The sequence below is a fragment of the Oncorhynchus mykiss genome, chromosome 12, assembly GCF_013265735.2.
Source record: "Oncorhynchus mykiss isolate Arlee chromosome 12, USDA_OmykA_1.1, whole genome shotgun sequence".
Lineage (NCBI taxonomy): Eukaryota > Metazoa > Chordata > Actinopteri > Salmoniformes > Salmonidae > Oncorhynchus > Oncorhynchus mykiss.
This window is the reverse complement of record NC_048576.1, coordinates 75,699,269-75,771,357: the sequence shown is the minus strand read 5'-3', so window position 1 is coordinate 75,771,357 and position 72,089 is coordinate 75,699,269. Positions and strand designations below refer to the sequence as shown.

The following is a 72,089-nucleotide window of genomic DNA, read 5'->3' as shown; positions in this document are numbered from 1 at the left end:
TGCCAACTGAAATATAAAGGAACTGGCCACGGATCAGAGACTTTGAGCCAGCCAATGTCAAATTGTTAAAAAATCTAAAATGGATGAATAGATGCAATTAATGTAAAACATTTCAGTGAAGACCAAAGGTATCTGTATATGTCCCACTACTGGCAACTGAGTGAGAGATGAAAGGTTTGAGAAAGGTTCTTTATATAAGAACAATTTCTCTCCCTCTCCTTCCATGGTTCTCCTCACTATAAATGTATTTTTCAGTCAGAAAAACCATCCAACACCATTAAACTCAGCCCTTTGTGTTTTGTAGATCTAGTAACCATTCCAGGACATTCCCTCTCTCCTAACCACAGAACACTATACTGGGATCTGGGCACAGAGCCATGGGTAGCAGAGCAGCCACATCCACAGACCTGTCTGTGTTTTCCATCAGGCCCTGTGTAGCGCAGGACGCAGACTGTAACATAAAGCCCAGTTAAAAATGGAGCATATTGGCATTAGTGGTTCAGTTTGTATAGTTAGAGAATTTGCGGAGGGATCATGGGTTGAAATTCGAGGCCTTATTTGTCTTAATAACTCCCTCACTCACACTTAGAGACACACCTAAAAGAAAACATCCCTCTACCCAAAATGTACACACCTTGCACATGCACACAAATGCACCACCCAACATCACCTTATTCAATATTAGCCTCATGCCAGCTATATCTTTATCACTTTCTTTCCAAAAACATGTGGTTGTCATTAACCTTTAAATTATAGGATGTACAGTGAGGGTAATTTCCATCATAGGTACACTTCAACTATGACAGACAAAATGAGAAAAAAAATCCAGAAAATCACATTGTAGGATTTTTTATGAATTTATTTGCAAATTATGGTGGAAAATAAGTATTTGGTCACCTACAAACAAGCAAGATTTCTGGCTCTCACAGACCTGTAACTTCTTCTTTAAGAGGCTCCTCTGTCCTCCACTCGTTACCTGTATTAATGGCACCAGTTTGAACTTGTTATCAGTATAAAAGACACCTGTCCACAACCTCAAACAGTCACACTCCAAACTCCACTATGGCCAAGACCAAAGAACTGTCAAAGGACACCAGAAACAAACTGGTAGACCTGCACCAGGCTGGGAAGACTGAATCTGCAATAGGTAAGCAGCTTGGTTTGGAGAAATCAACTGTGGGAGCAATTATTAGGAAATGGAAGACATACAAGTCCACTGATAATCTCCCTCGATCTGGGGCTCCACGCAAGTTCTCACCCCGTGGGGTCAAAATTATCACAAGAACGATGAGCAAAAATCCCAGAACCACACGGGGGGACCTAGTGAATGACCTGCAGAGAGCTGGGACCAAAGTAACAAAGCCTACCATCAGTAGTACACTACGCCGCCAGGGACTCAAATCCTGCAGTGCCAGACATGTCCCCCTGCTTAAGCCAGTACATGTCCAGGCCCGTCTGAAGTTTGCTAGAGAGCATTTGGATGATCCAGAAGAAGATTGGGAGAATGTCATATGGTCAGATGAAACCAAAATATAACATTTTGGTAAAAACTCAACTCGTTGTGTTTGGAGGACAAAGAATGCTGAGTTGCATCCAAAGAACATTATACCTACTGTGAAGCATGGGGTGGAAACATCATGCTTTGGGGCTGTTTTTCTGCAAAGGGACCAGGACGACTGATCCGTGTAAAGGAAAGAATGAATGGGGCCATGTATCGTGAGATTTTGAGTGAAAACCTCCTTCCATCAGCAAGGACATTGAAGATGAAATGTGGCTGGGTCTTTCAGCATGACAATGATCCCAAACACACCGCCCGGGCAACGAAGGAGTGGCTTCGTAAGAAGCATTTCAAGGTCCTGGAGTGGCCTAGCCAGTCTCCAGATCTCAACCCCATAGAAAATCTTTGGAGGGAGTTGAAAGTCTGTGTTGCCCAGCAACAGCCCCAAAACATCACTTCTCTAGAGGAGATCTGCATGGAGGAATGGGCCAAAATACCAGCAACAGTGTGTGAAAACCTTGTGAAGACTTACAGAAAACGTTTGACCTCTGTCATTGCCAACAAAGGGTATATAACAAAGTATTGAGAAACTTTTGTTATTGACCAAATACTTTATTTTCCACCATAATTTGCAAATAAATTCATTAAAAATCCTACAATCTCATCTAATTTTGTCTGTCATAGTTGAAGTGTACCTATGATGAAAATTACAGGTCTCTCTCATCTTTTTAAGTGTGAGAACTTGCACAATTGGTGGCTGACTAAATACTTTTTTGCCCCACTGTATGTAGCATGCATGGCTATTTAAATGTAAGCACTGCCACACATATGAACTGCATTTATAGACAGCTTTGTTGACCACTCAGACTTCATAAAACATTTTGATTTTATAATGTGCCTTTTTATGTTTTCATGTTTAGTGTTGTGTTAAATGGGTTTAGACACATTTTCGAAAAAGCACTCAAACAGAAATGGAAAGTTGTGGCAAGGCCACACAATAAATACTGACATTTTTCTCTTTCCTATTAGAGGAACTCCCAGTAACGTGGAAAATGGAACAGCAATACTTGGCTGACCAGTTACAGTCGCATCTGAAATTATTGGCACATTTGATAAAGATGAGCAAAAAAAGACTATATTATAAATAATACATATACTGACCTATATTGTATGCTCCAAAAAAATGTTTTTTATTTTTATTTGGTACTTATACAATTGAGAAAAATATTTTGTTTAAAGGCCCAGTACAGTCAAAAACACGATTTCCCAGGTTTTATATATATCTCCACACTGAGGTTGGCATAATACAGTGAAATTGTGAAAATTATGATAATGCCCTTTTAGTGTAAGAGCTGGTTGAAAAGACCGCTTGAAAATTTCCCCTGTTTTGGTGGGATGGAGTTTTGGTGACATCATCATTAATAGACCATTAAGAAAGAGAGTTCCAAACCTCTACCAATGACAGCTAGTTTTCAGTTTCCCCCAAAAAGAGAAGTGTCAAAATTATTAGCACCCTTGTTTTCAATACTTTGTGCCCCCCCTCCCCTTGCGAGGACAACTGCACTTAGCCTTTTTCAAATAAATTGCATGAGATTGAAGAACACGTTGGGAGGAATCTTAGACCATTCCTCCATACAGAATCTTTCCAGATCTTTGATATCCAACAGTTTGCACTTATGGACTGACCTCTTCAATTCAAACCACAGGGTTGGTGTTCAAGTCCAGAGACTGAGATGGCCATTGCAAAATGTGGATTTTGTGGTCAATTAATAATTTCTTTGTGGATTTTGATACGTGCTTATGGTCATTGTCTTGCTGGAAGATCCACTTGTGGCCAGGTTTTGCCTCGTGGCAGAGGCAACCGGGTTCTTTGGCTAAAATGTCCGGGTACTTGGTATAGTTTATGATGCCATTGACCTTAAAAAACTCCACAGGACCAGTTGAAACAAAACAGCCCCATAACATCAAACATCTACAACCATATTTTACAGTAGGTATGAGGTTCTTTCCTGCATATGCATCCTTCTTCGGCATGGCCAAAGAGCTCTGTTTTCATCTCATCTGGCCATAGCACCCAATTCCAATCTAAGTACCAATGCTGTTTAGAAAACTCCAGTTGTTCACATTTGTGTGTGTGTGTGTGTGTGTGTGTGTGTGTGTGTGTGTGTGTGTGTGTGTGTGTGTGTGTGTGTGTGTGTGTATGTGTGTGTGAATAAAGTATTTTTATGGCAACCCTTCCAAATAGCCTATTGGCATGAAGATGGTGTCTAATTGTAGATTTGGAGAATTGGCGACCCCAAAATGCGACCAAGTTCTGTAATTCTCCAACTGTGGCTCTCGGACATTTCTTTTCTTCCTGAACCATCTTCCTCACTGTGCATGGGGACAAGATACACTTGGGTCCAATACCAGGCAAGTTCACCACTGTTCCAGTAGTTTTAAACTTAATGTTGCCCTAATTGTGGTAAGTGGTATACAGTGCCTTCAGAAAGTATTCATACCCCTTGACTTATTCCACATTTTGTTGTGTTACAACCTGAATTTAAAATTGATTAAATAGATTTTGACAAAGTTAACATATTTTTTGACATTTTAGCAAATATAAAATAAATAAAAAATACAGACATATCTTATTTGCATAAGTATTCACACCCCTGTGTCAATACATGTTAGAATCATCTTTGGCAGCCATTACAGCTGTGGGTCTTTCTGGGTAAGTCTCTAAGACCTTTGCACACCTGGATTGCACAATTTTTGCACATTATTCTTTAAAAATTCTTCAAGCTCAGTCAAGTTGGTTGTTGGTCATTGCTAAAACCGCCATAAAAAAAGCCAGACTAAGGTTCGCAACTGCACATGGGGACAAAGATTGTACTTTTTGGAGAAATTTCCTCTGGTCTGATGAAACAAAAATAGAACTGTTTGGCCATATTGACCATCATTATGTTTGGAGGAAAAAGGGGGAGGCTTGCAAGCCGAAGAACACCATCCCAACCGTGAAGCACGGGGGTGGCAGCATCATGTTGTAAGGGTGCTTTGCTACAGGAGGGACTGGTGCACTTCACAAAATAGATGGCATCATGAGGACAGAAAATTATGTGGATATATTGAAGCAACATCTCAAGACATCAGTCAGGAAGTTAAAGCTTGGTCGCAAATGGGTCTTCCAAATGTACAATGACCCCAAGCATACTTCCAAAGTTGTGGAAAAATGGCTCATGGACAACAAAGTCAAGGTATTGGACTGGCCATCACAACGCCCTGACCTCAATCCTATAGAACATTTGTGGGCAGAACTGAAAAAGCGTGTGCGAGCAAGGAGGCCTACAAACCTGACTCAGTTACACCAGCTATGTCAGGAGGAATGGGCCAAAATTCACACAACTTATTGTGGGAAGTTTGTGGAAGGCTACCCGAAACGTTTGACCCAAGTGACCCAAGACCCGAATGTGATGAATGAAATAAACTCTGAAAAAATCATTCTCTTTACTATTATTCTGACATTTCACATTCTTAAAATAAAGTGGTGATCTTAACTGAGCTAAAACAGGGAATTTGTACTGGGATTAAATGTCAGGAATTGTGAAAAACTGAGTTTCAATGTATTTGTCTAAGGTGTATGTAAACTTCCGACTTCAACTGTATATATTTCTTTGGAGCATACAATATTGCTCAGTATTTGTATTATTTATTTTATATAGTATTTTTCTGCTCATCTTTATCTACGGGGGCAATCTCTTTATCAGAGATAATATGCCAATGAGTGTGTGTCTGTTACTGTGTGTGAGCACGGGCATGCAAATGCATTTGCATGTGCGTATTAGAGAAGCAAGACATAGAAATGTCTCCGAGTGGTCTAGACCCTCAGTCACAGGTCAACAGTTAAAGGTCACACAGGGACATTTTTCATGACTCTTGACGGCAAACATCCCACTCCTCACATTCCCTTGGCCCAAGAGAATCCCCCTAAATCTGTAATAAAGTCAGCAAGCAGGCACAGAAGTGTCATCTCTCATGAGGATCATGACAATGGGAAGAGTGTAGTGGTGACGGGATGGGAGGTTGCAGGGTAACAGCAGGATATGCTGTTGTATTAGTGTGTGTGCATTTTATCTGTTATAATTAGGTGAGTGACACTATTTAGGAATTGTGTTTGTACGTTAATGTTTTAGACAGACATAATTTCATACTTCAGTATACTGTGTAGGGGAACATCTCACACAATGAACCACAGTGCACTAACGCATCCAGCACAACGGTTGAAGGACTGTTTTGATGTGTGCGTGTCTGGACCATGAATGTGTGCATGTTTAGGCGCACAATGGGCTGTTTCATACAATGGACTGTCTCGACCAGACATCCAAATACAGAGAAAGGGAGAGGGTATGAACCCCTGTGTCTCTATGACTCATCCATGACTCAAACTGGAAGACTCCACTCCACTATTGTCCCCTCTTTTCAACTGGGTTCCTCTGACCCCGTCCGTTTAATCCCCCCCTCTTCTTCCACCTTTGACTGGTGAAACCTGGTTCTATAGTTTCTTTGGTGTGTCAGTAAAATTTACAGTACCACTCAAAAGTTTGGGGTCCTCTAGAAATGCCCTTGCCACATTGAGCCTGTAATCGAACCCACAAATGCTGATGCTCCAGATACTCAACTAGTCTAAAGAAGGCCAGTTTTATTGCTTCTTTAATTAGAACAGTTTTCAGCTGTGCTAACATAATTGCAAAAGGGTTTTTATAATAATCAATTAGCCTTTTAAAATGATAAACTTGGATTAGATAACACAATGTGCCATTGGAACACAGGAGTGATGGTTGCTGATAATGGGCCTATCTACACCTATGTAGATATCCCATTAAAAATCAGCCGTTTCCAGCTACAATAGTCATTTACAACATTAACAATGTCTACACTACATTTCTGATCAATTTGATGTTATTTTAATTTGACAAAAAAAAGAAGCTTTTCTTTCAAAAACAAGGACATTTCTAAGTGACCCCAAACTTTTGAACTGTACTGTATCTGTTGATTGGTGTGTTAAAGTGAGCATCTCATACTATAAGTGTAACGGTTTTCTTGGTGAGAAGGATAGTCGGACCAAAATGCAGCGTGTAGATTGCGAGCCATGTTTTAATGAACAAACGTTAAACACGAATCAGTACAAAAACAATAAACGTAACGAAAACCTAAACAGCCTATCTGGTGAAAACACATAGACAGGAACAATCACCCACAAACACACAGTGAAACCCAGGCTACCTAAATATGGTTCCCAATCAGAGACAATGACGAACACCTGCCTCTGACTGAGAACCATATCAGGCTGAACATAGAAATAGACAAACAAGACATGAAACATAGAATGCCCACTCAGATCACACCCTGACCAATCAAAACATAGAAAATACAAAGTAAACTATGGTCAGGGCGTGACAATAAGTGCATATGAGACTGTTTACCTTTGATAGAGAATATGTCTTTGAAAGAGTTCTAACTTTTAGAATCCCCCTGTTTGGTTCTTTGAGGAGCTCTGACTGCAAGATATGCCTAAATTATGCTTGAATTTTCTTGGAAAAATTGTACGGAAAAAGATGCACTGGAAGAAGGAAAAGTAGTGGAAGGGGAAGGATTGCAGGATACCTTAAGGGCTCGATACTGTGCCGGATCATCTGTCAAGTCATGTTCAGTGTATCATCTGACCCCGGAGACACACAGGGCTATATATAGCCTGGCTCGTAAAAACACAGAGGTGAATTTCAGAGTCTCACAGCCTCTCAGTGTGTGTGATTGAATTTTTCAATGTGTGTCTCTGCATGAGTGTACATGTCTGAGTATATGTGTATTTGTGCACACTCAAGTCAGTCTTCCTGTTTTAGCCTGACAGGAGCGGTGGCTGGACAGCACAATGATCCATTGTCTCTGAGGCAAGCATGGCTTCCTGACCGGTCAGAATTCACGGAAATAGGGGTGCAGTCTAAACAAAAACAAAGGGTGGAGACTTTGACCCACAGTTTCTTAGTATGTACCCCCTAACCCATCCTTTACATACATGACCCTTTCAACCACAGACACACACACACACACACACACACACACACACACACACACACACACACACACACACACACACACACACACACACACACACACACACACACACACACACACACACACACGCACACACACACATTTGTTTTACTATCCTTGTGGGGTCCAAACAATTAATTCCCTTTCAAAATGATATTTTCCCTAACCCCTAAACCTAATCCTAAACCGTAGCCTTAACCCTAACCCTAACCCCTAACACTAAACCTATCCCTAACCATAAACCTGAACATTAACCCTAACCTTAACCCCTAAAACTAAACTTAACCCTAAACCTAAGCCTATACCCTAACCCTAATTCTAACTTTAATTCTAACCTTAACTCTAACCCTAACCCCTGAGCCTAAAATAGCCTTGTCCTTTTGGGGACTGGTGAAATGCCCCCATAATTTTCCTTGTTTTACTATCCTTGTGTGGACTTCTGGTCCCCACAAAGATAGTAAAACCAAACACATGCACACACACACATGCACACACACTGTCTCTGTCTGGATGGGAGTCAAACTGAGGAGATCCTCTTCCTCCTACACAAAGAGGACAAATAAATCTGAAGGGGAAATGTATGTGACACAGTGAATGGGTTCATATACGCTAGTACTAGGAACCTTCAGTATACCAGAGACCAATTGAGTCTGTCAGAGCTATGATCCCCCTCTTCCTATTTTACCACAGACTGTGCAATGCCATCCCATCCATAGTGTGGTTATGACAGAGCGGAAGCTGCATAATTCTCAGACCCTGCAGGGAAACCCTTGACTCTGGGTCCGAAGAGACGTTGCCCCAATGGCACCACCATGGTCTCCCTGAATCCCCCTCGTACATCCCTCCCCTCCCCTCCCTGGCTGTCCCCTACGTTCCAGGAGAACATCTGGGTTTCATAAGGGATTCTAACTCCAGCCCTGCTCTCCTAATGCACTTTAATAGCACGCCTGGCAAGGTAGTGCTGGAAGAGAGGCAGAGGAAAATACAGAAATGAACCATTTGTATTTGAAAAATATGTTGATGTATTTTTCCATATCCCACCAGCTTTGTACTGTATGTTTGATTGACTGTTCTAGATACAGGTTAGTGGCTAGTTTTAGTAAGGGCTGAAGAGGCTTTGAACAGACCAGTAGGGGACTGGAAAGCATTCATAGACACACATTATGCCCCCTGCCCTTGGCCATGCTGCTCTTGGCTCATGCTGTACTAAAGTATATTCTTGGTATTGTTTTGTTTGGCCGGCTAAAGAGATGGTCGATGCAACATAATTCAAAACTGTTTTCATTCCGGTGATCACACACAAACAATTCATCTTAACTGAGGGATGTGGTCTGCGGAGTGGTGACTGATGCATACTGGTCTGCCACTTCGATTTATGCTCTGGGTGCAGTGGATAGATGATTGTATGAACATAGTGCAGCATCAGCACCACTACTCTACACTATGACATTATTAAAGATAACCCACTAGACATAGACATGAGTTCAAAGTTTAGTTTTGATGAACATTTCATTGAATTGTCATCTAATGTGAATTCAACGTGATATCAACAAAAATGTTAAATATGTAATTGGATTTAGGTTAAAAGTTTTGGTAAAAAAGACAAACATTCCCAAAATGTCTTTGCGTTTATGACTCTTTGCAAATTCAATCAGTTTTATCCGTTTTACATGTTGATTCAACGTCACTGCATTGAATTTCGTTGAAATGATGTGGAAACAATGTGGATTCAACCAGTTTGTGCCTAGTGGGAAAGCACGTTTAATGCCCACAAGTATTTTGATGTACTTGCAACAGTGAGCACTCAATTGGAAACATGTGTGGTAGAAATGAGCAATACAGCATCACACATTAAACAATAACTTTAGTATGACAAGCCAAATTAAGTAGTTTTTCCTATTACAATCAACTAACAAAACGCTCATATCTTACAATTTAGCGTATTTCTACTGTAGTTAAACCATATACAGTAAGTTAGTGAAAGTGTTTCTTGGCAGACTGTAAAAACTGTGTAAAAGTAATTTCCTGAGGAAAAATCCCTTTTCTGTCTGAGAGACTTCTCATCCTGTTTTACTAGCCCTCCTTCCCCTCTACCTCCCTCACTTTCCTCCTCTCATGCATACACAAGGCCTCCCATCCTCCCTGCTCTATCGTCCTTCATCTTTTGCTCTCCACGTCTCTATGTCCGGTCATCCTCTTTTTATGCATGTCTCTTGGCTCTTCTTGTTTCTCTCTCATCTTTTTCTCCCTCTCCCTCCCTTGTTTCCCTCATTTTATTTAGCTCATGTGGCTCCCCTTAAAAGAAATGGAACACTGGTTGACAGAATTCCGAGCTTTCTTTTGGATGTGAAATTTCTGCTCAGCTCCAGCTCTCTCTCTCTCTTTCTGTCTGTGTGATTGGCATGGGTCCAGCTCTAAACCCCCTCTAGTTTCAATCTAAAATGTCTAAATCTCAAAAGGAAAACAACAACAGTGTCAGACTGAGGCCATCAAAGCAAATCACTCTTACAAACAGAGATACTCAACACATTCCCATGTGTGAGTGCTGTGTACGCAGCGGCGACTGTGGGTGTATATGACTACAATAGGATCCTATAATAATAAGCAGTTGTGACTGTTCCCAGGCCAGTGTGTGTGCGTGTATATGCTAGCGCATTTGTGCATTTGTGCGCATGTGTGTATATTTTATCAGCATATGAAAGTGAAAAGCACTCCAGTCTCTGAACTCGGCAGATTCCCGTCTTAACCTCGTGGCTTCTGGTGTGAAGAGGGCCTGCTGTTCCCAGGCTGCATTTGTACTCTCTGCATCAGGGTGTCAGATGACATCACATTGCTCATTTGTCACCAGCAATCCCCTTCAATCCCTTCGATTCTAGGGTCTGCATGATTCCCGTCTTAACCTCGGGGCTTCTGGTGTGAAGAGGGCCTGCTGTTCCCAGGCTGCATCTGTACTCTCTGCATCAGGGTGTCAGATGACATCACATTGCTCATTTGTCACCAGCAATCCCCTTCAATCCCTTCGATTCTAGGGTCTGTCACACTTCAGGTGGTTTGTTTTGGGGATGCATGCGAATGCACACTCATCTCATTACTGTAAATCATGACAAGACAACTGGTATTGCATAGATACCTCATCAAAACATATTTTGCACAGTAAAACATATTGGCACAGAACTCACGTACAATTGAAAGGAAACACATGCATCCATGCATGCACATGTAACAGTATAACTTTAGACCGTCCTCTCGCCCATACCCGGGCGCGATCCAGGGACCCTCTGCACACATCAACAACAGTCACCCTCGAAGCATCGTTACCCATCGCGCCACAAAAGCCGCGGCTCTTGCAGAGCAAGGGGAACTACTACTTCAAGGTTTCAGAGCAAGTGACGTCACCGATTGAAACGCTATTTAACGCGCACCGCGAACTAAGCTGGCCGTTTCACATCCGTTACACTCACAAACAAGCACACACACACATTCACACACTCAAAAGACGCCTGTGGAGCTTAAAAATATATGATCCCCTAAGTGGTCACAAAGGAGCCATCAGTCCTTTTCAACTCCTCTCTCATTCCCACTCTGTAAACAGTGTGTGTGTGTGTGTGTCTGTGTGAGTGCGAGTGTGAACTGTGGAGATCATACTCCATTAGTACCCAGCCACTGTAGGCTACTCTGAGGCAGATCTAATGAGCCACAACATCACACAGGAGTGTATGAAGAAAAGCATAGACGTATGGATAAATGACTAAACAAGAAGTCCAAGAGAATAGCACTTCCTAAAACAGGAAAATGAAGGAATAGATGGAAATGCAAAAAGAATGCATAGACATGCAGACCAAGACCCTTTATTCTGTATAATTTGACTGATCTATGTATCCATTTACCATGTGTTACTACTGTATGTGTTATGCATTGTTAACTTGACTGACCCTTGACTGACTTCAGTTGCTTCAGTAAGTGGTTGATTGGATTCTGGCCTGCTGACTGGTTTATGAGTGAAGTGGGTCAAGTGGGAGCACCGATATCATCATGAGGGATCAGGACCTGAAGAACATGGGGACAGAAACTTCACAGCCACCAAAAACTACGCAGAATCAGTCAGAACTCACTCTGTGACAGTCAAGTCTACACTCAAAACATTAGAACAACAGTGCTGTACGTGCCAATGCCTCAACCAGCATAAAGGGTATCCCATAAAAACAGTCCTATAAGTTTGTCAGACTTTGCCACTGTACAAAGATATCCTGGGTGATTCTGAACATCCCAACGATGTGGATATTGTTTGTTCTCACCCTCAGATCATCAGTTCATATTTTACTTCAACTTTGCACCAAGGCTTCTGGGGTTCGTGGATGTGCCTGTGGTTTCACTGACGCCCACTTCAGGAAGGCCTGGCAGCTGGAGAATTGAACAAATAGAGACTAATGGCAGGAGAGGCTTTCATAGTTGCCTGGGAAATAAGTGATCAGTGGAGAAATCCATTTCCCATGAAGGGGAATGTGCCGGAACCTCAGAAGCCAATAGGGAGGGATGGAGAGAGGGAGGGAGGGAATGGGTGTGGGTGTGGGTGGAGTGGGTGTAAAGGATGGATTTGGGGGCTGATGAGGTCAGACAGACTTCTGTAAATGTATGAGGACTACCAGATCCTGTTGACAACAGCTGCAGAACATAAGTATCTCTAATTCTGAATGAGAGCATGGAGGGGAGAACATGAGAAAAGGTGATTAAAAAGGTGAGGATTAGAAAGTTGAGAGGGTACAACAAGAGAGGAGAGCGATGGAAAATGGCAAATAGTGTGTGAGGAATTAATTCTATGTATGAGAAAGTGTGAGAGGGAGAAAGAGTAAAAGAGGGGGTTGTAATCTTGCCATCCTTTAGGGACCAATGTCTGTCCAGGGTCCAAAACTGTCATGCTCTTTTTTGTTGAAGAACCGGCATACTCAGCCCAAGACTGTTTTCCTTGGGATAGAGTGGAGTGGGAAATTGTGAGGGAGAAAAAATAAGGAAAAGAGGGAGGGAGGGAGCTGACTTAGAGAGGGTTGTATGAGTAAGGGAAATCAAGATTCCAAACTATGCCTCATCGTTCTGGTCTCAGAGTGTCTTCGGTGTCTGACATCCTTACACCCCCTCTTCTTTCTGCCTTCTAACTTCAGCCCAGTGGTATGTGGTTTTGTGTTTTGGGGACAGACATGAAATGTAGCACGTTGACCCCCAGACACTCCAGAGCTGCCTGCCTTCCTGCTGATCGCCTGATGTTTTGAGAAACAGCCAACAGCCCAGGTCACCAGGGCTCAAGGAGTTTTACAAGATTAGCCCAATCACTAACCACTTTGGAATTTGGAAACTATTTGTTGGCACATCAAGGCTTTGTCGATTCTTGGGCATTCCTGACGAGGCTGTATCCTTTTGGAGTGTCCTGCAGTGCCCCCCCCTAACCCCCTCCATCTAACTCCCTGTTCCAAACTCCTGCTGGCTGGGATGGATGGCAATGCTTTGTAGACATCAAGACCTACAATCTAGGGAAAAAAGGGTTCCAAAATGGTTCTTTGGGTGTCCTCATAGGAGAACCCTTTTTGGTTCCAGGAAGAACCCTTTATGATTCCATGTAGAACCCTTTTGGATTCCATGTAGATACCTCTATGGAAAGAATTCTACATGGAACCCAAAAGTGTTCTACCTGGAACCGAAAAAGGTTCTTCAAATGTTTCTCTTATGGGGAGAGTCAAATAACCATTGTAGGTTCTAGATAGCACGTTTTTCAAGAGTGTACAAATAATTAGTGGCACGTTTTTTGTATTGGACTAAAAAACATCTTTCAGGAACTAAAATAAAGAGAACGTATCAATTGAATTTAAAAGGCGGAGTTGATTAACAACCACATTGTATTTGTTAATGAGAAAAGAAAACACAATTAATTTATGTATCATAAAGGCGCTTGCTGCTGCAACAGTACAGCGATTACTGTGCATAAATGTTACAAGACTTCCAAGTCCCCTCCCAATTTATTTTTTACGGTGAACGTTTGTTGAAGGCGTCATTCAAATCCTGATTTTACAACTGTTTGTCACTCACGTTCCTGCGGCGCAAACATGTATCTCCTTCCCATCTTCCAGCGAAACAATTTCTAAGCAGCATCGCAACACCTCTGCACAGCACATTATGGACTTTACTGGAAACCTTTTAATACACCGAAGCATATCAAAGAAGACAAGGGTGGCTGGCACACATTTAAAATACTATTTTCTATATACCTTTTCCCTTTATAGTGTATGGAGCGATAGCGAACTTTCAACGGATTTTATGGTAAGATTACATCGGAATAAATGATTACACTGTCTGTACTTCGTATGGAAATGACTTTATTCACATATATGTATCCTAACTGCTGATACATTATTATAGGCTAATGCATAAATAAACTGTAAAGTAAAGACAAATTGAAACAATTTGTTTTCAATTTAGTTGCTGATGGTGGGGGTAATGTACTGGTATAAATCACGTTGATCGGGTCCTTAAATTTTGTATCAAATCTGTAACGTATAGTAATTTTCTACATCGAGACAAGGTAGACTGTCGGATATTCTAGACGGGAGTTGGGATCCGTTGTGTGCCTGGAGCGCATAATTGTGTGTGTAGAGAGAGAGAGAGAGCTGACAGTGGCGCATAGCTGGGGACAGAGGGACCAGTACACAAGGTGACAGCAACCGCCACTTAGTGAATGTTCTCAGTCCAAAATATCATTAGAAATTCACATTGTTATTGTGTTTCAGTGATTATAATTTCAAGTAGGCTACAGGAAGGTAGGCTAATTATTTTGGAGTCTGGGACTATCATCTCTTATGCATTAATGTTTTATTGTGAGTGTCTGTGTGCGCGTGTGTGTCACCAACAAGGGAAGCTCTGGAAATCCAATCTCTGTGGGAGATAAAGTTGTCTTTGTGTTTTGATATTTTCTTTCTGGCCCATTACATACTTACATTCTCAACATCCCCAGGTGCATACTGTAGAATAAACCTAAAACCAGACCACTCATCTTGGCTGCATGTACATGTTTAAGAAACTGTAAATCAGGGTTAACTTACAAAATTAGGTCCAAGTTGATTAACATTGATTGATTTCCTCTGAATGTGTGCACCCCTACATCAGGGAATTACTACCCACTGTCAGTATTCAGCATGATGTGTAAATAGAACAAGGGTAACCAAAAGCCTAATTCATTGTCCTGTAACACTTTGAATATGTAATTCTAACTCAATGCTCTCTCATATACATTCTATAGGGGTTAATTATTTCACAAACAGGTGTCTTAAAATCTCTGTGGCTTTCAATTGGACCCCAAGAAACCCAATACTTTGAAACAGTGAAATCAATTGGCTACTGCTGGTGTGTCATGGCACAACTGTACTCAGATCCTGCCAGCATCACAGGCCAGTGAATAGTGAGGCTTACCTCACACAATCACTCTGCTAATAACTGATCTGAGAGCAGCAAGAAGGGAGCAACATTTCTGATGGTATTTCTGTAAATGGCCTCTACTGATGTTTGCTATGTGGAAGTTTAGAGAGCAAACACTCTCTGGTCTGGTGGTCTAACATGCTATTGAAATGGAATAGGGATGTATTTACACTCCACTGTTGTTCTGACTCTGTTGTGTTAACATACAGTAAGTATGGTCAAGAAGACACTGGTTAATGACGAGAGAAAGTGTTGGCAAATGAACATCTTTGGAGATTTATTTGAGCATTAGGCAATGCAGTGTTGAAATGTTGCAATCTACTGCATCAAGGGAATTATGGGGAGGGAGGACTATGTACACACACACACACACACACACACACACACACACACACACACACACACACACACACACACCACTAGGGGACCTGGCAGACCTTCTATAGCCACGTCGCAAAAGTAGATCCTCGTAAACTAAGTGACAGTATTTGGAGTCATGCGTCTTAACCCACAGCCTGGTGGTGCAATACTCTAAAACCGGGATAATCAACTAGATTCTGCTGTGGGACAATTTTTTCTTGAGCAGAAGTATATTTTTAGAATAAAACAAAATAATTTCAAACATTGCTTACATTTTGTATATGGTCACGTGTCTCTCTATAATGTGTGGGAATATCTGCAAACAGATTTACCAAATTAAAATCACTAGGAGCTGATTTCCTCCATCAATTATTTATTTATTTCATAAATCTTGGGGGGGGCGGGGACCCGCGGGTGCGGTTGAAAGGGACCAGGACTATCCAGTGGAAGCAGCCTCAGAGCTGCCCCACTGTGGCAGGACCGTCCCAGTGCAGAGCTCAGTTCTGCAATTTGCAGGCTTTGTGGTACCAGCTGTTCCTCTGAAAACTAAACCCATTTACTGGGCAAGCAGGAGGACACCGAGAGAGAAAAGAAGAACATTTACAAGAAAGGGAGATTAAAAGTGTTTCCATTCAGAGCTTTAGGTCCTTTATTTGACGGCCATAATGAAGCGCGCCCGGCTGTCTTCCCCTCACACACTGCTCCCATTACAGTTTCAGATCGCCATGTCTCCCATAGTTTAGATACAATCAGACAGGCTGCCCTCGCCAGCCTTGCGGCATAACTCATCTTGTTTACGGATGTGTGCCGGTACAATTAAATAATAAATATAATGTTTAGCAGAGCCCTGTGAGTCTTTAACCAGTCCATGTACTGTATAAAGAGCCTCCAGTGGATTCCTGATCTGCAGTATAGGGTTTATGAGCACAGGGGCATCTAAAAGCTCACAGAAAGTTGTGGAAGTACTGATAAAGAGAGGGAGAGATGGGACCGTGTAACATGTCAGGGTAGGAGAAGGAGGGAGCCATTTAGTGTGAGATTAGAAGAGCTTGCAGAGGTGCTATAAGAGACAGAGACACCCACTGTGAACGATAGGAGTGGCAACTAGCCAAGGACAGGCATCCCTTACAACAGATTGGTTTTGAAGCACCAGGCAACCAGCCAGCATCGACCGTCCCTCCTCCCTGTCACTCGCACGCTACCGTAGCATGACGACTAATCAGCCTCTTAATTGAATTGCAGCTAATCGTTAATGAGAAGACGAAACAGTACAGGCGCCAACGACAAACATCCTCAGTCCTCCTTCCCCCTTTCCTTCCCTCACTATCCTAAGCCCGAGTAGCAGCAGCCACAGGTGCCTCTACTCTAACCCCTGTACTCCAAATGAGACACCACGTCACACTGACAGGCCGTGACACTAATCCTCAGAGACGCTGTGGAGCAGTCAGCCAAAGCCACATGGGGCTAAGTTAGGTGTTCACTTCCTCAGCATGCAGGAAGAACATGGCAGACTAGAGTAGACCTACATAAACATGGCTACCTTGTACCTACACAGTCCTGAAGTGCCTTAAATACAGTTAGTGGTGTAAAATTGGAGGTATATTGTAACTCTAGAATACAGAATTATGTCATTCCGCATTCTTCCTAGGGTGTCAATTTAGTTAAGAGGGTTTGAGACAAACCTGACAATTAAACAATTAAGATTCTATAAAGCAGGGATCACCAACTAGATTCAGCCGCGGACTGATTTATTTTCTCGAGCGGATGGTCAGGGTCCCGGAACATAATTACAAATAATTTGTAGACTGCAAATTGACCGCAAGAAGCCTGAAAAACTATCATGTTTGACCAAAACATAATCACATTACATTTGAATTAAATCACACATCTCTCTATTGTACTTGGGAATAGTTTGGAACAGACTTCCAAAATCACTTAGAGCTGATTTTCTGGTGTTTTTACAGTCTTTTATGCTTTCTTTTGCTCAGAAAACGGGAGGACGAATAAAATCACCTGACCTGCGGACAGCAAGTTGAACCCTGCTGTAAAGACCTCTGTGTGAAGTGGTCTTGTTGAAATGGATATATTGCATTTGGAGACTGGCAATGACATGCAAGGCTCTCTAAAATGTGTTGTGGTGCTCTCTTATTTTGGAAAACAACTCACATACCAAAAAAACAAACATTTTATGACCTGTTGGCCGTAAGAAGTGACTCATGAGCCAAAACTGGGTGAAAAGAAGCATTCCCAAAATAAGTCAATGTAGATGTTCAGCAACCGGACACATTTATGTGACCCCATTTATGTGAGTCCTATTAATGGTTGCATTTTCTCTAACTCTGTAACTCTCTGTGAAGTCTTCTCCAGGCAGCCCTGAAGTGGTCTGAATGAAGAAAGAGAGAGGAGCCACTTACCTGTATCTCAAAACACTATCTGGATTGTGGGAGGCAGAGAACGAGAGAGGAGAGGGAGGAATGGAGGGAGGGATTAGAAGCTAATCCAGGACACAGCCAATCCCAGAGGAGCTCATTTTCTTCCAAGACGCAGACAAAACAGTCGCACGGATTACTGCACTTTAGTGTATTGCCTTTTTTTAAAGCATTATCCCTTTTTGTGTTTCATTGTCCCTAAATGCCTGGTGTCCCGGGCCTGTGGTACATTTTCTGAACTGTACAACAAAGGATAAAAGAGAACAACAGTCCCGGTGAGAGGGGAGCGAAGTGACAGGATGTCCCATGGACTGTGTGGTGCCACACGCAGATAAAGCGCTTTAGTGGAGACGACATGTGTGAACTGACCCCCTGCTCTTTCTGCTGGGTCTCAGAGGGACTGAAAGCTGACACCCCTGTGGACGGTACATTCAAGATTCAACTTCTATGAGGGAATACTAAAACGACTGAGCGGCTAGTGAGTGACAGGTTGGAGATATTTTAGTTGTTGATTACAGGGGAGTATAAGGTGAGGTTGCTTTCAAAGCAGGATTACAAATTTGTTTCTGGAAACACTTACTGTATCTGAAGGGAAGAAGGACTTGATTGAGGAGACCTGCGGCAGCCTAGAAACCTCCATCACTAACGGGCAGGACCTGAGTTGTCAGTTAAGTGACTAAGTATCAAGTGTGTGTTTTGGTATTTGAGTGCAGTGTGTTCATGTGTGTAGGTGCATTAGAGAAGATTATTAGCTGACAATCAAAGGTGTCAGCCTATTGAGTCACTCCTCAATAAGCCACATCTAAAGTGACCTGGTTGGTGAGAGTTGTTGTCTTGGTGTTGTGTTGGTGTTGAAACCTGTAGTGGTGAGAAGAGAAAGCACTGGGTGATTGTGAAGTGGTAATAGAGGTTGTTTTAAAGCTGACACAATCCCATTACAGTTCCTTAACAAGTTATTTATAATCTCCAACAACTTTATTGGACAGAGCACACAGGGCCAAGCAGCTTAAACATAACCACTTTCAGATGTATAACACAACCTGACTCCTATCTACTGTAGTGTGCCAAGTCGAGAAGGAATTTTAACTAGGTTTACAGAAAACATAAATATTTCTTCTCATTTTACGAGGATCTCGTAAACCTCTGGCAAGGTGATTAGTGTCTAGACGGGTGGGATGTCCGTTAATTGTTTGTAAACAAGACCTTGGATGGTTTTCACAGAAAGGGGTCTCTAGGTAACAGTGCTGGCTGTCCAGCCTTGACAGAAGCCATTGGTGCTCATTTTAAAGGAGGTAGGTATAGACTTCAGTTTGGACTGATCCTAAAAAGAGAAGAACAAGAATATTTGTAAGTTTAAGGACCTGTATATTTTTGTTGCTGAAGGGAAAGGTGCATTTAAGTGACCTAATTATAGAAATTGTTGTGCACGTCTAATATTGATTTAGCTTTAGAAACGTTCACAGGTATGAGCTTGCCAACAGAGAGAGCATCATAGTTATACTGTTAGTGTTCACAAGCAGAAACACAAGTTCAAAATAACAGTCAGGCAATACTCCAATCCACAAAGAGTGAAATGTATTTTGTCTGATGGACAGAATATGAGCATCTCTTGGTATTCTCTCACTCTTTCACTGCACAAATACTGGATGAGTTATGTTTCACTGTCAGTATATATTTGGAGCCGCAACTGAATATATTTTCTGAACTGATATTCAAAAACCCACCGTCTGGGAAAGGAACAGTGGATCCAAAGCTCTCAGACCACATAGGCTGTGGTTATTCCAAAATCCCTGGGATGTGTCATTCCTCCTCTTTTTATTCCTCATGACTGAAAGCTGCTGGGAAGGAGGACAGGCTTCTTTGAGGCTGGAGTCATTCTAAAGCACAGAATTGGCCCTGAGAGAGAAAGCTTTGAATGTTGACTGACTCCAATAGATAACCATCATTCAGCTGAAAACTTCAGTGGGACTTCCTAAAGCCAAACTGCAGGCTTTACGCTCGATGAATAGCTGGCACTTGCTGCCGTGTGGAAAATGTATTATACACACATTCTCAGCACACAATTTGTGTTTTTCTTTTTTTTAAGGATCCAGAAAGTTGTTTAAGTGTCTTTTAACACTCTTTTTACATTGGAAAAGTAGACTGATTTCTTACTGGATTTATTATCCCTGTGATTAATTATATTTAAAGGGTAATCATCTCTGCTACCATGAGTCTGGGAAAACTGCCAGGGATTAAAGGCCTAGTGTCGGGCTCTCAGGGGAAGAGGCGCTTTAAGAGTGAACTCTCCGTGGACATGATCAGCCCACCGCTCCCAGACTTTCGCCACACCATGCACGTGGGCCGTGGTGGCGACGTGTTCGGAGACACCTCCTTCCTTAGCAACCATGGGGGCAAAGGGGAATCAGTGAGCCCCGATTCACCCACCAGCAGCACAAAGACCACCAGCTTCTTCTCCCGCACCCTGAGGCATGTACGCCGGTCCCCTGTGCCCCGTGCCAGGATCGGTTCCCGTGATCTTTCACCCCCACCGCCTCCTGTCTCACCCATCATCAAGAACGCCATCTCACTGCCCCAGCTGAACATTGACATGCCCAACGGCTATCAGAGGGTGCTGTTCCCCAGCTCAGAGAGCTCCCCAGATACCTCCCTCTACAGCTACGGTAAGAACATCTGTAAAGGGAAAAAGCACATATTGCACGCACGCACGCACACACACACACACACACACACACACACACACACACACACACACACACACACACACACACACACACACACACACACACACACACACACACACACACACACACACACACACACACACAGGTTGCCATTTCCCCTTCTCAAATCACCAAACAGTCAACAAACAGATTATTTTTTTCTGAGTCATCTGCAATTACCTTGGTTACACCTGTGCACAATTACACCTATAAACACAAACAAACACAGCTGGGGAGAGAAAGATACCGAGAGGGCATTTCCTGTCATCTTTAGTGTTTGTGTGCTGCTTGACTGCACCGCATAAACCCAACACTCATTTCCCTTTTAAATCACTGCTGGTACAGCAAAACTGTGTGTGTGTGTTAAGGGGTAGGGTTTTTTAGAACAGTATGTGGGATGTCTGGAATTCCCCCCAGCCACTGGAATAGTTACCCAACTCAGATGGAATGTACCCAAATAAAGAGCACCAACAGAGGGCACAGAGAGCTAGATGACCTGGGGGATCAACAGGTTAACTCACACTGTACCACCTCTTACTGTGATGTACATGTTCATTTGTATATTCTGGTCATTTCTTTAGCTCTTCTTTCTTTCCTCTCCTGTCCTATTTTCCTCTCATTCTTTTTCTAGTCCCCACATCATCAACTTTTTTAAAACTTTAAGTTCCTTTCTCTTTCCCTCTCTGTTATCCTCTTTATATATCTTTCTGGGTCCTCCCCTCACTTCTCTTTCAGTAGCGGCTGAGAACTGTCCACTATGCATAAAACCAAGCCCCCCCCCCAGGGAGCATTCAGAACCAGGAACCAGTGAAGTCATGGCACTGTGGAATGTGTGTGGGTTGGGCTGGTGCTCTGAAAACACTACCTTGCTTGTTTTATACTGTCACCCTCTGGCGATTGTGGCAAACTGCAAGGCTCCCTGACATGATTTTCAATGCACTTATTTGATAGTTGGTTTCTCTGTCTAATGAAAGTAATTGGATATTATACTGTAGATGCATTAATAGAATAGACAATGGCCTTTTTCAAGTTATGAACTGTTTTACATTTGAATATGTTTGTCTCCTTCCTGTCTGAAGGCCTGCAGTCTGGTTTCGTCACACTACCCCGCCACTCCCGCCTTGATAAACAGCTGCAGGACGGCACCGGTCTGTTCGCTCAGAACTTTAGCTGTGGCTCGCTCCCAGACAACAACAGCTTCGCGCTAACGCGCTCCGACTCCTTCACTTCATTCACAGTGGACCTTGGTCCCTCCCTCATGAGTGAGGTTCTGGGAATGATTGACAGCCCCGGTTGCCTCACTATGCCCAATCACAACTGGGAGTTGGGGGAAGAGGAGGAAGAGGAGGAGCAGAGCTCTGTGTTTGAGCTGGCTGTGCAGAGCCCCATGCTAAGCTCATCAAACCCTTCCATGTCAAGCACTCCGCTCAAAGTGAATGTGAACAACAGTGGGCGCTCTTGCAGCTCAGTGTGGGCAGAGGGAGAGGAGGAGGATGAGAGGGCTCTTAAGACGCCAGATGCATCTATGGGGTCTCCTACACAGGTAGAACCAGTTATGGAAGCTGAGAGGTTCCAGAGAGCAGCTGACATGCTGGCGCGTCACTACGGGGGAGGCTCCTTCTCCAGGAGTCATCGCAGCGATTCTGCCTCCTCCTCCTCACCCCTCAGCCAGCCTAAAGTCCCCTACGCCTTCCCTGAGGAAGAGGAGATCAAAGTCTGAAACATTTACCAAATGTCTACCATTGTGAGGAGAAGAACCCATTTGATCATTAGACTACTTACTAGGTGACCTTGGTTCTGAATCCTTGCACTCAAGACCTTCAGAGGGATCCATGTTTTTCTATAAACCTTTTACATGAATGATTTGAATTGGAAAGCTCCTCCTCATAATGATAAGAGCTCTCTTGTCTACCATCTAACAACTGGATCAATACTGTCTCTTGTTCAGTTCTAGAGAAGCTTGTGTAGAGTTTCTCAGACATGATCTGACAGCAACATTGGACAGGGTACATATAAAAACAACCTTTAAAACATGACAGGTTTCATTATATCTTCATAAGAAATATACCTTATACTAAGCAGATTCCATTAAACTGTCATTAAATTCTGGGATGGAACAATCTCTTGATATTGCGCAACTCTGTGCTATAGCAGCTGCAGTACAACAGTCACACAAGATCCCGTACAACAACCAGAAGGAAGGACACAATGATGAGCCGAGGCTGTGTCTGTCAAAAGCACTCATAGTGGTCATTCACAGAAGTAAGGAACATAATACGTTTTATTTTTAGAAGACAAAGGTAGGATTTCCAGCCTAATGACACACTCCTTCTGTGAAAAGGATTGAAAAGGGAAATAAAACATAACTGTCTGCAAAACTATTTGTCACAGTATGTGGATACTAAAGGGACAATACATTTTGTTTTGTTTGATTGTGTTTCTATCCACCTGACCTAAATTGACATATCTTCAGTGAGTTTGGTGGTCACAGTTTTTACTTTCATTTAGACCTAACACAAAGCCAGTTTCATCATTTATCATTTCCTGAGAAAAGTTTGAAAGGAATAAATCTTTTCTCACTAATATCTGGAATAATATCTGAGATTGTACTGCATGCTAAGGTGGAAATGAAGGGTGTGCCCTGTAAAATGTATCAAACTAATTTGGGTTACGCAGCCCTATAATCGTTTAAACCTATAGCTGCCTTACAGTGATAGTTATTGTCAAGTACTTTTTCCAAGTATGTTTGTTCTCAGTGTTATGTTCATACATGTGAGTATACATTTTTTTTTATTAACAAGGAAATTAATGCATTGTCATACATGAAGGTAATCAAATTAAGTTGAATATTAGCTATGTTCATAAGACTACAGGCACTCTACTTAAAATTACCAGTACAGACTTGTATGTGATGTCACATATGAATACAGTATGTATACGGAATAAAAAATATGACTGTATAATTTGATCCATTTATCAGTAGCTGTCTAAACAGTCATATTCTTAATAAATACGTTTTTTTAATAAGCATTGGTTCTGTCCTTTTTGACACATTGAGGGGATAAAGAAAATATACAGAAACAAGCAGTGATTTTCAACCAGGAATGGATATTCACTATAGACCAGAGGTAACTTGATTCAGCCGTGGGACGATTTATTTCTGAGTGAATAGGGGGCTGGAACATAATGATAATCATTTGTACACTGCAAATTGACCACAAGTAAGACCAGATAGATATTGTATTTGGAAATAACATTATCATTTCATACCATACATTTAGACACTATCACATGTCTCTCTCCTTATTCAAGGGAATACCTGGGAACAGATTTACTAGATTAACATCATAATTTGTACTAAAAACTACATTAGACATACAAATAAGGCAATACTATAGTGTCCCTTCATTCAGATGTAGAAGCTAAACACTCAAATTCCACTTTCTGAGATCCCAATGACTAAGAATGAGGACTCCATGGCACCTGTTGTATAGGACTGGGCAGAGCTGATTTTAGTTCAGAGCAGAGGCACTGCATCTCTTCCTCTCTCTCTGTCAACTACTTCCTGCACACACACACTTGAGGTTATCTTGGTACAAGTAAGATGACATTTCACAAAAGCATTCACAGACAAGCACATGTATGAACACAAATGCACTTTTACATCTACCCACCACAGCCACACACACAATGCTATGCAATTTCTCGGAGCAAACAAAACTCATTATCCTTGTAAACCTGCTTTATAAAGGTGAGTCATTCAGAACAAACTCTGTCTTCATCATGTGACAGGGTGGGGGTATGCATTCTCAAAGGTCTACAGTTGAAGTCGGAAGTTTACACACACCTTAACCAAATACATTTAAACTCAGTTTTTCACAATTCCTGACATTTAATCCCAGTACAAATTCCCTGTCTTAGCTCAGTTAGGATCACCCCTTTATTTTAAGAATGTGAAATGTCAGAATAATAGTAGAGAGAATGATTTATTTCAGCTTTTATTTCTTTCATCACATTCCCAGTGGGTCAGAAGTTTACATACACTCAATTAGTATTTGGTAGCATTGCCTTTAAATTGTTTAACTTAGGTCAAACGTTTCAGGTAGCCTTCCACAACCTTCCTACAATAAGTTGGGTGAATTTTGCCCACTCCTCCTGACAGAGCTGGTGTAACTGAGTCAGGTTTGTAGGCCTCCTAGCTCATACACGCTTTTTCAGTTCTGCCCACAAATTGTCTATAGGATTGAGGACAGGGCTTTGTGATGGCCAATCCAATAGCTTGACTTTGTTGTCCATGAGCCATTTTGCCACAACTTTGGAAGTACAGTGCCTTGCGAAAGTATTCGGCCCCCTTGAACTTTGCGACCTTTTGCCACATTTCAGGCTTCAAACATAAAGATATAAAACTGTATTTCTTTGTGAAGAATCAACAACAAGTGGGACACAATCATGAAGTGAAACGACATTTATTGGATATTTCAAACTTTTTTAACAAATCAAAAACTGAAAAATTGGGCGTGCAAAATTATTCAGCCCCCTTAAGTTAATACTTTGTAGCGCCACCTTTTGCTGCGATTACAGCTGTAAGTCACTTGGGGTATGTCTCTACCAGTTTTGCACATCGAGAGACTGAAATTTTTTCCCATTCCTCCTTGCAAAACAGCTCGAGCTCAGTGAGGTTGGATGGAGAGCATTTGTGAACAGCAGTTTTCAGTTCTTTCCACAGATTCTCGATTGGATTCAGGTCTGGACTTTGACTTGGCCATTCTAACACCTGGATATGTTTATTTTTGAACCATTCCATTGTAGATTTTGCTTTATGTTTTGGATCATTGTCTTGTTGGAAGACAAATCTCCGTCCCAGTCTCAGGTCTTTTGCAGACTCCATCAGGTTTTCTTCCAGAATGGTCCTGTATTTGGCTCCATCCATCTTCCCATCAATTTTAACCATCTTCCCTGTCCCTGCTGAAGAAAAGCAGGCCCAAACCATGATGCTGCCACCACCATGTTTGACAGTGGGGATGGTGTGTTCAGCTGTGTTGCTTTTACGCCAAACATAACGTTTTGCATTGTTGCCAAAAAGTTCAATTTTGGTTTCATCTGACCAGAGCACCTTCTTCCACATGTTTGGTGTGTCTCCCAGGTGGCTTGTGGCAAACTTTAAATGACACTTTTTATGGATATCTTTAAGAAATGGCTTTCTTCTTGCCACTCTTCCATAAAGGCCAGATTTGTGCAATATACGACTGATTGTTGTCCTATGGACAGAGTCTCCCACCTCAGCTGTAGATCTCTGCAATTCATCCAGAGTGATCATGGGCCTCTTGGCTGCATCTCTGATCAGTCTTCTCCTTGAATGAGCTGAAAGTTTAGAGGGACGGCCAGGTCTTGGTAGATTTGCAGTGGTCTGATACTCCTTCCATTTCAATATTATCGCTTGCACAGTGCTCCTTGGGATGTTTAAAGCTTGGGAAATCTTTTTGTATCCAAATCCGGCTTTAAACTTCTTCACAACAGTATCTCGGACCTGCCTGGTGTGTTCCTTGTTCTTCATGATGCTCTCTGCGCTTTTTACGGACCTCTGAGACTATCACAGTGCAGGTGCATTTATACGGAGACTTGATTACACACAGGTGGATTGTATTTATCATCATTAGTCATTTAGGTCAACATTGGATCATTCAGAGATCCTCACTGAACTTCTGGAGAGAGTTTGCTGCACTGAAAGTAAAGGGGCTGAATAATTTTGCACGCCCAATTTTTCAGTTTTTGATTTGTTAAAAAAGTTTGAAATATCCAATAAATGTCGTTCCACTTCATGATTGTGTCCCACTTGTTGTTGATTCTTCACAAAAAAATACAGTTTTATATCTTTATGTTTGAAGCCTGAAATGTGGCAAAAGCTTGCAAAGTTCAAGGGGGCCGAATACTTTCGCAAGGCACTGTATGCTTGGGGTCATTGTCCATTTGGAAGACCCATTTGCGACCAAGCTTTGACCTCCTGACTGATGTCTTGAGATGTTGCTTCAATATATCCACATGATTTTCTGACCTCATGATGCCATCTATTTTGTGAAGTGCACCAGTCCCTCCTGTAGCAAAGCACCCTCACAACATGATGCTGCCACCTCCGTGCTTCACGGTTGGGATGGTGTTCTTCGGCTTGCAAGCCTCCCCCTTTTTCCTCCAAACATAATGATGGTCATTATGGCCAAACAGTTCTATTTTTGTTTCATCAGAGCAGAGGACATTTCTCCAAAAAGTACGATCTTTGTCCCCATGTGCAGTTTCAAACCGTAGTCTGGCTTTTCTATGGCGGTTTTGGAGCAGTGGCTTCTTCCTTGCTGAGTGGCCTTTCAGGTTATGTCGATATAGGACTTGTTTTACTGTGGAAATAGATACTTTTGTACCTGTTACCTCCAGCATTTTCTCAAGGTCATTTGCTGTTGTTCTGGGATTGATTTGCACTTTCGCACCAAAGTACGTTCATCTCTAGGAGACAAAACACTTCTCCTTCCTGAGTGGTATGACAGCTGCGTGGTCCCATGGCGTTTATACTTGAGTACTATTGTTTGTACAGATGAACGTGGTACCTTCAGGCGTTTGGAAATTGCTCCTAGAGATGAACCAGACTTGTGGAGGTCTACAATTTGTTTTCTGAGGTCTTGGCTGATTTCGTTTTATTTTCCCAGAATGTCAAGCAAAGAGGCACTGAGTTTGAAGGTAGGCCTTGAAATACATCCACAGGTACACCTCCAATTGACTCAAATTATGTCAATTAGCCTATCAGAAGCTTCTAAAGCCAAGACATAATTTTCTGGAATTTTCCAAGCTATTTCAAGGCACAGTCAACTTAGTGTATGTAAACTTCTGACATACTGGAATTGTGATACAGTGAGTTACAAGTGAAATAATCTGTCTGTAAACAAATGTTGGAAAAATTACTTGTGTCATGCACAAAGAAGATGTCCTAACCGACTTGCCAAAACTATAGTTTTTTAACAAGAAATTTGTGGAGTGGTTGAAAAAACAGTGTATGTAAACTTCCGACTTCAACTGTATACAACTTTTAAATTAGGTCAAATTTATACTGCTTTACATAATTAATGAGTTTTGTTTCCCTACTACTCCAATAAAGGATTGTGTGCTAACACACCTTTGATTGGAATTTGTTTCGCTGATTTGGGGGTGTTTGAAGGATCTACGTTTTGTAAAGTGCCATTGCATTGAGCGCAGCTTGTAGTTTCCATCCGGTAGAGGTGTTGTGCGGTGGTAAATGTTGGTACATTTTGTCAATTTAAATTTTGGGGTGGTAAATCAGAGTTTAACAATTGTGATTTCTGTCGCGTGAGAATATGTCAGAAAATGTAGAATGTACCAATATTTGCAAACGATGTCCCTTAATTTGTTCAGAGCTCTTGATTTTAACCTTAATTTACCTAGGGAAGTCAGTTATGAACACATTTTTATTTTCATTGGCGGTCTTGTTCAGGGGCAGAATAACAGATTTTTTTACCTTGTCAGTTCGTGACTAGATCATGTCACGTTTCGCTTACAAGGCCAATGCGCTAACGACAAGGCTACCCGCCGCCCCACTCTAAATAGCAGGTAGTAAGAATGCATATTTTCTTCTTTCCTTTTTGATCTGACCATTTGTGTACCAGCTCTCCTTGAATTTACTTTGCATCTCAGCCATATTTCTGTCGAAATCTGATTGGGTTTTTTTTCAAATTCTTTTGATTCGACAGAATTGGTTGTAGGGAAAACTGTTTTTCAAGGGAACAGCTGTCAGCCCTCAACAAACTGTTACGGTCAGTAGGTTTCCTGTATAGATCAGAGTACAGAACATTATCCTCACACAAAATCAGAAGATCAAGGAAACGGATTTGGCGTGTGCCAGACTGCATAATAAATCTCAGGTGCTCAGAACAAGAGTTAAGAAAAGCATGGAATGCCTGGAGCTGTTTTTCATCACCCCTCCATAAAACAAAAATATCAATGATCCGTTTCCATATAATAATGTTAGGCAATACATATTTTTTTGAGTATTGAGTACTGTTTCATATACAAATTAGCATAGTTAGGAGCCAATGGGTGATCCCATAGCAGTACTCTTGGTCTGAATGAAGAAATCATTTATAAACATTGAATTGTTTCTAAACATGTGTGAGTACTATTTCAGTAAATGTTATAATGCATGCACTGGAAGGTAGTTCGTTAGGGTAAGGTTGCAGAAGAATATGTTACATGGTTTCAATACCGCCCTCGTGTGGAACATTAGTGTATAACGATTCAACATCAAAAGTAACTAAATATTCACAGGGAGAGAATCAAGAGATTCAATAATAGAGATCATACTGCTGGTGTCCTAAGGAGGGGAGCTGTTCTGCGAGTGGTCTAATAAAAAAAGTCAACAAAAGTTGATAAAGGGGCCGTTACGGCGTCAATGCCCGCTACAATAGCATGCTCTGGAGGTTTAGTAACATTCTTGTATAATGTCGACAAAGTATAGAAAGTGGCAATTTTAGGGTGATGAATAGCCCAAAAGTCGTGTTATTCTTTTGGTGAAACCTCGGGTTTGAAGTAAATGTAATCTGATCACTACCTTTTAATTTACACAGTAACTATAACAAAATACTTGTAGAAATGTTTGTACTCAAATGATGTAATCCAAATATGTATTTTGATACTCCCATGATAATGATTCATCCACTACAACTATTTCTATAGTTGGAACCTGAGGCCCTTGACATCACAGACAAAGATGAAGAAAAGACAGACATCACAACAATGTCTTCTAATTTCCCACAAAGCAGTAAGATAGGTGGGAGCGTTGTAGTCAACCATCATTTAATGATCACAGTATATCTTTAAATTGCTCTTATTATTATGCACTATATTTTTGTGACACACCTGATAATTGCATTGATTGGTGACATTGATTCTGTTGGCTCTATTCTCAGCTGGTGCCAAGGCGGTTATTGCCAAACAGTTAGTTAGTTAGTTAGTAATTTTGGCTTGTAAAAACTGGCGCTCTGGCATTTTCCACCTTTTGCACCAGGGTTGGCAATTTACCTGTCTAACATCAGCTCGTTTGCGCAGGGGTGGGAGGGGTGGCAGGTGGGGACATTTGAGAACCACTCAAATCACCTCTTTTCCCAAACGCAGATGATTACAGCATGGATTTTGTCAGCGGTGGCCATGGTGCAATGCCCATGTAAATATATATTTTTTTGTACATCTTAATCACCAAAGATTTATCAAAACCATGTTTGTGAGCAGCAAAACAGTGAGCGGACATTCCCTTTTTATCTATGTATTGGACATTATTTTATCCAGTTTCTGTTATTATTTTGGATGTGCGTAAAACCCCCTCCATGGACATGCCCACCATGGATCGAGAGATGCGATGATGCCGGTGACCCTAGTATTTAGAAACGTTTAAGTTATTTTCCTGTACAATTTCTTGTTTTACGTTTCATTTCATTCAAAATCAGGCCATCAATAGGCTATCCTACTACAACAAAGTCTGGTTCATCTGCGTCTGTGCATATTTTAATGGCCATGCATTAGTCAAGCAACCTATCAATAAAAGGTTTTAAAATTGGTTTTAAAATTGTCTACTCATCAGAGTGCCAGAGGTTTTTGCCCGCATGCTTTTGTATAATTCACACACTGTACCTGCGCCGTTACACTCAAAAGCCACTGAATTGGTGGAACTTTTGATTTCACCTAATTTTAACATTGTCATAAGAAGCACATGTTCAACTTAATTTAAAAAAATAGTTTTTCCATCTCAAGAGGTGACAGGGTGAATGAAAGCTTGTTGTGTGTAACAGGGAGTGGCAATTGAATGCTAGCATAATATATATATATATTTTTTTAGTTAACAATTCTAACCTGTCTATCAATGGGTAAAGGGTTGACGTGTTATGCTCGACCTGCTCAGTGTTACCACAAAACACCAGAAAATTACCAAAAAGAGTAGAGTGCTTTTACACTATGATTTGACTATGATTTTCAATGTCTCTTTTGAAAGAAATTATATTGAAAAATGAATAATTTTATCATTTTAATATGAGAGTTCAGTTCCTGTAACAGGGACGTAAATGAATCACTAATCACATGAAATAAATAATTATATTCCCGAAATGACTTTGTCAAAGCTACAAAATAACTAGGGCTTTACAATGATGGTGAACACTTTGAGACATGTTGGGGTTAAGTGGATTCAAATCTTCCTAGAAGTCACAGAGCGTGCATGGAGGGACATGTCAAAATGCAGAATTTTGGCACTTTAGCAAATCTTTATTAATATTCCAAAAAATCTGATTTATTGCATTCTCCATGTGGTCTATATGAAAGGGCACTTACATTTAATATAAACGGCTTATAAATGCAATATTAGTGTATAATATCAAAGGGTTATGGCTCTTTTTGTAGAATGACCCACCTGCATACTTCATTTCGCGTGCGTGCCTTCCAGACGAATAGGAGTTGATTATAATGCAAAGACGGTTAATAATCTACACAATTTGAGGCAACGCATGCAGTATAAAGCCATGAAGAACGTTGATTGGCCTGTGAGTGGTCAAGCCCTTGTCACACCTACAATTTATTTATTCATCCAAACCCTGCCCTTTTGCGTCACCAGCTATTGAAATAGTTCTGCCACACCCACAACTTGTCAGCACTGCGCGATTGCACTAAAAGTTACCATTGTTCGATTTGTTAAAATAGAACCATGTGAATATGAAATCTTGAAATGTCGTAACAAAAAACAACTCTCCTGTCTCCGTCCATAACTGACAGACGTTGAAAACGAAAGTAATGATTTGGTGGATCGTTGTGATGAAAGTTGAATCCCCATTTACACAATTCCTTCGGCTCATCAAGATCAAGATACCATGGTTCACCTGGATCACATTACTGACACCCATATTTCAAGAAATGTGGATAATGTTGACACAGTGAGCAAAAAAGCTGTCAGAAATATTGCAACAACAGTGTTTATACTATTGTTAAACCATTGGGGGGGGGGGGGGGGGGGGGGGTCATTGAAATGTTGAAGATAAGTGATATTGCCTGTACAAGTAAGGTTAAACCTCTTTCAAGAAGACTTGGCAATTTGGACCAACATCTCTCAGTAGTTAGAGCTTTTGTTTTAAAGCACTGCAACTATTTCTACAGTTGGAGCCTGAGGCCCTTGACATCACAGACAATGAGAGTCAACACAGCAGAGACAATCAAGACTGATAAAGAAAAGAAAGAAATCATGACATCTTCTAATTTCCCAGAAAGTAGTAAGAAATGTAGTAATTTAGTAGATGCTCTTATCCAGAGCAACTTACAACTAGAAGTAAGACAGGTGAGATTGTTTTGGTCAACCATCATGTCATAGCATTGTAAGTGATTTACAGCTACTAACTTACAGTATGTATATTTAATTGTTCTTAATCCTTTTTCAGTGACACCTGTTCTGACAATTGCATTGATTGGTGGCACTGATTCTATGGAGATTGAATCTAGAAATCTCCTTCTTGGTCAAGATGATCTACCAGCAGCAGAACTCTCACAGATAGCACCCAGGATGCACCCAGGATGTATGATTTGTCCCGCCGTAGTGTTTCTGTCATCAACATGCTGGGCTTGCAGAGTTCTGAACTTACCCAGGAGAATCACAAAGGTCCACTTGTGCATAAGCAGGGTATCAATGCTGTCCTCTTACTTCTACCATTGGGTCAGCATATTGATGAATTCAAAATGGGAGTGGGGTGGCTGGAAAGAATGCTTGGAGAGGGAGCCCTTGCCTTTACAATAATTGTCTTTACCCACAAGAATGAGCAAGACTGGGTTGGGTGATCTAAAGGACAACAATGATCTGATGAACCTCATAGAGATGTGTGGAAATAGGTATCTCACCTGCAAAAAGAGTATGAATGATCCAATCGAGATTTCAACATTACTTGAACAGACCGACCTCATGGTGTCTGAAAAGGATCCATGCTGCTACACAGGATAAATGTATGATGAAGAGATCAGGAAACGGCAACCAAACAGATTGGGGTGACTGATCACAAAGCGAGGAGAAAACTTTTTTCAGAGAGCACTGTGCACTCACACCAGTTGATGAATGGAAAGAGACATTTGTTACAAAACACCAAAAAGTGTAATGACATTTGGCGATTGTCATTGACCACGTTTACATGCAAATCAAATCCAGCTTTATACAGCACATTTCAGAAATGGAATGAAACGCAATGTGCTTGACAGGAAAAAACTGAAAATAAAAGCTGCAATATTTACTACACAACAAACACAAGGTAAAAAACAAAGGAATGACACAAACTGAACAACTAAAAAGCACCCTAAGGAAAAGTAAAGCTAAAAACATATGTTTTAAGATCTATTTGAAATATGTCCACAGTTTCGGCCCCCCTCAGGTTCTATGGGAGGTGCTCCATGCCTCTTGGTCCTAGATTTGGGGATAGTTAAAAGGACAGTGCCAGAGGACCTGAGGGACCTACTGGGTACATAACTTAAAAACATGTCTGACATGTATTGGGGTGAACAATCGTGGATTGATTTAAAAATCGAGAGAAGAATCTTAAAATTAATTGTAAAACTCACAGTGGAGAGACCTTTAAACCGGTGTAATGTGTGCTCTCTGTCTGGTCTTGGTCAGTACCCGTGCTGCAGCATTCTGTATGTTTTGCAGTTGACCAATGGCTTTCTTGGGTAGACCAGACAGGAGAGCATTACAGTAGTCAAGCCTACTTGTAATAAAAACATGGATGAGTCTCTCTGTGTCAGCCTGAGAGAGAAACGGCCGTACCTTGGCAATGTTCCTCGGGTGGTAAAAAGCTCTTTTGGTCACATTCCTAATGTGTGATTCAAAATGTAGTCCAGAATCGAAAATAACACCAAGATTTTTTACCTGGTGTTTTATCTTTATTGCCTGGGAATTCAAATGTGCGGCTAGATCCTCTCTCTGTGCTTTGGCTCCAACAATAAATACCTTGGTCTTTAACTGAAGGAAGTTATGAGCCAACCAAGTATTTAAATCACTAATACAGTCTAATAATTTATCCATGGAGCTAAAAATCCTCTGTTGACACAGAAATGTAAGGTTGTGTATCATCTGCGTAGTAGTGAAAATCAATGCTGTGCTTTCTGATAACACTGCCAAGGGGTAACATATATAAACTGAACAGTACCGGACCCAAACTTGTGGAACGCCACGTGATATGTATTTTCTCTGAGTTATGTTCACCAAGGGTCACAAAAAACTATTGACCGGTTAAATAGGTATAAAACCAATTTAGAACCGGAGAGGCCAACCCACCTCTCCAGTCTGTCCAGAAGGACTTCATGGTCAACAGCATCAAATGCAGCACTTAAATCTAAGAGTACAAGGACAGAAAGCTGTTTGGCATCTGTGTTGTCTCTATAATAATTTACTGCCTTAACTAAGTCTCTGTGCTGGGCACAATAACCACATTGGATTTTTTTTATTTTTAAATACAGTTGGAACTTAAATAATTTAGCTGTTTGAACACCAATTTCTCCAGAATTCTGCGTAAGAATGGAAGGTTGGAGATTAAAAAATGACTAAAAAGCTGAAGTATCTAGATGATCTTTCTTCAGAAGGGCTTTCACCATAGCAGTTTTTAGTGCACACCAATATCCCGTTATTATTCTGGATACTTAACTATTCTGTTTTTGAGTTGAGGCATATGAACATCATATCCTGTTTCCAATAACCCAAAAAGCTTGTATCCCGTTTATGAGAAACCTGGATAAAATGCCTGGGATATGATCATCTTAGACGGAATACTGTGGCATGTAAACATCTTATCCCGTTTACTGTTATTTTTCACAGTCTGTGCAGGCTCAGTTTCACATTACATGGGTGTTGTGTGATGTTTTCATCTGATTGTCAAACAAATCACTTCAAAAAGTAGGTTTGATCCACCATACTCAATTCATAATCATTTATTTTGCTGATAATCATACTGCACCGTATTGCCTACTGGCTTTTTTCACCCTTAATTTAGACAAGTTTCAATGACAATGACAGTTACGTGCAAGAAATAGCAACTCATGTCAAAGAAAGCATAAAGGAATTTGAATCTAGGATAAGAAAATATGCATTCAAAAAGGAATTTACGATTGATCTTTCACTTCATGTGTGTGAGCTTGCAGGAAGTAAGTTAGCAGATTCCCATAACAAATTCAGAAGCAACAATGATGCCCTTACTTACCTGGAGCAGAAGAGTACACAATACAACAACATTTCCAAGAGACACTGCAAAGGTTCCTCATCTGCAGCTGTGATTGGTGATTGAATTTGCAACACACTGAAATGATCTATTGTACAGGCGGTTTATGACCAGACGGCCATTGACTTGGCTGGAGAAACGCAATTAAGCCACCCACCATTCAGTGGAAACAGGCCTAACACAGAGAAACACATCCTGACATCACTGGCGGAGGAGAACTTTGACAAGTTCATGACCTACATTCACAACCCAAGGAAACACTTTGAGGAATTTATGAGAGAGAATGTAGAGAAATATATGCTCATAGAAAGGTCCAAAGTCCTTGCCTTGATTGAAGGGAACATAACAGCTACAGAGCAGCGTGTGAGCCATGCAGTGCATACAGCAACAAGACGGTCAAAAACAGAAATGGAGACAACAATATGTGGCTTAGAGAGCTTTCCAGGGCTCTAAAAGATGAGCTGAAATTAGCAGAAAATCTTTTCAGGGATTTCTGTGACATAACCGACTTTGACTTCCTCGAAGAAGAGGTAAGGGAAGGTCTTGCCAACAGAATCATGGAGATCAACAGAAGCCTCAGCAATGTGTCACTCCTGGGCATGAAGCAGTTCAGGGAGAGGCCAGGTGAGATTCTGATCAAACATTTTTGTGATTGCTGCTGGGTACGGTGTCCCTTCTGTAAAGCCATCTGCACAAACACCAAGTGGCATCCAAACCGAAGGATCACAATGTCCCTTTTCATCGCCCTAAACTAATCAATGGATGCCACTTCAAGGACACAGTATAATTTTGGATAGATTTTTGTACAACTTCAGTAACAAGTAATGGACGGTTTTACCCATTCCATCAGAATAAATATATTTTGAAAGAATACTGAAAAAATGGCCCAGGATTTGCTGATTGGAGCATCACACCAGACCTCTCTGAACTTCCATACTGGAAGTGGTTTGTTTGTCGATTTCAAGAAGATCTGGAAAGGTATTATGACCTAAAATTCCAGGGCAAATAGTTCCATAACCTCATCTTCATATTACCCTTGAGTTTAGTGTATGTGAGATTGTGAATATTATTGCAACAAATATACCATACTATGGGGAAAAAAAGATAAACAGTGATAGACTGTGGTCAACCCAGATACATATTTAATATGCCCAACAGTTCACTAATACATATATTAGAACAATGATTTGATGAGTGTCATTGCTCCTGTCCTCACCCATTGATCTAACTAAATCACCCCTCATATATTGGGGTCTAGTAGATTTTGAAAGAAGTAAGTTTGAGGTCTCCTTTGATACGAATGTAGGTAATGACATGTAGGCCTTCACGATTGGGGAACTGGATCTCCTGTCCATCAGGCATCTCCACTTCAAACATGTCGCCCGTCAGCTTCAGCACAATCTTGAGAGGGAGAAACCCCATTTGTTTACATCATTAGTGTTGTAGCACATTCACCCTTACACCCACATGGCCAATTGCAACGAACAAGCTGGACTAAGCATTAGCGCTAGTTTCCTTAAAACGATACTAGCGGGAGATTACATGGACATCAATTTTTATAGTCAGGACCAAACCCCCTCCCTCCATATTTTCAACCTCCATTTTCACACCTTGAATGTAGAACCCCTTTGGAGTGGATTGTGGATCTCTCTCTTCTCATCACCCCAGCAGCCGGCAATCTTTGAGTTGCACACGAGCACAGTACCATCAGTGTCATCATTGAAGCGTGGGTTAAAGTGCAGTGCCAGGTCATCTTCATCACAGCCCAGGTCGATCTGGAACCTGGATATGGGAAATCCAGAAACCCTAATACATGTCTGTCTAACATGAATTGATTTCACACATACAGTATACCAAAACAAAACCCTTCTCTGGTCCGTCCTCTCCTCTTTCGAGCAATAATTTGTGAAACTGGTCGTTTTATTTTTATGCAAAAGATTAATTTATGGGTCCCTCTGTGTGATATAAACACACAGAAAAACAGTTAAATGCAGCTCCCAAGTGGTGCAGACACTGCATCTCAGTGCAAGAGGCGTCACTGCAGTACCTGGTTCGAATCCAGGCTGCATCACATTCGGCTGTGATTGGGAGTTCCATAGGGCGGCTCACAATTGGCCCAGCATCGTCCAGGTTTGGCCGGGGTAGGCCGTCATTGTAAACAAGAATTTGTTCTTAACTGACTTGCCTAGTTAAATAAAATGAAAAATGAAAATGTTTAAATGTACCTCTCAGCCTCATCCATAATCCTCCCCTGTACTTTCAACTGGTCTCCAGCTCTCAGCTCCACATGCTTCAGCTCAAGTTCCTATGAAGAACCATATAAATAAATGGAGTGCTTTTGAACATAAGGTAAAAGTGATTTTGTATTTTAATATGACATGTTGGGTTATAAAATATTTAATGACTGACTTTTAATAATCATTGGAATCACAATGTACAGTGCATGCATATATTTATTTTTCAACAATTACCATGTTGTCAAAACATAATCAAGACTCAAGGGCCTGACCTTTTAAATTAATTCACTCAGCAACACATATCTGAGTGCAGTAAGCATGTAGGCCACTATGGCTGCGTTTACACAGGCAGCCCAATTCTGATCTTTTCCCACAAAAGATAAGATTTGGACTGCCTGTATAAACACAGCCTCTTCAGTAAGTAACTATGTGGAATAAAAGTATCAGCCATGCATGAAAGTTAATGAGACTTACCATTGGCATTGCCATGTTGTCACTGGTGGCGAAAGGGGCCCTGAATGTGGTTTGAGTTGCAAGACGGACGGACTGGGATCAGACAAGATAGCCTTATTTACTGAGATACAAAGTAAAATGTTAGTTGGAAGTTTGAACTATCCTTTTATGTGCGCAACCCTCCTCGCACAAGTCACTCACTGATTAGCATGATAATGAGGCATGATTAATGATGATTCAATAAATAAATCAAAATGATTCTCACTCACACCCTAATACTAGGTTATTAGAAGAAGCTTGGTGGCAGACTGGCAGTGAAGATAGTTGCCTACTAAACTGATGCTTTTACTCACATGGAAAAGCTTTATCTTTGATCAAAGTCAATCTGATCAGTAATCAACTGTGTAGTGCTGCACTGTATATTATTATCTGGGTGGTTTGAGCCCTGAATGCTAATTGGTTGACAGCCTCTAGTGGTGCTGTAATGAGTGTTTAAAGTAAATGACTGTCCAGTGAAAAATCTCACTTTTAAAAGCTCATGCTGTGTTAACTCATACCCAAATAATGTTATCAACTCATATTTTGTGTCCAAAGCATACATTTCAGAAGAAAACACACTTCAAACCCCACCTTAAAGTTGTATCTCAAACAGACCGTTAAAAAAAATGCTTGCTATTTCCTCATATAACGTGATGTCACGTTTTTGTCCCAGACGTCTCATTGGCTCATTGGCTGAGCTGGCTATTAAGTCGTTTACTTGTCATTAATATTTTTAATTACTGGTATACGCCCACAGCGTTCTGTTGTTTCAAACACAGAAAATATGCTTTTAAACATAATTTTAAAAATGAAGGAAATAACTATACAACTAATATTGTAATTAATTATAGGTCATATTTAATAGAAATCTGGAACCACTGGACAGTTAAAGTGCATGATATGCCCTTAACAAATACAACAGTGAATAGATTTTATGAATCAACAGTATATTCAGATATATGTGCTGTGAAAGTGTGACTACGTCCCTATCCTATCAACCTTTTAGTCTTTGAATGGTCTACCAAGTGCAAAAAATCACAAAAACGCTATAGAAAAACTTTTAGAAAAGGCATCAGGTAGAATAAGTAGATGAATCCACAAATACAATTTTATACATATCTTAAATTACAGCGTGTTCATGAATTTTATGATATAATATTGAAATCCAGTCCAAAACAGTATGGTCCTTGCTATCTGGAATTCTTGGGACCTCCCTACCCCATTGAAGTAGAAACGTTAAATGGTTAAGGTAAGGATTAAGGTTAGGTAAGGATTATGGTTAGGGTAGGGGTTAAGGTAAGGGTGGGACGTCCCAAGGGTTCAGGATAGCGCTGTTTTGCATGTTACTGTTTAATAAATAAAAATATCTTTGGGGAAAGAGGAAAAGGGAATCAGTGACAGTTTCCGCTAAATTCCCGGAAGTGACGAGAGCAAGTAAACAGAATCTTCTTTTTGACAGATGAATAACCCGTGAAGTGGTCCGAAGAAATACAAAAGAATCTAAAATAAAATGTACATTTAAAGAAACATTCCCCAGGGGCATGAGATAAACGTTTGTGTTAAGATAACAACGCGCGTCATCAACTGTCGGAGGTAAATAGCTGGCCAGTGGCCACCTTTCTTTTTTATCATGCTCATTTGCAATATACATACTGCTGACAGCTGCCAACATTGGGTAGCCTAGCTAGCATGTAGGCTAACCAGTATTTAGGGAAGTGGCTAGCTACGGTGCAGCGGTCCAAGGCACTGCATCGCTGTGCTAGAAGCGTCACTACAGACCCTGGTTCGATTCCAGGCTGTATCACAACCGGCCGTGATTGGGAGTCCAATAGGGTGGCGCGCAATGGGCCCAGCGTCGTTAGGGTTTGGCCGGGGTAGGCCGTCAGTGTAAATAAGAACTTTTTCTTAACTGACTTGCCTGGTTAAATAAAAGCCTAGCTAGGCTTGAACCAGGACCGACTAACTGTGCTTGTGGAGACGACGATCTCGTCATATTCGTCGTTTACTAAAGCCCAGGTACTATTACCGTTGGCTTTATCATTAACTGACCAGCTAATTCCAATTTCTTGCCAGCAAATAAAGGAAAGCTTTCTAGTTATTTTGTTGCCCACATATTCTGTTACACTTACTGTGTCAGCATTGGCAACCTTAACCCGTGATGGAATTTTGTGTGACATAACTAGTTAACTTATTTTTTTAATGTCTTGATAGACTAAGAAGAATGGCATTGATTAATGTTTTCCTCTTAGCCAGATTATACAGGATAAACAGTCCTGGAATGTTCACAGACATGGACTATGAGTTGGAGGAGGACAAACTGTAAGTAAATATGATTTGCATCCTTTTCAAAAAGTGAAAACACTGTTTTAGAAATGTTTGTTTGTGTGTGTGTGTGTGTATATATATATATACACACACACACACACACACTGCTCAAAAAATAAAGGGAACACTTAAACAACACAATGTAACTCCAAGTCAATCACACTTCTGTGAAATTCACTGTAAATTTCACATGCTGATGTGCAAATCGAATAGACAACAGGTGGAAATTATAGGCATTTAACAAGACACCCCCAATAAAGGAGTGGTTCTGCAGGTGGTAACCAGGCCACTTCTTAGTTCCTATGCTTCCTGTCACTTTTGAATGCTGGCGGTGCTTTCACTCTAGTGGTAGCATGAGACGGAGTCTACAACCCACACAAGTGGTTCAGGTAGTGCAGCTCATCCAGGATGGGACATCAATGCGAGCTGTGGCAAGAAGGTTTGCTGTGTCTGTCAGCGTAGTGTCCAGAGCATGGAGGCGCTACCAGGAGACAGGCCAGTACATTAGGAGACGTGGAGGAGGCCGTAGGTGGGCAACAACCCAGCAGCAGGACCGCTACCTCCGCCTTTGTGCAAGGAGGAGCAGGAGGAGCACTGCCAGAGCCCTGCAAAATTACCTCCAACAGGCCACAAATGTGCATGTGTCTGATCAAATGGTCAGAAACAGACTCCATGAGGGTGGTAGGGCCCGACGTCCACAGGTGGGGTTGTGCTTACAGCCCAACACCGTGCAGGACGTTTGGCATTTGCCAGAGAACACCAAGATTGGCAAATTCGCCACTGGCGCCCTGTGCTCTTCACAGATGAAAGCAGGTTCACACTGAGCACGTGACAGTCTGGAGACGCTGTGGAGAACGTTCTGCTGCCTGCAACATCCTCCAGCATGACCGGTTTGGCGGTGGGTCAGTCATGGTGTGGGGTGGAATTTCTTTGGGGGGCCGCACAGCCCTCCATGTGCTCGCCAGAGGTAGCCTGACTGCCATTAGGTACCGAGATGAGATCCTCAGACCCCTTGTGAGACCATATGCTGGTTCGGTTGGCCCTGGGTTCCTCCTAATGCAAGACGATGCTAGACCTCATGTGGCTGGAGTGTGGCAGCAGTTTCTGCAAGAGGAAGGCATTGATGCTATGGACTGGCCCGCCCGTTCTACCAGACCTGAATCCAATTGAGCACATCTGGGACATCATGCCTCGCTCCATCCACCAACCACAGACTGTCCAGGAGTTGGCTGATGCTTTAGTCCAGGTCTGGGAGGAGATCCCTCAGGAGACCATCCGCCACCTCATCAGGAGCATGCCCAGGTGTTGTAGGGAGGTCATACAGGCACGTGGAGGCCACACACACTACTGAGCCTCATTTTGACTTGTTTTAAGGACATTCCATGTCTGCAGCATTGAAGGTCCACAACAACAGTTGTCCCCATAATTCTTATATGGAAGAAGTTTGGAACCACCAAGACTCTTCCTAGAGCTGGCCGCCAGGCCAAACTGACCATGAACCCGACGGTCACGCTGACAGAGCTCCAGAGTTCCTCTGTGGAGATGGGAAAACCTTCCAGAAGGACAACTATCTCTGCAGCACTCCACCAATCAGGCATTTATGCTAGAGTGGCTTGACTGAAGCCATTCCTCCAGTAAAAGGCACAAAACGGTCCACTTGGAGTTTGCCAAAAGGCACCTAAAGGAATCTGATCATGAGAAACAAGATTCTCTAGTCTGATGAAACCAAGATTGAACTCTTTGGCCTGAATGCCTAGCATCACATCTGGGGGGAACCAGGCACCGCTCATTACCTGGCCAGTACCATCCCTACGGTGAAGCATGGTGGTGGCAGCATCATGGTTTGGGGATGTTTTTCAGTAGCAGGGACTCGGAGACTAGTCAGGATCAAGGGAAAGATGAACGACGCAAAGTACAGAGGGATCATTGATGAAAACCTGCTCCAGAGCGCTCAGGACCTCAGACTCGGGCGAAGGTTCACCTTGACAACAATGACCCAAACCACACAGCCAAGAGAATGCAGGAGTGGCTTCGGGACAAGTCTCTGAATGTCCTTGAGTGGCCCAGCCAGAGCCCGGACTTGAACCTGATCAAACATCTCTTGAGAGACCTGAAAATATTGGGAGAAACTCCCCAAATACAGGTGTGCCAAACTTGTAGCATCATACCCAAGAAGACTTGAGGCTGTAATCGCTGCCAAAGGTGCTTCATCAAAGTACTGAGTAAAGGGTCTGAATACTTATGTAAATGTAAAATTTCCGGGGGGGGGGGGTATTATGCATTTGCCAAAATTTCTAATAACCTGTTTTTGTTTTGCCATTATGGGGGTATTGTGTGTAGATTGATGAAGGAAATAAAACATTTAATACATTTTAGAATAAGGCTGTAACGTACCAAAATGTGGAAAAAGTGAAGGGGTCTGAATACTTTACAAATGCACTGTACATCTAATCTAATTGTCTTTGACAACGCTTGCTTTCCCAAATCATATTGTAGACACTAGACAATGTATTAACAAGATCTCCAATTATTCTTCAACAGGGGGATCCCTACAGTCCCTGGGACTATATCCCTGAAGAAGGATGCTCAGAACCTGATAGGGATCAGCATCGGGGGTGGGGCGCAGTACTGTCCCTGTCTCTACATTGTACAGGTATTATGTACCTCTATACTGTACCTCAGTCTTTAGAGCAGTAATGTTTGGTTCAGTAGCTATGTATCCAGAGTGTTAACTAAATCAGGAACATTCGATTATAGATGCATTGCATAAACCATTATCTTGAACTTTCTTAAAGCAGTTTGTTTTAAGGCTCTGTGCTCTTATGGCTTGGTTTTTGTCATTATTGGATATATTCTTTACCTGTAACTGGGATCTCTCAGGTCTTTGACAACACCCCTGCTGCTCTGGAGGGGACTCTGGCGGCTGGCGATGAGATCACAGGAGTGAACGGCAAACCTGTGAAGGGCAAGACAAAGGTGGAGGTGGCAAAGATGATTCAGGCTGTCCAGGTACATTAAGAGGGCTTGGAATCAGCTTTTCAATCAATTTTTGTTTGATACTGCAAAAGACTACAAACCAGTTAGTGTATTTCCTATAGTTATTTTTTTGTTAGCCACACAACCCAAACCTTGTACCAACACTGACAAAACTAACAAGACTAACACTTACCAGTAGATAAAAATAGAAAGTCCAAAGCCACAGTATTTAATTCTGGATTCTGTGTTTTTTAGCAGTAAATTACCAGTCAGTCTGAAAAGGACTGCGGTCACTATTGGATGTTAAATAATAGGGACACCTCCGATCGCTCAGCGGAGTTAGTGAGAACAGGACAATAGCCAGGAGTTTGGACCCTCACGTCACCAGTGTGGAGTGGCAATGTTGTTTTTAAATCCATTGTGACGACACAGGAAGCTATGCGAGTTCAATGACTACCCCACCATGGTCTGTGCTCAGGATTAGAGAGATGGGGAGAGATGCTCCACTGTCTGTATAAAGGATTAGTATGTGCCATTGTAGCCCTTAGGCTTCGCTGACTCTTTCATTTTTTTTGCATGCTATGCCCACTGAGTTGAAATTGTCACAGTGGTATTTATTGATATTACTTGCAAATGTTGTGCAGTTTTATCAGAGAATCTGTCATTCTTATGTTTCTACACTTGCAGAAGCACCTTTGTTTAGCTTAAAGACTGCTATATTGTGCAGTCTTGTCCTTCATGATTTTCAGTTGAAATTAGTTGCAGACACACTTTGTACACATGGATTGTTTGGCAATACCTTGTTGACTATAACCTGCATGTAACGCGAATCCCCAGATTAACCAGGGGAGAAAGCCAATGTTAGGTAGATCTAGCAATACTGTATTGCCTGGGGAACTCCATAGGCTATATATTTTAGTTTGAGTAATATGATCCCTGGGGGAAGTGTCTGTGGATTTGCATCATGGTTTTTATTATACTGAGGTGGGGTTTGAGTGACTGTCTTATCTCTTCCATTCATTCCTCTTGTCTTTGCAGGGAGAAGCAACAATCCACTACAACAAGCTGCAGGCTGACCCCAAACAGGGGAAGTCGCTGGACATAGGTAACAGTTGCAGAATACATCTCTAAAATATACAGGTAATTGACTAAATAAAGGAAACACCAACATAGTGTCTTAATAGGACGTTGGGCCGTCACAAGCCGCTAGAGCAGATTGAATTCTCCTTGGCATAGATTCTACAAGTGTCTGGAACTCTACTGGAGGGATGTGACACCATTCTTCCACAAGAAATTCCATAATTTGTTGTTTTGTTGATGGTGGTGGAAAAGGCTGTCTCAGGCGCCGCTCCAGAATCTGTTCTGGGGTTGAGATCGGGTGACTGGCAGGGCCGTGGCATATCATGAAACATCAACAAATTGAGCAGTCTTTTTCACTGAAGCTCTTGTCAAACTTGCCCCAACAATCATCCCTCTTGCAAAGTCACTAAGATCTTTTCTAGCGATGGTAGCCAAAATATTGGGGAACTGGGCCTGCCCAGCATTTTTATACATGACCCTGCATATGACGGAATATTAATTCCACAACTGTGTGGAAGCACCTGCTTTCAATATACAGTACATTGTATCCCACATTTACTCAAGTGTTTCCTTTATTTTGGCAGTTTCCTATATATGGGTAGAGTACCATTCTTACCCACCAGACCGACAGATGCTACCATCATAGTATGTTTCTACATCTGGTGTGTTTTAGTGCTGAAGAAGGTGAAGCACCGCCTGGTGGAGAACATGAGCTCTGGTACAGCCGACGCTCTGGGGCTCAGCAGAGCCATACTCTGCAATGGTGAGACTGGGACAAAACACACTGTCCATCCGTCTGGCCATGTTATACATTTCTATTATTTCTGACTTTACTTTCCTCATTGCATACACTTGAAGCCAATTACAGTCAATTGAAGCCAATTTAGTTGACATCAAATCAAATCAAATGTATTTATATAGCCTATCGTACATCAGCTGATATCTCAAAGTGCTGTACAGAAACCCAGCCTAAAACCCCAAACAGCAAGCAATGCAGGTATAGAAGCACGGTGGCTAGGAAAAACTCGCTAGAAAGGCCAAAACCTAGGAAGAAACCTAGAGAGGAACCAGGCTATGTGGGGTGTCCTCTTCTGGCTGTGCCGGGTGGAGATTATAACAGAACATGGCCAAGATGTTCAAATGTTCATAAATGACCAGCATGGTCGAATAATAATAATAATAAGGCAGAACAGTTGAAACTGGAGCAGCAGCATGGCCAGGTGGACTGGGGACAGCAAGGAGTCATCATGTCAGGTAGTCCTGGGGCATGGTCCTAGGGCTCAGGTCCTCCGAGAGAGAGAGAGAAGGAGAGAATTAGAGAACGCACACTTAGATTCACACAGGACACCGAATAGGAATTTTTTATTTATTTTTTTTATTTCACCTTTATTTAACCAGGTAGGTGTCTAGCAGTGATCGCTGAGATCTTGGTTGAAAACAGCAGAGGTGTATTTAGAGGGCAAGTTGGTTAGGATGATATCTATGAGGGTGCCCGTGTTTAATGCTTTGGGGAGGTACCTGGTAGGTTCATTGATAATTTGTGTGAGATTGAGGGCATCAAGTTTAGATTGTAGGATGGCTGGGGTGTTAAGCATGTTCCAGTTTAGGTCGCCTAGCAGCACAAGCTCTGAAGAAAGATGGGGGGCAATCAGTTCACATATGGTGTCCAGAGCACAGCTGGGGGCAGAGGGTGGTCTATAGCAGGCGGCAACGGTGAGAGACTTGTTTTTAGAGAGGTGGATTTTTAAAAGTAGAAGTTCAAATTGTTTGGGTACAGACCTGGATAGTAGGACAGAACTCTGCAGGCTATCTTTGCAGTAGATTGCAACACTGCCCCCTTTGGCAGTTCTATCTTGTCTGAAAATGTTGTAGTTTGGAATTAAAATGTCTGAATTTTTGGTGGTCTTCCTAAGCCAGGATTCAGACACAGCTAGAACATCCGGGGTGGCAGAGTGTGCTAAAGCAGTGAATAGAACAAACTTAGGGAGGAGGCTTCTAATGTTAACATGCATGAAACCAAGGCTATTACGGTTACAGAAGTCGTCAAAAGAGAGCGCCTGGGGAATAGGAGTGGAGCTAGGCACTGCAGGGCCTGGATTCACCTCTACATCGCCAGATGAACAGAGTAGGAGTAGAATAAGGGTGCGGCTAAAAGCAATAAGAATTGGTCGTTTAGAACGTCTGGAACAGAGAGTAAAAGGAGGTTTCTGGGGTCGATAAAATAGCATCAAGGTATAATGTACAGACAAAGGTAAGGTAGGATGTGAATACAGTGGAGGTAAACCTAGGTATTGAGTGATGAAGAGAGAGATATTGTCTCTAGAAACATCATTGAAACCAGGAGATGTCATTGCATGTGTGGGTGGTGGAACTAATAGGTTGGATAAGGTATAATGAGCAGGACTAGAGTCTCTACAGTGAAATAAGCCAATAAACACTAACCAGAACAGCAATGGACAAGGCATATTGACATTAAGGAGAGGCATGCTCAGTCGAGTGATCAAAAGGGTCCAGTGAGTGGAGAGGTTGGTTGGGGGTCACGGCGATTTAGACAGCTAAATCGGTAGCAAGCTAGCATAGGAGCAAGCTAGCATAGGATGGAGGTCTGTTATTAGCCAACTCTTGCGTTCTGTCAGTAGATTAGTGGGAATAAGGAATAAGTACTCCAGATATAACAAACTGACCCTAGCCCCCCCGACACATAAACTACTGCAACATAAATACTGGAGGCTGAGACAGGAGGGGTCAGGAGACACTGTGGCCCCATCCGAGGACACCCCCGGACAGGGCCAAACAGGAAGGATATAACCCCACCCACTTTGCCAAAGCACAGCCTCCACACCACTAGAGGGATATCTTCAACCACCAACTTACCATCCTGAGACAAGGCTGAGTATAGCCACGGCACAACCCAAGGGGGGGAGGGGGGGGGCAACCCAGACAGGATGACCACATCAGTGAATCAACCCACTCAGGTGACGCACCCCCTCCAGGGACGGCATGAGAGAGCCCCAGTAAGCCAGTGACTCAGCCCCTGTAATAGGGCTAGAGGCAGAGAATCCCAGTGGAAAGAGGGGAACCGGCCAGGCAGAGACAGCAAGGGCGGTTCGTTGCTCCAGAGCCTTTCCGTTCACCTTCCCACTCCTGGGCCAGACTACACTCAATCATATGACCCACTGAAGAGATGAGTCTTCAGTAAAGACTTAAAGGTTGAGACCGAGTTTGCGTCTCTGACATGGGTAGGCAGACCGTTCCATAAAAATGGAGCTCTATAGGAGAAAGCCCTGCCTCCAGCTGTTTGCTTAGAAATTCTAGGGACAATTAGGAGGCCTGCGTCTTGTGACCGTAGCGTACGTGTAGGTATGTACGGCAGGACCAAATCAGAGAGATAGGTAGGAGCAAGCCCATGTAATGCTTTGTAGGTTAGCAGTAAAACCTTGAAATCAGCCCTTGCTTTGACAGGAAGCCAGTGTAGAGAGGCTAGCACTGGAGTAATATGATCAAATTTTTTGGTTCTAGTCAGGATTCTAGCAGCCGTATTTAGCACTAACTGAAGTTTATTTAGTGCTTTATCCGGGTAGCCGGAAAGTAGAGCATTGCAGTAGTCTAACCTAGAAGTGACAAAAGCATGGATTAATTTTTCTGCATCATTTTTGGACAGAAAGTTTCTGATTTTTGCAATGTTACGTAGATAGAAAAAAGCTGTCCTTGAAACGGTCTTGATATGTTCTTCAAAAGAGAGATCAGGGTCCAGAGTAACGCTGAGGTCCTTCACAGTTTTATTTGAGACGACTGTACAACCATCAAGATTAATTGTCAGATTCAACAGAAGATCTCTTTGTTTCTTGGGACCTAGAACAAGCATCTCTGTTTTGTCCGAGTTTAAAAGTAGAAAGTTTGCAGCCATCCACTTCCTTATGTCTGAAACACATGCTTCTAGCGAGGGCAATTTTGGGGCTTCACCATGTTTCATTGAAATGTACAGCTGTGTGTCATCCGCATAGCAGTGAAAGTTAACATTATGTTTTCGAATAACATCACCCTTAAGATACTGGCCCTGTCCGAATAACTGTACTAGCGTACTACATACTTAAACTATATACTAATTTTGGCATTTGATCTCGTAGTATTCACTTGCCTTTTCTGACTCGCGTGTTTAACAAAAGCTGAAAATCAGATAAATTGATGCGCAGTACCAAAATGAACGAATGGCAGGAGTCAACGCAATCACGTATTAGATGACTCATTCGGAGTACTATTTAAAATATGTCAACTTTTTTCAGATACTATCTAGTATTCGGACACGGCCACTGCATAAGCTCTGTGCAATCTCATGATGACTGATATCATCTGGACCGGAGAGGGGCACTATGCTACTACTGTAAGTGTCCTCATACTAGGCCCTTTTTGTTTTCAGATGGTCTGGTGAAGAGACTGGAGGAGTTGGAGAAAACAGCAGAGCTGTACAAAGGTATTTTTTAAATGATTAATGTTATTATGTGTGACATTCTCCATACGTTCTCCCCTCTTCTTGCACCACTGTCCTTGTTTGTCTCTTTACAGGCCTGATGGAGCACACGAAAAGACTGCTCAGAGCCTTCTTTGAACTCTCTCAGACACACAGAGGTGAGTTGCCACACCTTGAAACTACACAAACATTATGTTAAACTACAGATCTAGACACAATATAACCATGTACTATGATCATACTCAAGCTCCCTCACACTGAAAGCGAACAGGTTTGTATTTACAGTAATGTGTTGCATGCCATGAGACTGGATGATGTTTGATTGTTCCACTCTCTCCCTCTGCCTGGACGCCCCTCAGCGTTTGGGGATGTGTTCTCTGTGATCGGGGTACGGGAGCCTCAGGCTGCAGCCAGTGAGGCCTTTGTGAAGTTTGCTGAGGCCCATCGCAACATGGAGAAGTACGGTATCCAGCTGCTAAAGACCATCAAGCCTGTGAGTAGTAGAAGAAATTAACAAACAGTCAAATCAATACACAAACCATTAACAGGATTCATATGCCAACACCCAACAAGCTTGCATTCACTCCTGCATATACCTAGATTAGATAACTTCCATCCCCACACATCCATATATATATATATATATTGGGAATCAATTAATCATGTTCCTCTTTCTGTCTCCTGTTTTGTAGATGCTCCATGACCTGAACACCTACCTTCATAAGGCTATACCAGACACCAAGCTCACCATCCGCAAATACCTGGATGTCAAATTTGAGTACTTGGTGAGAGCAGACCCCTTATTCAAAATGTCAACATTGATCAACTAAAAACTGGGCCTAAACTGTACCAACGCGTTTATTTCTAATGTGTTAGTCATTGGCTTAAAGGTTAATCCATTTTGTGTTCCAGTCTTACTGTCTGAAAGTGAAGGAGATGGACGATGAAGAGTACAGCTGCATTGTGAGTACCTTACCTTACTTCCTATGCCTGTAGTCCACACAGAAACATTGATATATCAATGAGTAACAAAGTGGATCTCTATAAGCGTGTTTGTGATTTAGTTTTTCTTATATACCTGTGTGCTGCCTTAGGCGATGGGAGAGCCTATGTATCGCGTCGGCACCGGGAACTACGAGTACCGGCTTGTGCTGCGGTGTCGACAGGAGGCCCGTGCTCGGTTTGCCAAGATGAGAAAGGATGTGCTGGAGAAGATTGAGCTACTGGACCAGAAACATGGTTTGTTCTCTCTGTTTGTCTACCTAGGAGAATCATCCTCTCCATTAATGCTCTGTCCAGCTATCTGTAATAAGTGGACAGAGTATCTCTCCAAACAGTATCTCTCTGTTTGCCCATTACTAATGGATATAAAAGCCTTTCCACAGGGCAAAAACTGGGTAAAGCAATGTTGTTTCCACGTGGAAAACTGATTGGATTTGCAAAATCATCAACGCAAGGGAATTAAAATAAAAATTCACCCAACTTTATAATAATTATTTTAGATTGTTGAATTCAAGTTAGTTGAAACCTCAATCAAATGTAAATCAAAACTAGACGTTAAACTGACATCTGTGCCCAGCGGGTAAATCTTATCCAATGTATGATCAGTCCCTCTCTCCCTGCTTCACGATATACTAATGTATCAGGCTGAGCGTTTCTCGGCACAGATGGCCTACTAATTGTAAACAACTCTTTCTTTGACCTCTGCACTGCTAGGAAACACCAGATCTGTCTAAAGTATGGTATAAAGGTAGGGTGCGTGTTAACATCTTTCTCCCTTCCTGCTTCAGTCCAGGACATCGTGTTCCAGCTGCAGCGTTTTGTGTCAGGCATGTCGCGCTACTACGACGAGTGCTACGCCGTGCTGAAGGATGCTGATGTTTTCCCCATCGAGGTGGACCTCTCCCGCACAATGATCAACTACGGCAGCCAGTCACGCTCCTTCACAGAAGAAGAGGAAGAGGAAGGGGGGGGAGGAAGTGAAGAACAGGATGGGGGTGCTGGCAAGCAGGCTGAGAACGGTGCTGAAAAACTGATTGATGATTATTGAGAGTTAATATGATTGTTTTCTGGAGCAAAATTCCACCTACGTCTATCAACTGCCACTCTGCATTTATTTAGCAATGATTAGTTAAATATGTGGAAATGGTAAGCAAAGTCATCACAATGGAAAATACTACTGTAAATTGCTGCTATTCAACTGTACTGGAACTAACTATTGCAACCTACTGTAACCAATACCATTTCCACAACTGACAGCCATCACTGTAACTAACTTTTTGGGGCTTGAATTGATTCAACAGGTTTTTTCTGGGTCAGTTTATTCTGCAAGTTTATTTCTAGTTCCTACCAAACACGCATATCATCGTGTTCCAGCTGCAGCGTTTTGTGTCAGGCATGATATTTCCTTAAAAAAATGTTATATCGTTGCTAAATGAGTGCAGCATAGTATGTTACAGAATGATTGGGCAAATATTATTTTTATCTACAGGTTTTAAGAGGTGCTGATGCTTCAGTTTAGGAGTGTTTATATGTTTGGGGTGCCTTCAGTCTCATTTGAATCATATGTGAACAGACGAGTCTATTCTCAACAAGTGGCCAGTCCTGTCTTGATGAGATGACAGTGGTCAAAATGATGTAGTCATTTGGGGCGAGCACATGACTAAGAGTGATCATTAACCAGGACTGGCCACAGACCAAAATAGGACTCATTTTCCATTGACACAAGCCCTGATGTTACAAGTTTAACAGTCCCACTCAATATTTTGCATTGTATCTGCACTAAACCACATGACATTTTAATGGGGTAGCTGAACATAGTGAGGTACAAATCACTTGTAAAGGATGAGTGTGCAAGGGCAAGGTTCAGCCCAAACCGCATTTTAAACTAGATGAAGGAACCTCGGTCAAATTAAATGTTATAATTCCAGTGTGTTTTTTGTTACTTGACATTTTCTGTCATTGTTAAGGATTTCTCTGCCTCGCTGCTGCACCCAATGCTAGATTCTCAGCCCCACTACAGTTTAATAATCATAAAACAAGTGCAGTAGAGGGCTGTGTTCTTTCAAATTGGAATGTATTTAATCAAAGGGACCTTTGTTGTCTTTATGTTTTGATTTGTCAACTACTGAACTGTATTGATTTTGTGCTGAAGCTTTAATCTGGTTACATTGCTACTCTCGCTCAGTTCCACAAACAAAGTGAACCTTGAACGTTATACCAATTTGATATTTTTGTGTAAATTGTTTTTATTTTGCTCTATGCTTCATGTATTATTCAAATACAGTATGTATTCATTGTGAAAACCATGGACTCATAAAGGATTTACAATATTAAGAATATATCAGAATTTACATTGCTGGAGCTTCCAGAATGTCTTATTTTATGAAGATATTGAATATTTGTATTTCTTATGGGTGTTTTAATCTTGTGTTGAGCTCTTCTGTCTTTGTTTGTTACATGTTGTGTGGCAGAAGGATACATTCATTATTCTGATTGAATTAAAGTTTCTGCAAAAAAAGATTTGGTAACCATTCTGTGTGTAAAGATAAAAAATATAACTGGATTGTTTGGATCACATGTTTACATGTGACCTTCTTCGCACGCTTTGAGGATAACACAGAGCCCCCGACGCAGCCCGCTACCAAGGACTGTGTGCTCTCCTTCTCCGTGGCCGACGTGAGTAAAACATTTACAGTGGCTTGCGAAAGTATTCACCCCCTTGGCATTTATCCTATTTTGTTGCCTTACAACCTGGTATTAAAATAGATTTTTGGGGAGTTTATCATTTGATTTACACAACATCTGCACGCACCACTCCTTTGAAGATGCTAAATATTTTTTCTTGTGAAACAAAATAAATACGTTCTTTTTTTAAACTGAAAACTTTTCACCCTCCCCAAAGTCAACACTTTGTAGAGCCACCTTTTGCAGCAATTACAGCTGTAAGTCTCTTGAGGTATGTCTCTATAAGCTTGGCACATCTAGCCACTAGGATTTTTGCCCATTCTTCAAGGCAAACTGTTGCAGTTCCTTCAAGGTGGATGGGTTCCGCTGGTGTACAGCAATCTAAGTCATAACACAGATACTCAATTGGATTGAGGTCTGGGCTTTGACTAGGCCATTCCAAGACATTTAAATGTTTCCCGTTAAGCCACTCGAGTGTTGCTTTAACAGTATGCTTAGGGTCATTGTCCTGCTGGAAGGTGAACTTATGTCCCAGTCTCAAATCTCTGAAAGACTGAAACATGTTTCCCTCAAGAATTTCCCTGTATTTAGCGCCATCCATTATTCTTTTAATTCTGACCAGTTTGCCAGTCCCTGCTGATGAAAAACATCCCCACAGCATGATGCTGCCACCACCATGCTTCACTGTGGGGATGGTATTCTCAGGGTGATGAGAGGTGTTGGGTTTGCGTCAGACAGCGTTTTTCTTGATGGCCAAAAAGCTCAATTTTAGTCTCATCTGACCAGAGTACCTACTTCCATATGTTTGGAGAGTCTTCCACATGCCTTTTGGCGAACACCAAACGTGGTTGCTTATTTTTTACTTTAAGCATTGGCTTTTTTCTGGCCACTCTTCCATAAAGCCCAGCTCTGTGGAGTGTGCTGCTTAAAGTCGTCCTATGGACAGATACTCCAATCTCCGCTGTGGAGCTTTACAGCTCCTTCAGGGTTATCTTTGGTCTCATTGTTGCCTTTCTGATAAATGCCCTCCTTGCCTGGTCCATGAGTTTTGGTGGGCGGCCCTCTCTTGGCAGGTTTGTTGTGACGCCATATTCTTTCCATTTTTGAATAATGGATTTAATGATGCTCCGTGGAATGTTCAAAGTTTCAGATATTTTTTTATAATCCAACCCTGATCTGTACTTCTCCACAACTTTTTCCCTGACCTGTTTGGAGAGCTCCTTGGTCTTCATTGTGCCCCTTGCTTAGTGGTGTTGCAGACTCTGGGGTCTTTCAGAACAGGTGTATAGATACTGAGATCATGTGACAGATCATGTGACACTTAGATTGCAAACAGGTGGACTTTATTTAACTAATTATGTAACTTATGAAGATAATTGGTTGCACCAGATCTTATTTAGGGGCTTCATAGCAAAGGGGGTGAAAACATCTGCACGCACCACTTTTCTGTTTTTTTTTCTTTTTTTTTTAAACAAGTAAAAAAAAAAAATTCTCTTCACCAATTTGGACTGTTTTGTGTATGTCCATTACATGAAATCCAAATAAAAATCTATTTAAATTACAAATTGTAATGAAACAAAATAGGGAAAACGCCAAGGGGGATTAATACTTTTGCAAGGCACTGTAAAAGTGTTAACCCTCGCAGGGCTGCCGGCTCAGACGTCATCCCTAATCGTGCCCTCAGAGCATGCGCAGACCAGCTGGCTGGTGTGTTCACGGGCATAGTCAATCTTCCTATCCCAGTCTGCTGTCCCCACAGGCTTCAAGATGCCCACCATTGTTCCTGTACCCAAGAAAGCAAAGGTAACTGAACTTAATGACTATCGCCCCATAGCACTCAACTCTGTCATCATGAAGTGCTTTGAGAGACTAGTCATAGTCACTAGTCATATATCACCTCTACCTTACCTGCCACCATAGACCCACTTCAATTTCCTTACCGCCCCAATAGATCCACAGTCGATGCAATCGCCATCACTCTGCACACTGCCCTATCCCATCTGGACAAGAGGAATGTAAGAATGTTGTTTATTGATTATAGCTCAACATTCAACACCATAGTACCCTCCAAGCTCATCATTAAGCTTGAGGCCCTGGGTCTGGACTTCCTGAGGGGCTGCCCCAGGTGGTGAAGGTAGGAAACATCACCTCCACTCTGCTGATCCTCAACACAGGGGCCCAACAATGGTGCGTGCTCAGCCCCCTCCTGTACTCCCTGTTCACCCATGAATGTGTTACCAAGCACCCCTCGAACTCACGCATCAAGTCTGCAGACGACACAACATTAGTAGGATTTATTACCAATGATGACGAGACAGCCTACAGGGAGGAGGTGAGGGCTCTGGGAGTGTGATGCCTGGAAAACAACCTCTCACTCAATGTCAACAAAACAAAGGAGATGATCGTGGACTTCAGGAAACAGCAGAGGGTGCACCTCCTATCAACATTGACGGGACCGCAGTGGTGAAGGCGGCACAACAGAGCCTCTTCAACCTTAGGAGGCTAAAGAAATTTGGCTTGTCAATAAAAAACCCTCACAAACGTTTACAGATGCACAATTGAAAGCATCCTATCGGGCTGTATCACCGCTTGGTATGGAAACTGCACCGCCTGCAACCGCAAGGCTCTCCAGAGGGTGGGGCTGTGCTTTGGCAAAGTGGGTGGGTTATGGGGGCAGGGCCTGTTTGGCCCTGCCCCCAGACCCCTCCTGTCTCAGCCTCCAGTATTTATGCTGCAGTAGTTTGTGTCGGGGGGCTAGGGTCAGTCTGTTATATCTGGAGTACTTCTCCTGTCTTATCCGGTGTCCTGTGTGAATTTAAGTATGCGCTCTCTCTAATTCTCTCTCCCTTTCTCTCCTTTATTTATTTATTTCTCTCTCTCGGAGGACCTGAGCCCTAGGACCATCATGCCTCAGGACTACATGGCCTGATGACTCCTTGCTGTCCCCAGTCCCCAACAGCCATCAGACTGTTAAACAGCCATCACTAGCACATTAGAGGCTGCTGCCTATAGGCATAGACTAGAAAACACTGTCCACTTTAAGGAATGGAACGCTGGTCACTTTAATAATGTTTACATGTCTTGCATTACTTATCTCATATGTACTGTGTTCTATACTTTTCTACGTTATCTTAGTCACTTAATAATGTTTACATATCTGGCATTACTCATCTGATATGTATATACTGTTTTCTATTCTTCTACGGTATCTTCGTCACTTAATAATGTTTACATATCTGGCATTACTCATCTGATATGTATATACTGTTTTCTATCCTTCTACGGTATCTTAGTCACTTAATAATGTTTACATATCTTGCATTACTCATCTGATATGTATATGCTGTGTTCTATACTATTCTAATGTATTTTAGTCCATTCTGCTCTGACATTGCTCGACCATATATGTATATAGTCTTAATTCCTACTTAGATTTGTGTGTATTGGGTATATGTTGTGTAACTTGTTAGATATTACTGCACTGTTGGAGCTAGAAGCACAAGCACTTCGCTACACCCCTAATAACATCTGCTAAACACGTGTATGTGACCAATACATTTTGATTTTATATGATGCTATGCTGTGCTTGGAAAATGAACGTTAACGAATTACGCTGAATTTAAAATGACACGCCCCCGCGTGTTTGCTCGCACTCGCCCCAGTGGCCTAATGGATAAGGCACTGGCCTCCTAAGCCAGGGATTGTGGGTTCGAGTCCCATCTGGGGTGGACAGTTCTTTTGCGTCAAATTTCCTTTTCCTTCATTGGAATTAGGGTTCGATCATTAATCGTATTCTGGATGATGTATTTGGTACCGTATGTACATATAATGTAATGACTTTAGTGGAGTATACTTGTTTCACTTTGTAGGTTGATACAATGGGATCTTGCTTCTGGTAAAAATCCAAGATGGAGGGTAACCAATCGAGATAAATTGTGTGTCATGAACAACATTCCCGAGAGCAACAATAGGTGCAACAGCAGGTTCGTCTTTGAAATAAAAATCCGTCATTGTAACGGATGTAAACTGATAAAAATTGTGAAAATATACCATAATTGGACTAGATAATGCTACACAAGGTTAGAATGTTGTTATATAAATTCAACAAAAAAATGATTTGTTCATTTGAAGAATATATATTTTTTTAATGTGGATATATTTGAATTTAGAATTGCATTGGGCGCATAATTACAGTTTATGCACTGTACAGCCTAACCAATGGATTGTGCACCCAGACATGGGGTATCAGCCTACTCAGTGACACTCACAGAACACAACTGTGAAGAGTTTACACACCAAAAACCAAAAATCTACACAGTAGGCTGAATAGCGTGGTGAATTCCCACAGTCAAAGTCCTGCAATAAGAGTTAAGATGCTAATATTTGTGTAAACTCATTTTAACATTTTTTATTTGTTTTTATTTAACCTTTATTTAACTATAGTTGTGTTCTGTGCGTGACACTGAGTAGGCATCAGCCTAACCCATTTCATGGGTGCACAATCCATAGATTAGGCTGTACAGCAGTGGTGGAAAAGTACCCAAATGTCATACTTGAGTAAAAGTATAGATACCTTAATAGAAAGTTACTCAAGTAAAAGTGAAAGTCACCCAGTAAAATACTACTTGAGTAAAAGTCTAAAAGTATTTGGTTCTAAAGATACTTAAGTATCAAAAGTAGATGTAATTTCTAAAATATACTTAAGTAAAAATAGAAATAATGAGAAATTCCTTATATTAAGCAAAGCAGACAGCACCATTTTCTTGTTTAAAAAATGTACGGATAGCCAGGGGCACACTCCAACACTCAGACATAATTTATAAATGATGCATTTGTGTTTAGTGAGTCTGCAAAAACAGAGAAAGTAGAGATGATCATGTGTTGTCTTGATAAGTGTGTGAATTGGACTATTTCCTGTCCTGCTAAGCATTCAAAATGTAACTAGTACTTTTGGGTGTCAGGGAAAATGTATGGAGTAAAAAGTACATTATTTTCTTTAGGAATGTAGTGAAGTAAAAGTAAACGTTAAAAAAATATTAATAGTGAAGTAAAGTACAGATACCCACAAAACGATTTAAGACGTACTTTAAAGTATTTTTACTTAAGTACTTTACACCACTGCTGTACAGTGCATATAAGTATGCCCCCAATGCAATTCTGAATTGAAAGACATCTGCAGTGCAATTTCAACTAACTTTTTAGTCAAATTAACGAATAATAGTTTTTTGTTGAATTTATATAACAACATTCCAAACTTGTTTAGCACTATCTAATCCAATTGTGGTATAATTCCACTATTTTTATCAGTTTGCGTCAGTTTCAATGAGGAACTTTTATTTTGAAGGCAAATAACTGATTCCACTATCGTTGCTAATGCTAATATTGTTCAAAACACGTTTGTGATAAATTCCCCACCGGCTCCAACATTAAGGAAACTATAAACTAGAACCAGACTTTCAGTTCCCCACTGTTTTTATTTTGTGAATAGTGTGATTTATTCAGGTAACATTCATCTGTAAATCACGCATTTAAAATATGTATTTTCTTCGAACAGAAATGAAGAGGCTGAGTCTTTTGTTTTCTTTCTATGTTGCTGCGACTTTCGCCAGTGCTGAAAGTAAAAGTGAAACATTGTAGCCGAAGTTATTTTGTGAGCTGTATTTGATTACACACAGCGAATGCGTGTATACGTGTAGGCTAGACGAAATAGGCTGACATCTCAGATAGTGAAACTTACAGTGAAACGTAAAGGGTTGTACTGTGGTCGAGACAATTTGTTCCATTAAGTGCAGAAATGAATCCATTTAAATCAATGATAAACCCAGGAATTTCCAAAGCTCGTGTTTCTGTAATGATTAATTTCATTAAATGTTTTCATTAAAGAAAACTCACTTTTTGGCTATCCTGCACAAATGGAGCTAGAAACATAAGCATTTCGCTGCACCTGCAATAACATCTGTAAATCTGTGTACACGACCAATACATTTTTACTTGATAATGTCAATAGAAAGAAATACTCTAATGTTAATGTTGAAAGTTGACATGTGTATATTGCCTGCTTTACAGAGTTGAAAGCAGCCACAGTGTACTGGGATGCTACACATAAGACTGTCCAACTGAAAGAAGGAGTGATAGAAAAAGAGGGGGATGCATATGGATACCTCAATGACAGCCTCTCAGCCTTTGTTAACATGCTTCAGAATTCATCAGTACAGAAACAGATACTGTGAGAACACCCTCTACACAGGCTTCCTGGTGTCTCTGGATTACTTCTACCTCCTGGGCAGTGGCCTGATGATGGCCCAGACCACCAACAACGTCTTCAACACGTCCCTCTTCTCCCAGGTCATGCCCCACAGCCTGCTGGCCTGGCAGAGGGTGCGTCTGGCCCACACCCTGTCACACACTGGGGAGCAGTGGGCCAATACCTTCTCCAGATACAACTCTGGTGAGGGAGGTGGATGACACAAATGGGATATGTTCCGCACTGCGTCCAACAACAACATTGACGAATACGCTGATTCGGTGAGCGAGTTCATTAGGAAGTGCATTGAAGATGTCGTTTAACGATTAAAACATTCCTAAACCAGAAACCGTGGATTGATGGCAGCATTCGCGTGAAACTGAAAGCGCGAACCACTGCTTTTAACCAGGGCAAGGTGACCGGAAACATGACCGAATACAAACAGTGTAGCTATTCCCTCCGCAAGGCAATCAAACAAGCTAAGCGTCAGTATAGAGACAAAGTAGAGTCGTAATTCAACGGCTCAGACACAAGAGATATGTGGCAGGGTCTACAGTCAATCACGGATTACAAAAAGAAAACCAGCCCCGTCACGGACCAGGATGTCTTGCTCCCAGGCAGACTAAATAACTTTTCTGCCCGCTTTGAGGACAGTACAGTGCCACTGACACGGCCCGCAACCAGAACATGCGGACTCTCCTTCACTGCAGCCGAAGTGAGTAAAACATTTAAACGCGTTATCCCTCGCAAGGCTGCAGGCCCAGGTGGCATCCCCAGCCGCGCCCTCAGAGCATGTGCAGACCAACTGGCTGGTGTGTTTACGGACATATTCAATCAATCCTTATCCCAGTCTGCTGTTCCCACATGCTTCAAGAGGGCCACCATTGTTCCCGTTTCCGTAGCACTCACTTCCGTCATCATGAAGTGCTTCGAGAGACTAGTCAAGGACCATACCACCTCCACCCTACCTGACACCCTAGACCCACTCCAATTTGCTTACCGCCCAAATAGGTCCACAGACGATGCAATCTCAACCACACTGCACACTGCCCTAACCCATCTGGACAAGAGGAATAGCTATGTGAGAATGCTGTTCATCGACTACAGCTCAGCATTTAACACCATAGTACCCTCCAAACTCGTCATCAAGCTCGAGACCCTGGGTCTCGACCCCGCCCTGTGCAACTGGGTACTGGACTTCCTGACGGGCCGCCCCCAGGTGGTGAGGGTAGGTAACAACATCTCCACCCCGCTGATCCTCAACACTGGGGCCCCACAAGGGTGCGTTCTAAGCCCTCTCCTGTACTCCCTGTTCACCCACGACTGCGTGGCCATGCACGCCTCCAACTCAATAATCAAGTTTGCGGACGACACTACAGTGGTAGGCTTGATTACCAACAACGACGAGACGGCCTACAGGGAGGAGGTGAGGGCCCTCGGAGTGTGGTGTCAGGAAAATAACCTCACACTCAACGTCAACAAAACTAAGGAGATGATTGTGGACTTCAGGAAACAGCAGAGGGAGCACCCCCCTATCCACATCGATGGGACAGTAGTGGAGAGGGTAGTAAGTTTTAAGTTCCTCGGCGTACACATCACAGACAAACTGAATTGGTCCACCCACACATACAGCATCGTGAAGAAGGCGCAGCAGCTCCTCTTCAACCTCAGGAGGCTGAAGAAATTTGTCTTGTCACCAAAAGCACTCACAAACTTCTACAGATGCACAATCGAGAGCATCCTGTCGGGCTGTATCACCGCCTGGTACGGCAACTGCTGCTCCGCCCACAACCGCAAGGCTCTCCAGAGGGTAGTGAGGTCTGCACAACGCATCACTGGGGGCAAACTACCTGCCCTCCAGGACACCTACAGCACCCAATGTCACAGGAAGTCCATAAAGATCATCAAGGACAATAACCACCCGAGCCACTGCCTGTTCACTCCGCTATCATCCAGAAGGCGAGGTCAGTACAGGTGCATCAAAGCTGGGACCGAGAGACTGAAAAACAGCTTCTATCTCAAGGCCATCAGACTGTTAAACAGCCACCACTAACATTGAGTGGCTGCTGCCAACACACTGACTCAACTCCAGCACTTTATTAATGGGAATTGATGGAAATTGATGTAAAATATATCACTAGCCACTTTAAACAATGCTACTTAATATAATGTTTACATACCCTACATTGTTCATCTCATATGTATATGTATATACTGTATTCTATATCATATACTGCATCTTTATGTAATACATGTATCACTAGCCACTTTAAACTATGCCACTTTGTTTACATACCCTACATTACTCATCTCATATGTATATACTGTACTCGATACCATCTACTGCATCTTGCCTATGCCGTTCTGTACCATCACTCATTCATATCTTTATGTACATATTCTTTATCCCTTTACACTTGTGTGTGTGTATAAGGTAGTAGTTTTGGAATTGTTAGGTTAGATTACTCGTTGGTTATTACTGCATTGTCGGAACTAGAAGCACAAGCATTTCGCTACACTTGCATTAACATCTGCTAACCATGTGTATGTGACAAATAAATTTGATTTGAAATCTTGTCCTGGTTTATCCATCTGATAATGGTCTACAGTACAGTAGTTTCCAATGCATTTTTTCACACATTTCTTCACTCTCCCTCTCTCTCTATGCACCTATAACAACCAGTACATGATAGTGGACATGAGAAAAGTGACCCTGGGCCACAGTATAGAGGATGGGGCTCTGACAGTGGTGGAGCAGATTCCTGGCCTTGTGGAGTTCTCTGACCAAACTCGGGCCCTGCGCAGGGGTGAGGAACACGGATATGGATATAGTACTGCCAATAGATGTAAATCTTAAGCATAAACTTAGCAGGGATAAAATCCATGGGGGAGATGGTAATTGAGCAAGAGCTTCCTCTCCCAGGTTACTGGTCCTCCTATAACGTGCCTTTCCACCCAAAGATCTACACCCTGAGTGGCTATGGGAAGATGTGTGAGGAGTACGGGGAGGACTTCTCCTATGACCTCTGCCCCCGGGCCAAGATATTTCCTCAAACACATCATGAGATACAACGGGGAGCCTACGTTCCTTGCCTTTACCTGTGGCCATTTCTTATTACTCTGGTTAGCTTTTAGTTATTTCCTTTAGTTCATTTCCTCCCGACATTCTCTCAGCTCTCACTTTGAGTAGCTGTTAACCGTGTTCCTTTCTCTTCCAGACTACAAAAATGACCCCTACTCCAAGGGTAGGTCCATCTGTTGCCGTAATGACCTGAGGGAGAAAGACCCCAGCCCAGGAGGATGCTATGACACCAAGGAAGAATTTTAACTAGCGTTCATTCAGTTCGATCTCTAAATATTTTACGATAATGTAATAAACATCTGTCTCTGTTTCTCTCTGTAGGTGACTGATTTCCACATGGTGCAGGAGTTCAGAGCGGAGGCGGTGAACGGTCCCACGACGCAGGGCGACCTCCCTCCCTTCTCCTGGGAGGACTTCCAATAGCACAGCTCACCAGGGTCTGCCAGACCACTACGACTTCCCCTTCATCAGCATGCAGCCTGTACTCTTCATGCCCTGAGAGAGGTGCCATAGAGGAAGAGGGGGGGGGGGGGGGGGGGTGAAGAGTTGCCTATGGGGTTAGGGTAATGGAGGAGGGAGGTTAATGCAGATAGATTTTAATAATTTAATCTTTATTTACAGTCCAATATAGTAAATCAGCCTCAGGGGGGAAAATGCTGCAATAATGATCAAGCTTCCAGGAATTCTTATTTTACGTGTGTTTTGTCAATAGCCTAACTACTTTTTTCTTCATGCACTCAGTTGACCTATGTCTTGTGACATTGACTAAGAGTTGCTGCTGTACTGCCGTCATTTAGACATATTTTGAAACACGCTGAATCAATGTAGAAAATGACTGAAGCCTGGTTTGTTCGGTGACAAATACTATCTTTTTAAATTCAGGTCAATGGCCTAAACCTAGATTCAAATTCAGTACCCTTTGTATTATAATCAAATCCTGACCTTGAAACTAATTACAGTTCATGTTGTCATATGTTGAATTCACTATATGATAATATCAATGCTATTCTCAGGGCTCTTAATCTCATGTTTCATGTTTGTTGCATGGCCTGCTGCTACGGTGGGGGTTTCTATTTTTATACATGGAAGAATATCTTTCAACTTTGTACTTGTTTGATATCTTGGAAAGCTGCACTTCAGAAATGTATTTTCTATGATCGTTGTTAATAGATTTGAACAGTGCCCATAACTTTCATATGTTTATTCACTTTTATGTGCACCCTCAGCTGAACACATCTTATCCAGTCAAATATGACTTTTTTCTGGTTTAAATTTGATCTCTCTCGGGACACATTGGTGATTCATCCTTTCCTACAAAAGGAAGAACTGAAAAGTCCCTCCCCCCATTGCCCTTTCTTTCCCCTCAATTCTTTCTCTCTGTCTGGTCCAAATGGTTTCACTGTATGTTATTCTCTGGCTCGCTCTTACTCGCTCGCTCTTACGCACGCTCGCACGCACACACACACACCTCTCCATGAGGACAGAGTAAGGCAGCAGGTTTCTCTAGTGTGGGCATTAATTACATGACCAGGCATCGACATGGCAAAGAAGACCTGTAATCCGGGCACAACCTGCTCGTCAGCTGGACAAGTCCTCAGCCAAAGCCAGACACAGGTGAGTTTCACTGCTCTGGTTTGTCTAAGGGCTCTATTCAATCAGTATCGCAGAAATTCAACATTACAGCATGGAATTTAAAGACAATGTACCTACTTTAGCAGAGATGCATTCAAGGTAAATGCTGCAGATGTCGGCGCAATAGGAAATTACCTTTACATTTCTACAGCGATACAGATTGAATAGAGCCCTGATCTTGGTTGTCCTCACTTATTGTCTGCAAGTGCTTCTTTTAGGAAAAATATTTATTTCACTGGCTTCTCTATAGTATGGCATTGATATGGCGCTATATATCCTCCCCATTGTCTTAGCGATGGATGCAGCATACTCACTGATAGGAAGCATTGATACAGTATTATGGGGACTTTGTCATCCTTTTCCACCAGAATCCCAACCTGTAAAATGGAGTAGCGATGTTCCTCCCCAGTACTACCTGTCTGGATATCAGTGGTAGTCGTAGTGAACGGCTCCATCCTGGCAATGTTTCTAAGGTTCATCATATACAAAATGCAGGCAAGGCACAATCACACTGCAGGTAAGGAATGCCAGTTGGGCTAATGGAGAATACGTGTATTTTTATGTGTGTTTCACAGCAAGTGTTTTGTTCAGTGCTTTCATTTGAGTGAAGTGGGGTTGAAGACAAATTAAGCATGAAGTTCCTCTAGTTTCTGTTCCCCTCTGATAGGCTCTCTGGGGACTGCCCTACTGTCTATTTAACTATTAACACACATCCGTTGGTTTTTGAGGACCAAAAAAGTATTCTTCACACCCAATGACCTCACACACTCATACTACAAATCAAATCTAATTTATTTATATAGCCCTTCGTACATCAGCTGATATCTCTAAGTGCTGTACAGAAACCCAGCCTAAAACCCCAAACAGCAAGCAATGCAGGTGTAGAAGCACGGTGGCTAGGAAGAACTCCCTAGAAAGGCCAAAACCTAGGAAGAAACCTAGAGAGGAACCAGGCTATGTGGGGTGGCCAGTCCTCTTCTGGCTGTGCCGGGTGGCGATTATGACAGAACATGGCCAAGATGTTCAAATGTTCATAAATGACCAGCATGGTCAAATAATAATAAGGCAGAACAGTTGAAACTGGAGCAGCAGCACGGTCAGGTGGGCTAGGGACAGCAAGGAGTCATCATGTCAGGTAGTCCTGGGGCATGGTCCTAGGGCTCAGGTCCTCCGAGAGAGAGAAAGAAGGAGAGAATTAGAGAACGCACACTTAGATTCACACAGGACACCGAATAGGACAGGAGAAGTACTCCAGATATAACAAACTGACCCAAGCCCCCCGACACATAAACTACTGCAGCATAAACACTGGAGGCTGAGACAGGAGGGGTCAGGAGACACTGTGGCCCCATCCGAGGACACCCCCGGACAGGGCCAAACAGGAAGGATATAACCCCACCCACTTTGCCAAAGCACAGCCCCCACACCACAACCACCAACTTACCACCAACCAAACCATCCTGAGACAAGGCTGAGTATAGCCCACAAAAACCTCCGCCACGGCACAACCCAAGGGGGGGGGGGGGCGCCAACCCAGACAGGATGACCACATCAGTGAATCAACCCACTCAGGTGACGCACCCCCTCCAGGGACGGCATGAGAGAGCCCCAGTAAGCCAGTGACTCAGCCCCTGTAATAGGGCTAGAGGCAGAGAATCCCACTGAAGAGATGAGTCTTCAGTAAAGACTTAAAGGTTGAGACCGAGTTTGCGTCTCTGACATGGGTAGGCAGACCGTTCCATAAAAATGGAGCTCTATAGGAGAAAGCCCTGCCTCCAGCTCTTTGCTTAGAAATTCTAGGGACAATTAGGAGGCCTGCGTCTTGTGACCGTAGCGTACGTGTAGGTATGTAAGGCAGAACCAAATCAGAGAGATAGGTAGGAGCAAGCCCATGTAATGCTTTGTAGGTTAGCAGTAAAACCTTGAAATCAGCCCTTGCTTTGACAGGAAGCCAGTGTAGAGAGGCTAGCACTGGAGTAATATGATCAAATTTTTTGGTTCTAGTCAGGATTCTAGCAGCCGTATTTAGCACTAACTGAAGTTTATTTAGTGCTTTATCCGGGTAGCCAGAAAGTAGAGCATTGCAGTAGTCTAACCTAGAAGTGACAAAAGCATGGATTAATTTTTCTGCATCATTTTTGGACAGAAAGTTTCTGATTTTTGCAATGTTACGTAGATAGAAAAAAGCTGTCCTTGAAATGGTCTTGATATGTTCTTCAAAAGAGAGATCAGGGTCCAGAGTAACGCCGAGGTCCTTCACAGTTTTATTTGAGACGACTGTACAACCATCAAGATTAATTGTCAGATTCAACAGAATATCTCTTTGTTTCTTGGGACCTAGAACAAGCATCTCTGTTTTGTCCGAGTTTAAAAGTAGAAAGTTTGCAGCCATCCACTTCCTTATGTCTGAAACACATGCTTCTAGCAAGGGCAATTTTGGGGCTTCACCATGTTTCATTGAAATGTACAGCTGTGTGTCATCCGCATAGCAGTGAAAGTTAACATTATGTTTTCGAATAACATCCCCAAGAGGTCAAATATATAGTGAAAACAATAGTGGTCCTAAAACGGAACCTTGAGGAACACCGAAATTTACAGTTGATTTGTCAGAGGACAAACCATTCACAGAGACAAACTGATATCTTTCCGACAGATAAGATCTAAACCAGGCCAGAACTTGTCCGTGTAGACCAATTTGGGTTTCCAATCTCTCCAAAAGAATGTGGTGATCGATGGTATCAAAAGCAGCACTAAGGTCTAGGAGCACGAGGACAGATGCAGAGCCTCGGTCCGATGCCATTAAAATGTCATTTACCACCTTCACAAGTGCCGTCTCAGTGCTATGATGGAGTCTAAAACCAGACTGAAGCATTTCGTATACATTGTTTGTCTTCAGGAAGGCAGTGAGTTGCTGCGCAACAGCCTTTTCTAAAATTTGAGAGGAATGGAAGATTCAATATAGGCCGATAGTTTTTTATATTTTCTGGGTCAAGGTTTGGCTTTTTCAAGAGAGGCTTTATTACTGCCACTTTTAGTGAGTTTGGTACACATCCGGTGGATAGAGAGCTGTTTATTATGTTCAACATAGGAGGGCCAAGCACAGGAAGCAGCTCTTTCAGTAGTTTAGTTGGAATAGGGTCCAGTATGCAGCTTGAAGGTTTAGAGGCCATGATTATTTTCATCATTGTGTCAAGAGATATAGCACTAAAATACTTGAGCGTCTCTCTTGATCCTAGGTCCTGGCAGAGTTGTGCAGACTCAGGACAACTGAGCTTTGAAGGAATACGCAGATTTAAAGAGGAGTCCGTAATTTGCTTTCTAATAATCATAATCTTTTCCTCAAAGAAGTTCATGAATTTATCACTGCTAAAGTGAAAGTCATCCTCTCTTGGGGAATGCTGCTTTTTAGTTAGCTTTGCAACATTATCAAAAAGGAATTTTGGATTGTTCTTATTTTCCTCAATTAAGTTAGAAAAATAGGATGATCGAGCAGCAGTAAGGGCTCTTCGGTACTGCACAGTACTGTCTTTCCAAGCTAGTCGGAAGACTTCCAGTTTGGTGTGGCGCCATTTCCGTTCCAATTTTATGGAAGCTTGCTTCAGAGCTCGGGTATTTTCTGTGTACCAGGGAGCTAGTTTCTTATGAGAAATGTTTTTAGTTTTTAGGGGTGCAACTGCATCTAGGGTATTGCGCAAGGTTAAATTGAGTTCCTCAGTTAGGTGGTTAACTGATTTTTGTCCTCTGGCGTCCTTGGGTAGACAGAGGGAATCTGGAAGGACATCAAGGAATCTTTGTGTTGTCTGTGAATTTATAGCACAACTTTTGATGTTCCTTGGTTGGGGTCTGAGCAGATTATTTGTTGCAATTGCAAACTTAATAAAATGGTGGTCCGATAGTCCAGGATTATGAGGAAAAACATTAAGATCCACAACATTTATTCCATGGGACAACACTAGGTCCAGCGTATGACTGTGACAGTGAGTGGGTCCAGAGACATGTTGGACAAAACCCACTGAGTCGATGATGGCTCCGAAAGCCTTTTGGAGTGGGTCTGTGGACTTTTCCATGTGAATATTAAAGTCACCAAAGATTAGAATATTATCTGCTATGACTACAAGGTCCGATAGGAATTCAGGGAACTCAGTGAGGAACGCTGTTATTGGCCCAGGAGGCCTGTAAACAGTAGCTATAAAAAGTGATTGAGTAGGCTGCATAGATTTCATGACTAGAAGCTCAAAAGACAAAAACGTCTTTTTTTTTTGTAAATTGAAATTTGCTATCGTAAATGTTAGCACCACCTCCGCCTTTGCGGGATGCACGGGGGATATGGTCACTAGTGTAGCCAGGAGGTGAGGCCTCATTTAACACAGTAAATTAATCAGGCTTAAGCCATGTTTCAGTCAGGCCAATCACATCAAGATTATGATCAGTGATTAGTTAATTGACTATAATTGCCTTTGAAGTAAGGGATCTAACATTAAGTAGCCCTATTTTGAGATGTGAGGTATCATGATCTCTTTCAATAATGACAGGAATGGAGGTGGTCTTTATCCTAGTGAGATTGCTAAAGCGAACACCGCCATGTTTAGTTTTGCCCAACCTAGGTCGAGGCACAGACACGGTCTCAATGGTGATAGCTGACCTGACTACACTGACTGTGCTAGTGGCAGACTCCACTATGCTGGCAGGCTGGCTAACAGCCTGCTGCCTGGCCTGCACCCTATTTCATTGTGGAGCTAGAGCACTGTCTATATTGGTAGATAAGATGAGAGCACCCCTCCAGCTAGGATGGAATCCGTCACTCCTCAGCAGGTCAGGCTTGGTCCTGTTTGTGGCTAAGTCCCAGAAAGAGGGCCAATTATCTACAAATTCTATCTTTTGGGAGGGGCAGAAAACAGTTTTCAACCAGCGATTGAGTTGTGAGACTCTGCTGTAGAGCTCATCACTCCCCCTAACTGGGAGGGGGCCAGAGACAATTACTCGATGCCGACACATCTTTCTAGCTGATTTACACGCAGAAGCTATGTTGCGCTTGGTGATCTCTGACTGTTTCATCCTAACATCGTTGGTGCCGACGTGGATAACAATATCTCTATACTCGCCAGTTTTAGTTTTAGCCAGCACCATCTTCAGATTAGCCTTAACGTCGGTAGCCCTGCCCCCTGGTAAACAGTGTATGATCGCTGGATGATTCGTTTTAAGTCTAATACTGCGGGTAATGGAGTCGCCAATGACTAGAGTTTTCAATTTGTCAGAGCTAATGGTGGGAAGCTTCGGCGTCTCAGACCCCGTAACGGGAGGAGTAGAGACCAGAGAAGACTCGGCCTCTGACTCCGACCCGCTGCTTAATGGGGAAAACCGGTTGAGCGTTCCTACATCATTTCCTTCCAGAAACCGTGAGAAAGTTGTCCGGCTGCGGGGACTGTGCCAGGGGATGTATACTACTATCTGTACTTACTGGTGGCACAGACGCTGTTTCGTTCTTTCCTACACTGATAACGATTGCGTCTGAAGCTGGGCTTGTAGCACAGCTATCCTCGCCGTAAGGCGAGTACAGCGACTGCAATTAGAAGGCATCATGTCAATGTTACTACTTAGCTTCGGCTGTTGGAGGTCCTGACGAATCGTGTCCAGATAAAGCGTCCGGAGTGAAAAAGTTGAGGGAAAAAAACAAAAATATAAACGGTAATTAAAAAGTAAAAACCGTAAAGTTGTCAGGTAGCAAAACAGGTTGGCAACAAAACGCACAGCAACTCGAAAACAAGTCTGCAAGTTGTGACCGGAAATGACTGTATGTATGTATGCATGCATAGCTAGTTTTGTCCATCAATTTTGAGTGGTTCGCTTACGTACTTCGCTACATTTCTCCAGCCCTCTTGTTTACCAAAACAGTGGCATTGTCGCCTTTTTTTTTTTTTTTTTTTTTTTACTTACACACACACACACACACACACAAATAAACCCCCAAATGGCAGCAGTTTCAACTACATGCGAGTACACTACTGAATGGTAATGAGATTACTAGGTTAGCTCCATTACATTCAGGGATACATGCCCTGAATACCAGCCCTCATTTACATCCCTCCTGCTCACATTTCGCTCTGTGTTGAGCTGGATAGAAGACATAGAACAACCATTTAACTTAACAATGTTTGGAATTGGGTGTCAGGTAGAGGGCCGGCATTAATTTTTATTTTTTTTACCTTTTATTTAACTAGGCAAGTCAGTTAAGAACACATTTTTATTTAAAATGACGCCCTAGGAACAGTGGGTTAACTGCCTTGTTCATGGGAAGAACGACATATTTTTACATTGTCAGCTCGGGGATTTGATTTTGCAACCTTTCGGTTACTAGTCCAACGTTCTAACCACTAGGCTACCTGCTGCCCTATTGTTTGGGGCCACTTAGAAATGTTGTTTTTTGAAAGAAAAGCACTTTTTTGTCCATTTTTAAAATAACATCAAATTGATCAGAAATATAGTGTAGAAATTGTTAATTTTGTAAATTACTGTTGTAGGTGGAAACGGCAGATTTTTATTTTAATGGAATATCTACATAGGTGTACAGCAGAGCATTATCAGCAACCATCACTCCTGTGTTCAAATGGCACGTTGTGTTAGCTAATCCAAGTTTATCATTTTAAAAGGCTAACTGATCATTATAAAACCCTTTTGCAATTATTTTAGCACAGCTGAAAACTGTTGTGCTGATTAAAGAACCAATAAAACTGGCCTTCTTTAGACTAGTTGAGTATCTGGAGCATCAGCATTTGTGGGTTTTATTACAGGCTCAAAATGGCCAGAAACAAAGAACTTTATTTTGAAACTCGTCAGTCTATTCTTGTTCTGAGAAATGAAGGCTATTCCATGTGAGAAATTGCCAAGAAACGTACAACGCTTCACATAACAGCGCAAACTGTCTCTAACCAGAATATAAAGAGGAGTGGGAGGCCCCGGGGCACAATTGAGCAAGACAAGTACATTAGAGCGTCTAGTTTGAGAAACAGACGCCTCACAAGTCCTCAACTGGCAGCTTCATTAAATAGTACCCGCATAAACACCAGACTCAACGTCAACAGTAAAGAGGCGACACCGGGATGCTGGCCTTCGAGGAAGAACAGCTGTGCTAACATAATTGCAAAAGGGTTTTCTAATGATCAATTAGCCTTTTAAAATTATAAACTTGGTTTAGCTAACAATGTGCCATTGGAAAACAGGAGTGATGGTTGCTGATGATGGGCCTATGTAGATATTCCAGAAAAAAATATGCTGTTTTCAGCTACAATAGTCATTTACAACATTAACAATGTCTACACTGTATTTCTGATCAATTTGATGTTATTTTTATGGACAAAAGCTTTGCTTTTCTTTAAAAAACAAGGACATTTCAAAGTGACCCCAAACTTTTGAAAGGTAGTGTATACAGTGCCTTGCGAAAGTATTCGGCCCCCTTGAACTTTGCGACCTTTTGCCACATTTCAGGCTTCAAACATAAAGATATAAAACTGTATTTTTTTGTGAAGAATCAACAACAAGTGGGACACAATCATGAAGTGGAACGACATTTATTGGATATTTCAAACTTTTTTAACAAATCAAAAACTGAAAAATTGGCCGTGCAAAATTATTCAGCCCCTTTACTTTCAGTGCAGCAAACTCTCTCCAGAAGTTCAGTGAGGATCTCTGAATGATCCAATGTTGACATAAATGACTAATGATGATAAATACAATCCACCTGTGTGTAATCAAGTCTCCGTATCAATGCACCTGCACTGTGATAGTCTCAGAGGTCCGTTAAAAGCGCAGAGAGCATCATGAAGAACAAGGAACACACCAGGCAGGTCCGAGATACTGTTGTGAAGAAGTTTAAAGCCGGATTTGGATACAAAAAGATTTCCCAAGCTTTAAACATCCCAAGGAGCACTGTGCAAGCGATAATATTGAAATGGAAGGAGTATCAGACCACTGCAAATCTACCAAGACCTGGCCGTCCCTCTAAACTTTCAGCTCATACAAGGAGAAGACTGATCAGAGATGCAGCCAAGAGGCCCATGATCACTCTGGATGAACTGCAGAGATCTACAGCTGAGGTGGGAGACTCTGTCCATAGGAAAACAATCAGTCGTATATTGCACAAATCTGGCCTTTATGGAAGAGTGGCAAGAAGAAAGCCATTTCTTAAAGATATCCATAAAAAGTGTCGTTTAAAGTTTGCCACAAGCCACCTGGGAGACACACCAAACATGTGGAAGAAGGTGCTCTGGTCAGATGAAACCAAAATTGAACTTTTTGGCAACAATGCAAAACGTTATGTTTGGTGTAAAAGCAACACAGCTGAACACACCATCCCCACTGTCAAACATGGTGGTGGCAGCATCATGGTTTGGGCCTGCTTTTCTTCAGCAGGGACAGGGAAGATGGTTCAAATTGATGGGAAGATGGATGGAGCCAAATACAGGACCATTCTGGAAGAAAACCTGATGGAGTCTGCAAAAGACCTGAGACTGGGACAGAGATTTGTCTTCCAACAAGACAATGATCCAAAACATAAAGCAAAATCTACAATGGAATGGTTCAAAAATAAACATATCCAGGTGTTAGAATGGGCAAGTCAAAGTCCAGACCTGAATCCAATCGAGAATCTGTGGAAAGAACTGAAAACTGCTGTTCATAAATGCTCTCCATCCAACATCACTGAGCTCGAGCTGTTTTGCAAGGAGGAATGGGAAAAAATTTCAGTCTCTCGATGTGCAAAACTGATAGAGACATACCCAAGCGACTTACAGCTGTAATCGCAGCAAAAGGTGGCGCTACAAAGTATTAACTTAAGGGGGCTGAATAATTTTGCACGCCCAATTTTTCAGTTTTTGATTTGTTAAAAAAGTTTGAAATATCCAATAAATGTCGTTCCACTTCATGATTGTGTCCCACTTGTTGTTGATTCTTCACAAAAAAAATACAGTTTTATATCTTTCTGTTTGAAGCCTGAAATGTGGCAAAAGGTCGCAAAGTTCAAGGGGGCCGAA

At 42.1% G+C, this 72,089-nt stretch overlaps 3 protein-coding genes, 1 non-coding gene and 1 pseudogene across 14 annotated transcripts in view; 4 read left to right on the top strand and 1 right to left on the bottom strand.

Annotated features, from left to right (window-relative positions):
* LOC110538361 (cdc42 effector protein 1) overlaps nt 1–23,585 on the top strand; it is a 24,680-nt gene extending 1,095 nt beyond the window's left edge. Inside the window, exons 1-3 of one of the 3 annotated variants that reach the window (XM_021625128.2) lie at nt 12,223–12,323; nt 17,764–20,498; nt 21,638–23,585. In XM_021625128.2, coding sequence (XP_021480803.2) covers nt 20,045–20,498; nt 21,638–22,278 — 1,095 coding nt within the window. In that variant the 5' untranslated portion in view covers nt 12,223–12,323; nt 17,764–20,044 and the 3' untranslated portion in view covers nt 22,279–23,585. Of the gene's footprint in view, nt 1–12,222; nt 12,324–13,243; nt 13,895–17,763; nt 20,499–21,637 lie in introns of those variants that run through there. The other 2 variants (XM_021625127.2, XM_036938455.1) reach the window with 2 other exon arrangements.
* A 12,236-nt stretch (nt 23,586–35,821) lies between these two features.
* On the bottom strand, nt 35,822–43,236 carry LOC110538363 (galectin-2). Of its 6 annotated transcripts, none has more exons than XM_036938452.1 (6): nt 43,064–43,236; nt 42,755–42,850; nt 37,552–37,623; nt 37,066–37,145; nt 36,451–36,646; nt 35,822–36,241 (listed from the first exon to the last, which is right to left on the bottom strand). In XM_036938452.1, the coding sequence occupies exons 3-6, from the start codon at nt 37,564–37,566 to the stop codon at nt 36,095–36,097; spliced, it is 438 nt and encodes a 145-aa protein (XP_036794347.1). In that variant the 5' UTR covers nt 37,567–37,623; nt 42,755–42,850; nt 43,064–43,236; the 3' UTR covers nt 35,822–36,094. The 6 variants fall into 6 exon arrangements, with proteins under 6 accessions (XP_036794347.1, XP_021480808.1, XP_036794345.1 ...); XM_021625133.2 differs by having other exon boundaries at nt 37,552–37,591; XM_036938450.1 differs by having other exon boundaries at nt 37,552–37,651; nt 43,064–43,234.
* LOC110538362 (PRKCA-binding protein) lies at nt 38,972–51,940 on the top strand. Of its 4 annotated transcripts, none has more exons than XM_021625130.2 (13): nt 38,972–39,162; nt 39,823–39,888; nt 42,436–42,547; nt 42,775–42,903; nt 43,909–43,975; nt 44,624–44,713; nt 48,368–48,421; nt 48,514–48,576; nt 48,778–48,911; nt 49,111–49,203; nt 49,331–49,381; nt 49,513–49,657; nt 50,209–51,940. In XM_021625130.2, exons 2-13 carry the CDS (start codon nt 39,848–39,850, stop codon nt 50,466–50,468), a joined length of 1,239 nt encoding a protein of 412 aa, XP_021480805.2. In that variant the 5' UTR covers nt 38,972–39,162; nt 39,823–39,847; the 3' UTR covers nt 50,469–51,940. The 4 variants fall into 4 exon arrangements, with proteins under 4 accessions (XP_021480805.2, XP_021480806.2, XP_036794344.1 ...); XM_021625131.2 differs by having other exon boundaries at nt 38,973–39,162; nt 39,819–39,888; XM_036938449.1 differs by lacking the exon at nt 38,972–39,162 and adding an exon at nt 39,426–39,585.
* A 3,820-nt stretch (nt 51,941–55,760) lies between these two features.
* trnar-ccu lies at nt 55,761–55,833 on the top strand. The gene has a single exon. It is a non-coding gene; the product is annotated as a tRNA-Arg (tRNA).
* A 1,662-nt stretch (nt 55,834–57,495) lies between these two features.
* LOC110539170 lies at nt 57,496–61,930 on the top strand (annotated as a pseudogene).
* Nucleotides 61,931–72,089: the final 10,159 nt, after the last annotated feature.

Coding starts and splice junctions, on each gene's coding strand:
- LOC110538363 (XM_036938452.1), bottom strand. Junction 36,647..37,065: donor ATTATGGATGAGGCTGAGAG/GTACATTTAAAC, acceptor GACATGTATTAG/GGTTTCTGGATTTCCCATAT. Junction 36,242..36,450: donor AAAGGGGTTCTACATTCAAG/GTGTGAAAATGG, acceptor CTCCCTCTCAAG/ATTGTGCTGAAGCTGACGGG.
- LOC110538362 (XM_021625130.2), top strand. CDS start 39,848: ATGTTCACAGACATGGACTATGAGTTGGAGGAGGACAAACT. Junction 39,889..42,435: donor GAGTTGGAGGAGGACAAACT/GTAAGTAAATAT, acceptor ATTCTTCAACAG/GGGGATCCCTACAGTCCCTG. Junction 48,577..48,777: donor ACTCTCTCAGACACACAGAG/GTGAGTTGCCAC, acceptor GACGCCCCTCAG/CGTTTGGGGATGTGTTCTCT.